Source organism: Protobothrops mucrosquamatus, unplaced genomic scaffold (assembly GCF_001527695.2).
Source record: "Protobothrops mucrosquamatus isolate PMUCROS unplaced genomic scaffold, P.Mucros_1.0 scaffold23, whole genome shotgun sequence".
Taxonomy (NCBI): Eukaryota; Metazoa; Chordata; class Lepidosauria; order Squamata; family Viperidae; genus Protobothrops; species Protobothrops mucrosquamatus.
Genome location: NW_015386408.1, coordinates 548,954 through 605,831, shown reverse-complemented (window position 1 = coordinate 605,831; position 56,878 = coordinate 548,954). Strand labels below are relative to the sequence as shown.

The 56,878-nt window shown below is 38.3% G+C and overlaps 1 protein-coding gene across 1 annotated transcript; it reads left to right on the top strand.

Moving 5' to 3' along the window:
- The first annotated feature begins 16,633 nt into the window (after positions 1–16,633).
- TMEM170B (transmembrane protein 170B) lies at positions 16,634–35,222 on the top strand. The gene is made up of 3 exons (XM_015810853.1): positions 16,634–16,727; positions 30,978–31,148; positions 35,092–35,222. The coding sequence occupies exons 1-3, from the start codon at positions 16,634–16,636 to the stop codon at positions 35,220–35,222; spliced, it is 396 nt and encodes a 131-aa protein (XP_015666339.1).
- The last annotated feature ends 21,656 nt before the right edge of the window (positions 35,223–56,878 follow it).

The following is a 56,878-nucleotide window of genomic DNA, read 5'->3' as shown; positions in this document are numbered from 1 at the left end:
ATATATATATATATATATATATATATATATATATATATATATATATATATATATATATAAATACTGGTGGTCCATTTAATACTATGGACTACCAGTTTAATGGTAAACTATTTTGGAATATATTTTACACAGCAATAGCAATAGCACTTAGACTTATATATTATCCCCCACAGTACTTTACAGCGGTTTACAGAGTCAGCATATTGTCCACCAACAATCTGGGTCCTCATTTTACCGACTTTGGATTGATGGAAGGCTGAGTCAACCTTGAGCCAATCAGGATCAAACTCTGGGCTGAATTAGCCTGCAATACTGCATTCTAACCCCTGTGCCACCACAGCTCTTTATAATTTATTTACAAATATCTTAATGAATATATTTCTCCCTCATTCTCTTGCAGTCAATGGCATAGTATCCTGTTTCCACCATAGTAGAACCTGGTTATTTCCAGGTCATTTTCTTTAAAAAGTCTGTAAAGTAAGTTTATCTTATGTGCATAGTGAGACCTGTTCTTTATGTTCCAAGTTACAGTTGGTAGAACTGTGATTTTTGAGGGGGTGGGGATAAAAGAGATTTGGCACATCTTAACTCTTTTATCTATGATAAAACCCTATTTTGCACTTCTGCTTTTTATTGTTTCAATAAGATGGGCCCAGGAACTAAGAGAATGACAGAGTGGTAAAGAGAAAAGTCTTCCTCATAATCTGAGATCAAAAGCCTCTTGCTATTTCCTCTAAAATAAAGAGATAATGCATACGCCAGTACATTTGTGGTTTACTCATTCCCTGATTAATGGATTAGTCCTGCCATGGTTAGTGGATATTACACTTTCCATGGTTAGTTGAAAGGAAGAAGATGGTGATTTATTCTTTTTGTTCTTGCTTTTGCTATGGACATTATTGTACATCTCTTGTCTTTCTCTCTTTAAGCTGCCAAAAAGTGGGTGAAAAGTCATGGTTCTCCATAGCTGACAATGAAGAGGGAGATAAATTTTAGACACTTGGAAGTTTCTTAAGATTCCTTCAGATGTGGAAGCCCCTTCAGGAATGATTTGTGTGTGTGTGTGTGTGTGTGTGTGTGTGTGTGCATGTGTGTATACACAAAAACACACGTACTTTTTGTTCTTCATTTATTTTATACTTTATTCTGACTGGTGTGCATGCATGACTATGTATCTGTTTGTCTGTATTAGGCTTTTGTATGGGGAAGAAGGGAAAGAAAAGAGTAGAGGATAAAAGGTGAGAAATGGGAATTGATGTTCTTTATGCATATATTTAAAAGTTCATTCAATGCTGTCTCCACCCAAATTTATCCTGCACTGCTCAAGGAGTAGTAATAAAGCCACAGATAGGCAGTACTATCAAGATACCTTGAAAACACAATAAAAACTGTCTGCCATCTCCAATCTTAATTCAGGATTGGTTTTTATGATAAAATAAAGTTGATAAAGAAATAGTATTTGGGGTTGATCAAGTTCGTATGTGCCAATCTTTCCCAACTAAGTACCCTCCAGATGTGTATAGTTGGTTCAGAGAATTACCCACTGGCTCTGCCATCAAGATCAACAGTTTTGATTAGCAGTTTGAGAGTGATTAATAACTTGATAGCTCTCCAACTGAGGGTGATATCATTCTTTGCTATTTCGGCTAAGGTGGTAAGTGGCAGCACCTTCTCAGCTTTAGCACTTCATCCAGAGTAATTAATACCAACACATTTCCAAAATCAATAGCAACTTCTTTTGATCCTAGGTGGTGTCTATACTATTGCTGTTTAGACTCTTTCACAAGGATGAACAAGAAGATAAATGTTAAGAAGTCTTGTGATTGCTTAAAGGTTAACTGATTTTATCACAGCCTGAACTTCCATGAATCAGAACTTGAAGTAGCATTTAATATGCTACAAGACTCTTTCATGTCTGCCAACACAGACTTAATGATCCTATCCCTCTGTAATTTAAAACAGCAAATTCAATATATCCCTGGTTTTTATTCAAGATAATGCTTACCTTCAGGATCTCTACTTAATTCTAAGGCTCTGCTCTGGGACATTACATCTGGAAAAGAAGAGAAACAGATCTTACACAGAGTCCACAACCTCTGTGAAAGAAAATAGATCACTTAGCCATCATAGATACAGATTACAGTCTTCCCTCAAGTCAAATTGGCTCTTTGCCAGGCAGTGGGAAGGTAGAAATGAAAGAATAGAATAGAATAGAAATACACAGGTAGTCCTCAACTCACAACCATTAGTTTAGTGACCGTTCAAAGCTACAACAGCACTGAAAAAAGTGACTCATCACATGACCATTGCAACATCCCCAGGGTCACGTGATCAAAATTCGGATGCTTGGCAACTGGCATGTATTCATGACAATTGCTGTGACCTTAGATCATGTGATCACCTTTTGTGACCTTCTGACAGGCAAAGTCAATGGGGGAAGCCAGATTCCCTTAACAACCATGTTACTAACTTAACAACTGCAGTGATCCACTTAACAACTATGGGAAAAAAGTTGTAAAATGGGACAAAATTCACTTAACAATGATCTTGCTTAGCAAGGAAAATGTTGGGCTCAATTGCGGTCATATATTAAGGACTACTTAATTACCCATTGAATATTAGACTAAAGAAGATGACCAACTGCTAAATACAATCTATGTTACACAAACTCAACTGTTCCCTATGATCTTTTTAATAGTCCTCAAGATCACGAAGTGTGGCATGTACTAGAGTCCAGTGATCTTTTCTTTTCCTTGGAAATAAGCTTTGTTTCTTCAATTTAGTCTTTTCAGAGAGCCATGAAGATATTCCTTGTCAAGAATAATTCTTATTCATTTCATATTAGCAGGACAAGCTTTGTAAGTAATTTCTGAACACCTGTTCTAATACGTTAACAAGTACTTTATATCTAAACTATAAATTGTGATTGCCAACCACAATAACTGCATTCAAATATTGGACAAAGTCATAATGTGGGTTGTGTGCAGTTTATAATCTATGCTTTGAGTTTTAGAACAATGTGTGGACAAAGTAAACCATAACTTAGACAATTAATCATAGTAAAAGTTATCATGAGTTAGAATGATGCCTTTCAGCTTTACTTATATTATCTCATGTTCCCCAAGTCTCTCAGTGCAACCTGAGCTATTGATAAAAATGTTGTGGATTTTTTTCCTGAGTTATACTTGAAGTATTGGTGACTCATATTATATATCCACCTCACTGGGTTACTGTTGTGAGGCAAATAGGAGGAGGAAGGAATATTAGATATTTTCACTGCCTTAAATTCTACATAAAAATAATAAAGATGGGATATAAATAAAATATGGCATAGTAATTGGAATAGTAAGTTCTCTGCACAAGCCTTTCTATATGAATTTCTAATGTACTATGTTTAATTCATTTTCCACAACAAAGACACCATGTGAATATTGAAGGCTTATACATTTATCAGATTAGGCTCTGTTCAATATACCAGTGGCAACTGTCATTAAACGCCACTGAGTGTTCACAGAGTTTTGTTATACTAAACCTCTCCATGGTAATGTAATTCATCTAAAGTCCAAACATGCTTGATCTAAACTATTAAACATGGTGTTAAAAAGTCTGCTGCTTTGTTTTAAGGAAGGGATGTTCTTGTAATTCAGAGAAATCTAATCTCCCTGAAGCATCCCACCTGAGTTTGTAGCTGACATCACATTTGAGCATTAACAGATTCATATGAACTAGGCATGATTAGAACTATGTAAATTTTGCCGTGCTTTTTGGAGACCAGTTAGAGGAAAGGCCACTGGAGATTAGAAGTGCAATTCTATACATGTTTATTCAGAAGTAAGACTCATTAGGTTTCGTGAGATTTATTTTCAGAGGAATGCTTTGCAGAGATGGGCAGGATGAAGCCTCCAGATGTTTTGAATTATGATTTCCACAGTCCTTTTCCACTGGCCATACTTGCTTGGGCAGATGGAAGCTGAAATCCTAAGCACTTTGGACATGGATTATAGTTTAGAAGCATAGCAGTCCTGTTCTTGCAACTGTATTGGTCATTGCACATTTATATGCATGTATGGTACAAAGGAAGGGCAGCAGTGATGGCTTTCCAAATGGAAAAGGGCACGATTCATTGTTAATATTTTTCTGGTCTTCCTATCCAAGACTTTTAATTTTGCTTCAGCCCACTATTCTAGCTGTGTATCTAATGACTGGAGTTGCCCATGTGTTAAGAGCTTTGATAGTATTCCTCCACTGAGTTTAGATTTTTACAAACTTCTCTACTCTCATTATATATTTGTGTCTAACTTCTTGACTTCAGTGCTTCATGAGGTCAGCCTGAGGAAGATTTGTAGTGATCATCTTCATCCAGATTTCCATACAGCATCTTAATTCCTTCAGTTTTCACTATTTTCCCCCTCTTGACGATGAAGGGAGCACGTTTGTCCAATACAAACTCCATTGCAATACCTTGGTCTTATTTATGGACAGTGTTGAGCAACAATTCTATTTTAGATGGTGTTTTTCCATACAGTTCCAAATTGTCCATATAAAGGAGGTGGGATAGCCTGGAAGATGTTTTTGATGTTTGATAGCCAAGGCCTGACTTGTTCAGTATTGTTGACAGAGGAATCAATGCAATAATCAACAGTAGTGTGAGAATGAGTCTCCTTGAAAGATTCTTCTCTTGTTATTAACCTCTCCCAGTCTATCCCCACTGACCAGTAACTGTGGTCTTCCATTGTGCCATTGATCTTTCCACAAAGCTTCTGATGTTTCTACTGATTAAAACTGGTATGCCCCATCTGTTGTCCACTGTCTACCCAGAATTCTACTTTGCTTCACATGACATACATTAAACATGACATACATTAAAAAGTGGGGTGAGGTTTTGATTGCACAGCTATGACTGCCTCCTTGACTTTTTTGATCTCCCTCCTCAGTCATTTCGATTTTGTGGTGAAATAGTGCAAATTAGTCTTGCAGGCTTATTTGGCTCTTAGGGGAAGCCTGGAACCCCCACAGAGCGCATCCCCGGGTGGCGGATTGGGGGGCCCTACCCATTATGGCTTTTATACTGTAATGGTGGGTTGGAGGGAATCAAATACCTCCCGTGGACCAACAGGCCTGGTGAGTGGCAGCTGGCTCCCCAGTATTGACTGAAGGTGGAGACCATATTGGTTGGAACAAATTCAGAAGAACAGCACACGGTGTGGGGGCAGCCACTTGAACAGCGTGTGCACAGCGGTGTAGAAAGCAAAGGGAAGACTACTACACTATATATTTCCCAGGAAAATCATGTTAATGGCGGCAAAACCTAACAATGGCCCCGAGTACGGGCGCCCCTTAAATGGGGCAGGGGTGCTAAGAATCTCCCGGTCCACTAGAAGCATGATAAACCCAAAACTACGAATCGGTATGTGGAATCTGAGAAGCCTATACGAAGCTGGGAAAACAGACAACACTATCCAAGAAATGTCCAAATACAATATCTCTATAAAAACAAAATCTAAGGGACTGGTTTGGATAAAACTCAGCAGCACTTTTTCGTGCGGCTGCTGATAAAAACAGGATCACCAACATGATCGCCAACGTCCGATAACGGATATGGCACAAGAAGAAGAAGAAGAAGGCTTATTTGGAGTGATCCTTTTAGACTAAGTGAGTTTTTGTAACTGCTACAGTTGTTATATTATTTCCATCAAACTCTACAGGTCTCAAGTACACACACTCAAACTAACGTTGGAAAAATCAGCTTTGCTGCCCAACAAACAGCACTGGGCAAAATTCTTATCCTCTGATGGTAATGATGGGGAAGGGGAATCCAAATAGCCAAATAAGGACATTGGTTTCTACTTCATGAATGGAGCCTGTGGAAAATCAGTAATTTCCTTCTCAGCTGCTCGGAGCATTTGGTGCCAGGCAGGGCTGCTTGTCAGTGGCTTAAATCAACAACATAAACAAACATTTTAACAAGGACTGCCAAATTAGGCCTCTCCCCCACATCCCCTTAAATCACTTAATGGGAGAAGACAAAGGCCCGGAAGATTAGATCACACCTTCAAGGAAGGACAGAAATTATAAGGAAGGAGAAGAATTTGAGAGCATGTTAAGGCTGCTTTAAAAATGCCAGGAATGTAAATTAAAACCATACAGGGGTCTGCAATCAATAAAATATGTTAAGCACAGTTCCAAAAGGTTTTGTCCTATCAGTAAATTAAACCCCAGGCAAGAGCAGCAAAAATGGTGAGGCATTCAGCAAAAAGAAAAAGATGGGGGCAGCAACAATGGGAGAATTAAACTTTAATACTTCTCATATCAAGAAAAGGAAATAGCAAGACAAAATGTGACCTCAAAAGCTGAGGAGCTACTGGTGATCTACTGATCCTTGAAGTGAAAACAGTCATGAAAGCTATTTTTTAAAAAATCTGCTGTGGTAAATATATGCAAAGCAGAATAAACTAAGATCGTTCATATCACATTGTGTGGATTCAGTAGAAAGATCTCTGCAGATATGCAGCCTAATGTGATATTGCTCATTTTTTTTATTATTGAAATTAATGAGACTTATCTCATTAATAAAACAACAGCAGTCAGATAAAAGGGCTACTAGATCTGGGCTACAAAACTCTGCCTGACCACAAGAGGGCAGCAAAGATAGATGGAAAAAGCTTTGTCCACCTCTTCCAGATTTTGCAGTCTAGATCTACTAGCCCTGAAAAGCTATCAGCTAGTTTGTGTTCATCCTCCTAGGTGTAACCTGAAAGCACAGCACCTTACACATAGCTCATTCAATTAACCAGTGGAACAGCTTGCCTTCAGAAATCGTGGGCGCTCCATCACTGGAGGTTTTTAAGAGACTAGACCAGTGATGGCGAACCTTTTAGAGACCGAGTGCCCAAACTGCAACCCAAAATCCACTTATGTATAGTTGGGTGCCGGGTGGGCGTGGCCCATTGGGTGGGTGTGGCCCATTGGGTGGGCGTGGCTAATTGGGTGGGTGTGGTGGTAATGGCAGACTGGGTGGGACTAAAAAGTTCAATCAATTTCAACTTTGCGAGATCTTTTTTTTTCCGGCGAGAAGTTGAAATTGATTGATTGATCCTTTTTTTTTTGCACACGTCTCGTGCTTGAGCAGGGGGCTGGACTAGAAGATCTCCAAGGTTCTGTTCTGTTCTGTTGGAAGCTGAGCACCAGTCTCAGGATAGAGATGTCAGTTCTGTCAATAACAAACAATCATCTAACTCAGCAGCCCCCAATCTTTTGGGCACTGGGGACCAGTTCTGTCGAGAGAGGTTTTTTCCGTGGACCGGAGGGGGTATGGTTTTGCATGCGTGGATGGGCTTAGCTTATTTGCATGGCCTGGTTTCTGGCATGCTGCAACCAGGTGCTGGTCCACAGCGTGGGGCTTGGGGACCCCTGATCTAACTCCAACACTGAAAAGTACAAGGCACAAAGTCTGATGAGGCACGGGAAAAATGAAAAAGGAACTGGTGAAATAAAATTACAAGAGGTATAAGAGGGGACCACACTGTAATACTGTCACATACTGATAGAAAATAAATTGCTTTTTATAGTGGGAACATCCATCTAGGCCAGTGGGCCATGGAAAAGGCTGGCCAGTGCATGCACGTGTGGGCACGCATTTTCCCCACACTCTCTAGGCCCGCGGCCGTTTGCGCATGTGTGCGGGTGTGAACGGGGCTGCTAGCATGGGATGGGTGTGTGTGGGCCATTTGCGCATGTGTGAAACAGGTTGCTAGCTTCGGCATGGGTTGCGCGGTCATTCGCACATGCACAAAGCTGCTAGCCACCGCAGGAGGTGCATGGCTGTTCGCGCATGTGCACGGTGCCAGTGCATGCCACATGCATGAACGGGATTGCTAGTCGCAGCAATTTGGAAGCTACTCTCTTTCCCTCCAGTCCGCGAGCCCAGAAAGGTTGGAGACCTCTGATCTCGGCAATAAAGCAATAAAAATTGAGTGGCAAGTCTGGGAAGCTAAGCCCAGAGGAATCTGACATTAAAGTCTTGGCAAAAATAGTCCCCCCCTCCCCAAATCAGCCTTAATGAATTTTAAAACGAACTTTAGGCCACTAGGAATGGAGGAGGTGTGTCGAGTGACACAGTGATATCCACAGAATGGAGTCCAAAATTTTGAAACTTTTGTTTTACTACCAATGTCTAGTAATGCAATTACAGGTAGTCCTTGACTTACGACCACAATTGAGTTTCTGTTGCTATGTGAAACATTTATTAAGTTCTGCCCCATTTTACGGGCCTTTCTTCCCACAGTTCTTAAGTGAATCACTGCAGATGTTAAGTCAGCAACACGGTTGTTAAGTGAATCTGGCTTCCCCATTGACTTTGCTTGCCAGAAGGCCGCAAAAGGTGATCACGTGACCCTGGGACCCTTCAACCGTCGTAAATACGAGTCAATTGCCAGCATCCAAATTTTGATCAGCTGACCATGGGGATGCTGCAATGGTCCTAAGTGTGAAAAATGGTCAAAAACAGTCACTTTTTCCAGTGCCGTTGTAACTTTGAACAGACACTAAATGAACTGTTGTAAGTTGAGGACCAGCAGTATTGATGCCGAGTTGCACGCAAACCACAACTCCTGGGTTTTCCACCCTTCTTCGTTTGCACTAAGTGGTCTGTGAGTTTTAATCTAATAGTACCTGGAAGCTCCAGCTCCATCTGTGCAAATCTTAATTCCATTTGCCTCATCTTGATGTCTGCCTGTTGCTATCACAATCGAATGCCTCCAGATCTGTGGAAGCTGAGGTTACAGCTCCCAGAATGCATCTGGAGGCGACTACACTTTCCTATCTCAGAAAACTGGAGATTGGGCTCCTCAGATATTGAGTGGCAAAGAATGGAGCAACCTTTAGCTGCTCGGATCCCTGTCTCTTTGAGGGAGAAGGAAATTTGTCCATTCATCATCCGGCAATACAGCTATGTAGCAGCAGGGAATGGGAAAAGAATTCCTTGTGCAAATAACTCTGAGCACATTTTGCCTCCCTCCTTTATCTCTGGGTCTTGACCCCACAGCCTGTCAAAGGTTAGGCTTGGGTAAAAGATTGTTCCATTTCTTTAGCTTCAGTCTCAGGACCCTTCTTTCAGTCAAGGTTTAATTGCATCCTTATAGAAAATTAATATTACTATATTAATATGATTAGCACAATTGTAAAAAGGACAAGGAGAAAAAAAAGATTCCTAATCCTTGGAGCAAAGCCTTGCCTGATTGAAAAATGGGGGGGGGGGAAGTGTGGAAAAGTGAGATTTTCCCATATAATGATTACCAGAAGAAGGATTCTGTTTCGGAGTCATGAAAGTGAGCTGTATTTACAAGAAAAATGCTCAGTATAAACCAGAGCATTGGTATGTAGCTTTCATTGGATGTAAAACTCTGCCATCTGCTGGTACGTTTTGGTAGTGCTCATCAAAGTAAGAAATCCACATCAACAGATTCCGATTTCTTCCTTATCTTGTGCAGCTTAGACAGCTTGGGTGCATACGTGCGTAATATAATAAATATATAATATAATTGTGTTCCTTATTTCCCTGTTAATAATTATTTTGAACATTGGTGCTTGCTGCAGAGGAGTGCAGTCATCCTCATTCCACCTCTAGCCATATAATGAAACTTGGACCTTAAATTGGAACTCCTTTAGGAAAGCCAATCAGAGGGTTAAAACGTTATCAAAATAATATTTCAGCACTAACCAGGCAAAACCACATAAATGGCAAATAATCTAATTTTATCAATTTGGATCCCTACAATGGTTTGAAACAAGCCCAAATATAGTTTTCTCCAATTTGATTCCCTACTAATTATTTGCTCTAAAATGCCCATTATTCTCATTCAGCATGCCCAGTCACCATGGCTTAAAATGTCATGGGAGCTTGAAATACACACACACACACACAAAATAACCACAGATGCTTCCCTGGCTGTGAATGTAATAGAAGTTGGAGACTGAATTAGGAGAAGCACTGAATGCCCTGGGTTAGCTGAATAGGACTCTCCTTGAGTCAAGCTATTCTCCAAAGCGCCTGAAGGCAGGACAAGAAGCAATGTATGGAAACTAATCAATGAGAGAAGCAACCTAGAACTAAGGAGAAACTTCCTGACAGTTAGAACAATTAACCAGTGGAACAACCTGCCTCCAGAAGCGGTGAGTGCTCCAACACTGGAAGTTTTTAAGAAGAGACTGGACAGCCATTTGTCTGAAATGGTATAGGGTTTCCTGCCTGAGCAGGGGGTTGGCCTAGAAGACCTCCAAGGCCCCTTCCAACTTTATTATTATTATTATGGATCATCGCACAGTCAGCCAGATGTTCAGACTGGATTTGGCATTTTGTCTACCTATCGAGTCCTTACCCTGGACCTGGGATAGGCAGATGTGGATGTTTGATGGTATTACAGATATCGTCGCAGGATGGAAGCAGTTCCTAGTAAGGCCGCCTTTTGCAATTGACTAATAGCGAATTTGTCAATGCCAATGGTGTTCAAGTGGTGCTCCAGTTGTTTTAGGATTGCACCCAAGGTGCCTATTACTATTGGTATTATTATTATTACTACTATTACTATTACTATTATTATTACTATTAAACTTGATATGTTGATGTGTGACTAATGGCTGTTTCTGCCTTGGTGTTTCCAATATAATACATTTACATATAGGCAGTTCTTGGCCTACAACCAAAACTGAGCCCGGAATTTGGTTGAAAGTCATGCTGGTTCTTAAGCAGGTTTCCATATGACCATGCCTGATTTTATGACCTTATTTACAGTGGTCGTTAAACAAATCCATTGTCTTCGATGGGCATTTTCTGCCTGAAAACAGAAGTAAATGCCAGTTTCATAAATTGCAATCAGATGTCCACAGGAGATTGCAAATGGACATAAATGTGGGTCAACTGCCAAGTGACCAAAATGAGAGCAGGTGGGGTGGCCACCTGCAGGTGGGGTCAGAACTTTGAATCTGAGCTGTAAGTAGCCCTGGGGAGATCCATCGTAACTTCAAACAGTCGCTAAGCAACCAGTCGTAAGTCGAGGACTACTTGTATCTGAAAATGAATCGCCACAGTTGTGTTGATACCAATACTTGCTAGTTAATTAAAGACCTGGTTGAAAAACTCAAGCAAAACGTGGGTTTATTCAGCAGTCCAGTTAAGCATGTTAAACAAACAGTTTATATCAGGCATGTCCAACCTGCAGCCCATGGGCTGCATGCAGTCCTGGACCGACAGTAATGCAGCCCCACAAGATCAAAAAGTTTAAACATTATTATGTGATTTATGTAATTAACTATGTTTTGTAAACAGAACTATCTCATCTAAATGAGAATCTTTGTCCCATCTGGGCAGGTTCTTTGAGATGAGAGCTTTGATGTTTCAAAAATAAAAATAACAACTCAGGGAATTACTTTTGTTGTAGTGATTGCAGTGTACAATGCAGTTGTGCGAATTTTATGTGAATTTTTAACGTAACCAGAAGCCATCAAACGCACTTAGCTGAGACTTTTTACAACAATCAGGAAATGTCTTTGTGTAAATAAATTCTGAAGAGTGTTCACGTTATAATTTCCAAATGCCATTAGCATCATATCTGTAGAGCACCAGAGTATGAAAATGTGTAAGAACAATCCTTCCTCTTCCATTAGGCACAATTCTGTTCCCTGTGGCAATACTCAAAGTATTTGTGAAACTGAATAGTCTGTACATAAAACTACATGAGCCAAATACTCATATTTTATGAATATTTCAGTAAGTTCTGTTCCAGAACAGAAATCTTTTTAAAGGAATCTTTCTTTAACCGAGTATATAATGTACCTTCAATGAAAAGCAAAGTGTGATGCAACATTTTTGTTACAGTCAAAACATTTTAACAACCTATTCCCAATTCTAATAATTAATGCAATTTACCTTCTCCCTGCTTTTGGTTTGGGAATTCTTTGTTTATTATTTGTGCCTCGCTGGGACCATTAGCTACATAGCTCTGCCTTTCACAAACCCCTGATTACAGACTACCTTCAACTTACAACCATAATTGGGACAGGTAGTGCTGTCATAAGTTGGTACAGTTGCAAAGCGAAATGTGATGTGACTGCTGAAGTTATAATGGGAAATTCTTGCCTTCACAGTTGCAGTCTTTAACCAAGAATCATCATTAAGGAGCTATTCACCCCAATCCAAGCCATTCTGAGCATGGCCTTTCCCAGTCTACAACTTCCCCCATCTGCCTATTGCAGTGATGGCGAACCTTTTAGAGACCGAGTGCCCAAAAACCACCCCCCACCCTGTCCCTGCTCTGCCCTGCTCACTGGGCCACCCACCTCCAAAGCCCGCCACAGATCACCCAGACAGCCCAGCAGCGCCATGGCGGCCACGCCCTCCGCCCATGCCCCACAGCATCATCTGCGGGCGACAGGGCACAAGGGCAGAGTCTTGTCCCCGCTGCCTGGCTACCATGTCCTTGGCTGCGCTGCTTTGTGTAGGCTGCGCCCGGGGTGACTCTCCTCTGGGGGGCTGTTGGTGAGGAGGGGGCTGTGGGAGGAGGCAGGGATGGGGAGATGGTGCGTGTGCCCACAGAGAGGGCTCCGAGTGCCGCCTTTGGCACCCGTGCCATAGGTTCGCCACCACTGGCCTATTGCCTCCCAATCTTTGCCCTTTGGCTACTCCACATCCTGCCTTGTGAGGCAACAAGCAGCCCTGGAACCATATGGCTCTGGGGCCGCTTGCCACATCCTGGAAAGCTTCACCCACCCCTGTAAGCGTCAACACATCAACCTTTCATGTTTTATACCCAATTGCCACAACCAGAACAGAAGTGCTTTGATGCCTTTTTGCTCTTTCCTTTTCAAGCTCGTTGTCACTATGTTACCCCAGGTACTTCAACTTCTCCAGTTTCCTACACGTGGCTCCACAAAGAGGGCACCAAGCTACAGCACCCACGATGCCCCAGAAAACATTCGTTTGCTCAACTACCTTCTCTCCCAAGTTGGTTGCCCACACCAACTTTTCACGTTTTGCGCCCAGCCACCATGGCCAAAGCAGAAGCACCCCACTGCTTTGCTTTGTTTCAAGACAGCCTCTTCATTGAACGTTTACTACAGTTGCCTCCCTGACCACTGTGCTGCTTTTGGAATGCTGTGCTGTCTTTGTAATGCTATCTTGTAATCCACAAGAGAGTGACTTAATTTCCCTAGCAACACAGCCATTTCACAGGCTCCAACTCCATGTTACCAGATCTCCAGGCCAGATGGCAGAGCTATGTCTTCAGGCCCTTCCAGAAGGCCAGCATGGTTGGATCCAATCTTTATCTCAGGGCAAATGAGGTTCCAAAAGATGGGTGCCACAGCAGAAAAGATCTCCTCCTGCGTCCTGTCAGATAGCATAGCTTAGTGGATGGCCAACATGACCTTTCTGCTGTATCTGATAAGATGGGTAGATGTGATTATGAAATCACATCTACCCATCCCACTGGCGATCTCTCACATATCCCAGCTCCATGCCATGTAAAACTTTACAGTTCATTTACCAGCACCATCAGTCAGACCTAGAAGCAAACTGGTAGCTTGGGAAAGAGAAGTGTAATGTGTGGTGATCTAGATGCATATATCACTGTCTGTACCACTGAATTTTGTTCTTCAGGAGCAACTTCATGCAGAGCAAGTTACAGTAATCCATACAGGAATGACTGAGTGTACGTCTATGAATCAACACAACATAGTTTATTTAGTAAACAAATTTATATAACCATCCAGCTCACACGTAGGTGACTTCAGGAGTCTTATAATTGCACAATGATCCCCCTACCCACAATTTCCACCTGCTCATTACTCATTCCCTCTATGCTTCGCAGAATGAATGTAAAAATGAATTTTGTAGTAAACCTGCTCTAGATTCCATATAATGTTAAAAGAATTTTGGATACTTTGATATATAAGGGTTTTAATGCTATGCATTGTTGGGCACAGAGTTGACACAAACTCAGCCTGGTACATGTTTTGTAACCATGGTTTATTTTGTTCAGATTTCATGCTAAGCCATAATACAATTTGGTTCAGTATGTTAGTATTCAGTCACTTCTTCAAATCAAAGGGGAAAACCTTTTCATATCTAGCTAATCTATACAGCTCTGGGGAGAGCAACACACTTACATATGGATTTCCCAAATAAAATATTACCAATACTGACCACACACATACAATGTACTTACCTGTGCTCAGGTTCCCTGTACACAAGGTATTGGATATCAAGTGTGGCATAATTCTGGTTCTCAAATTTGGCAGAATCATAACTTCGTAAAATGATAAACCCCGCCCCATCTCTATTAATAAAACAAGAGTTAACTAGAGTTAGAATTGAACAGTGAATAAACATGCCACTAATAATACTAATAATAATTCTAATAATTACTATGTAATCTACACAGTGTAGGTCCTTTAACGTCAACAGTGCCACAATTTCCTACTTAAAATTTGATCTGGAAGCCTGAGGAGTAAAGCCCAGAGTGAATTCAACATCACTCCTGCTTTGTCTGGATAATAAAATGTGAGTTCGGTCAAAACATACTCTTACTTTGCCTGGCATCTCTGCAGCTGGCTTCAATGGCTACATGGCAAACACAATTTTACAGTCCTTCCATTTTGTCTGCATAGGCCTGTTATTTTAAAAAAAACAATATTGTGGCCTTCTTCTAAGATGCTTGCAATCTTCCTGGGGAAGGCAAGACTAAGAATTTGAAATCCTCTACAGAAGGCACATTGTCACATTACCCATGATTTCCCCAAGCATCTGCTAGCCTGCCTGCCTATATCTATTAATGTCTCCATTTCCCTCAGTTTGTTAAATTCTCTATGGTGAACTAGAGAATTTTTTGCTATTTGTTTAGGTCAGTGGTTCTCAACCTGTGGGTCGGGACCCCATTTGGGGTCGATCGGCCATTTCACGGGGGTCGCCAAGCAAGGCTGTCCGCCATTTTTTTTGTCCGCCATTTTTTTGTCCACCATTTTTTCCCCTTTTCTGGCGGGTGCCTTACCTCCCTTGGGCTGGGCCAGCTGGTGGTCGGCCTGCTCCGTCTCTGCCGCTTGCCAGCTACGCCTCGGCCGGCGCAGGGGGCGGAACCACGCATGCGCGGCGCTCCCGGGCAGGGAAAGTCCTTGACTTACGACCGGTTGGGTAGTCCTCAACTTACGACCGGTTTAGTCCTCGACTTACGACCGGTTTAGTCCTCGACTTACGACCGGTTTAGTCCTCGACTTACGACCGGTTGGGGTCGCGGCATTAAAAAGGTTGAGAACCACTGGTTTAGGTGATGATCTGCTTAAGCAGAACCCCACACGAACTAAGGAGCCATATCAGAGAACATGGAAACAAAGCAGTAGTCAGGGGTCCTTGGTGCTCTCTGAGCTTGGTTGTTGTTGTTGTTGTTTTTGCAGACGTTTCATTATCCAAACTAGGTAACATCATCAGTAGCAACGAAACGTCTGCAAGAAAACAAGCAAGCTTAGAGAGAGCATCAAGGATCCCTAATTTCAAACCTGAGCTACAATCGTTCTTTATTAAAGCAGTATTGGCAATTGTAAGAGACGCACATCCCTTGTTTCCCTTAAACGGGAAAGACAGCAGACCGCATTTGGGCTCTTTTCGCCCTGCTGAAATCTGCGGAAAGCTTGGGTGAACGACCCTTGTCCTATCCTAAATTTTCCACCACTCCAGCAGCTCCCCCCCCCGCTCAGCTTCGCCTCGCGAACGAGCATCGCATCTTCCCTTACATTTACAGTGTTTCTCAACCTTGACCATTTTAAGGCATGTGGACTTCAACTCCCAGAATTCCACAGCCAGCAATGCTGGCTGTGGAATTCTGGGAGTTGAAGTCCACATGCCTTAAAATGGTCAAGGTTGAGAAACACTGCCTTACAACCAGCCATCGGGTGGGGGGGGGGAGAAGGGGAGGGGGGGCTGCTTGAGCGGCGTCTGTTTTATGGGTCGGTCGCGCGCGTGCGCTTATGCACGCGCCCGCCATCCCGCCTCGCGCCGGGGGAAGGTGACTGATTGGAGGTGGGGCCACGCGCGCAATCTTGCCAGGAAGCAGCGGTTGGTCCGGCAGCGGGCCGGCCATCGTGAAGGGGAGGCGGTTGCTCGCCGGCTGCGTCTCGCGGTCGTCTTCTCCACCTCCTCCTCCTCCTCCTCCCCCCCCACTTCCCTCGCGGTCGGCGCGAGCTACTGAGAGGGGGGGGCATGAGGAGGCGGCTTCGCAAGGGGGCGGTGATGGCCATTGCTGCCGCGGCTGCCCGGCGCCTACCTCCGCCTCCTTTTCCCTCCACAGCCCCAGACCACCGGGCTCTGTGCGCTTGCCAGCCTTAGGTGGGCCGCGGCGCCCACCACGAGCAGCAGCGGTGGGAGGCGGAGAGCGAGCGAGCGCCCCCCGCCGCCGCCTTGTTTGTCCAACTGCCGTCCTCGATGTCTCCCCCGCCGGGGGGAGCTCACCCCACCCGCGCCCCTAGAGGCCCCGTGGGAGCCCGGCCTCAGCCTCCCGCTTCCCGAGGCTGCTGCCCAACCCGGGCGCGACTCCCGAGGCGGCGGCCCAGCAGCGACAGAACCGGCCCGGTCGTCTCCCCCGCCGCGACCATGAAGGCGGAGGCGGGGGACCACATGATAAACTTGTCGGTCCAGCAGGTGCTGAGCCTATGGGCTCACGGCACATCGCTTCGGCATCTCACGGGTAAAGGCCGGGGAGGCGCGCTCGGTGGGTTTAGCGGGGGCGGAGGTGGTAGAGGGTGATTGGTGGGTAGCAGAGGGAAAGGGAGACGGGCTTCTTCTCAATTGTTGTGGATAGAGGGTATAGACCAGGGGTAGTCAACCTTGGCTCTTTTTATGACTCGTGGACTTCAATTCCCAGAATTCCTGAGCCAGCTTAGCTGGCTCAGGAATTCTGGGAATTGAAGTCCACGAGTCATAAAAGAGCCGAGGTTGACTGCCCCTGGTATAGACAATTTGGTGCTGTCCAGATGTTTTAGGACAGTGGTTCTCAACCTGTGGGTCGGGACCCCATTTGGGGTCGATCGACCATTTCACGGGGGTCGCCAAGCAAGGCTGTCCGCCATTTTTTTTGTCCGCCATTTTTTCCCCTTTTGCGGCGGGTGCCTTACCTCCCTTGGGCTGGGCCAGCTGGTGGTCGGCCTGCTCCGTCTCTGCCGCTTGCCAGCTACGCCTCGACCGGCGCAGGGGGCGGAACCACGCATGCGCTGCGCTCCCGGGCAGGGAAAGTCCTCGACTTATGACCGGTTGGGTAATCCTCGACTTACGACCGGTTTAGTCCTCGACTTATGACCGGTTTAGTCCTCGACTTACGACTGGTTTAGTCCTCGACTTACGACCGGTTTAAGTCCTCGACTTACGACCGGTTTAGTCCTCGACTTACGACCGGTTTAGTCCTCGACTTACGACCGGTTGGGGTCGCGACATTAAAAAGGTTGAGAACCACTGTTTTAGGATAAGTACCGCTGACAGTGCCAGGGGCTAGATGGGATATGCAGCCTAAAAATGGGAAGGGGAGAGAAGCAGTCACCACTGGGTCTACCCACATTTCCAATCCGACATGTAGTAGGTCTCAGGTTCCCCGAGGAAAAGGTGAGTAGAAGTGGCAGGCTGTACGTTAATAGCTGATGCTAATTTCATCATTGCTGGTAGAAGTATTTGTGTGGGTGATGTAGGGTGATTTTTCTCACTGACTTTGTCTTGAGTCAGTCAGTTTTCTAGAAACTAGAAGAACTAGGTGAAATTGTCAGGAGTGATGTACCATTGCATCCTTCCTTGATTAAGAGAGTGACTGGCCCAAGGTCACCCAACTATTCTCCACGCCTAGGGTTAGAACTAGAAGTTAGATTCCTGTTCCTAGTTCAGCATCTTAGCCGCTAGACCAAACTGGTTCTTAGTTGGGATGAGGCAGTAGAATTTGTTATGGATCAAATACATATTCTGTAGGAATATAGATGGAAAGTAAGATGCTTTAAGTCAGTGCTGTGTTCAAGAAAAGGAATCTTACAGCTCAGATCTGTGGGATGTTTCTGATGCCTTTTCTATTACATAAAACTCTTGACAATGAATTTTGATTGTACTTTGGTCTTCCAATCTGTACTATTTACTAAAATATCCAAGAGGAAAATTATTAGATATGTCTTTTGTACATTGGGATGTGAGATCTAATTTTCTGTTTCTTATAAAGCTAGTTAGTTGATAGGGCCTGTGGTATTCATAGCTGATCAACAAATAGGAGAAAATAATGAGAAAAAGAGCTTAAGATACGTGAGAGTTCCTAAAAAGGAAGACCAGAAGGTATCAATCAAACAATTTCAGTAAAGGGAAAAAAATGGAAAACATCAAAAGAAGCCACTATGGTTACACAAAAAGCATAATGAAAAGGGGACTATAAAAGCGTAACAATGTGAGAGGGAAGGTAATGAAAGAAAAGCATGTGCAGGTAGTCTAGAACTATAAATCTAATATCAGGAAGCTAAAGTTCAGAATTATATGAGATCATTAAAGGATACTAAGAACAATATTTAAGAGAGATACATTCAAATTACTAGAAATGTTGCTGAGACAAGGTGGCAAAATTCTAACAACAAAGAAAAGACAAAGTTTCCCAGTTCTTTAGTCCTCTCCAAGAAGAATGTATGTATGTATGTATGTATGTATGTATGTATGTATGTATGTATTCCGGTAGGAAGTGGCAAAAAGCAAAATAATGAACAGAGTTAAAGCTTGAGATTGATAGAATCATGGTCAGGAACTATGTACTGTCAATGTGTTTAAATCGCCAGAGCTACTTAAATCACATGCATATTGGAAAATCATTGAATTGACATGACTGGTGATTGGCAAGTATTGTCTCTATCTCTCAAATTGGGAAAGTGGCTAATCCAGGGAATTATTTATCTGATGTTGATACCTGAAAACATGTCTAAAGTTCTTTATTCTTTGCATACAGTTAAAACAGAAATGCATACTCTAGAAGCACGAAGAATATGTGAAAAGCTTGAATGATATATTGCTAGTGATACAGTTTCGTAATACAATATCAGGTTACAGAACTATACTAAGATCCTCTGTTTCATAGTAGTTGTATTGAATATTATAATTAAAAAGATAAGAACCAGTACAAACTAAAAGAATAAAAATAACAAAAAGTATATGAAAGAAAAAAAATTATCCTTTATAACAAGTATAAGTAACATTAGTGACATCACTTTCTCTTAAAATTTATCAAATATTCTGTTCTCTCATATCTTTTCTAATGTCCTAGAATGTGATGTCTTCTCATTTTTTTCTTTTCTCACAATATTCTTCGAAACTGTAACAACTTTCTCTTGTAAATCCAGTATAAGAAAGTTATGCAGGTCAGTATTTTGGTTTAGTAAGATATCAGCCATTGGTATATTCTGTATATGATCTCCTTCCATAGCATTCCCATAGCCCATCATTTTTAAACCCACTTTCAAATCACACTCAATCTTCTCATGAGGTTTCCTTCTCTTCCATATAATCTTCCAAACACAATCTGTCTATAATGGCAGACATTTTTAAAATTAACTTCTGGTTCCATTGTTCATAAAAACATTTGCTTTGTTCTATATTAATAAATCAAATTTAGGTGCTTTTCTCAATTAATAGTAATCTTTAATTCCTTCTGGTTCCCTCTAGTGCCCAACCTTCACAATCCCATATATATATATATTATTAAATATTAAAAACAACAGCATTTTTCCATGAGAAGGATTCTGATTATTAATTCCAAAATCTTATTTCAAGTCCATTTGGGCTCTTAGTCCATTTATAACTTTTAAAAATCAATATTTTAATCACCTTATTTGTGTTTATTCCAAAATAAGCAAAGGTAGTACCAATAGTAATAGGCCCCTTGGGTGCAATCCCCAAAAAATTAGAGCACCACTTGAACATCATTGGTATTGATAAATTTACTATCAGTCAGTTGGCAAAAGGCAGTTTTACTCGGCACAGTTTACATCCTGCGTCATATCTGTAACGCCCTCAAACATCCACATCTGCCTATCCCAGTTGGAGCACCACTTGAATGCCATTGAAATCACCATCAGTCAGTCGCAAAAGGCAGCTTTATTTGGAACAGCTTAGATCCTGTGATGATACTTTTAACACGATGAAACAATAATATCTGCTAATCCCAGGGAAGGATTTGATAGGTGGATAAAAATGGCCAGTCCAATCTAAACATCTGACGAACCATAGTGATAAACAACTATGGTTCATCACATCTAAACATGTGATGAACCATAGTGATAAACAACCATAATAATAAGAACAGTTGGAGCCACAAATAGACAAAGTAATAGAAAACGAAGAAACTAAAGTGCTCTAGGATTTTAGAATTCAGACAAGCAGTTGCCACATAACACCCCAGACCTAACAATTGTCAATAAGAAATACAAAAAAATAAGTCTGGATAGTGGACATGGCAGTACCTGGAGACAGCAGAAGAGAAGAGTAAGAACTGGAGAAAATCACAAAATACAAAGATTTGCAAAGGAAAGTAGGATGACTATGACGAGAGAAAGCAAAGATAATACCAATCGTAATAGCCACCTTGGGTGCCATCCCAAAATATCTGGAGCACCCAGTGAACCATTGACACTGATAAAATCACCATCAGTCAATTGCCAAAGGCAGCTTTACTTGGAACAGCTTACATCCTGCAATGATACCTTTAGCACCATCATAGAACAACATCTGCCTTTCCCAGGTCCTTGAAAAGGACTTGATAGAAGGATAAGAATGCCAAATCCAGTCGAAACATCTGGGTGATTGTGTGACAAACCATATTTTTAAGTTGTTAAACTTTGTATGAAATTTCTTTCATTAAAGATTGAAGATAACTCATGCAGTGTAGTAAAACTTGCTTTTATGAAAGTACCTAATATTCAAAAAGTGATTAACAAGCAATTTCTACTTTTTAAAGCTACTGAGCCATGCTTTGGGCGAGGCTGCTTTATTTTATTATTTTATTATATTTTATTTTTATTTGCCTCCCATCGTACTATCCAAATTTGAATTTGACTAACATAATAACTGCCTGACATAGGACTTAGAAAATATTGGTCAGATAATCTAAACAGACCGCAATTACAGTAATAGGGATCTCTAAGCGTCAGAATAAAAAAACCATCTTGTTTCAGCTTTGTTTTTCAACATTTTGGCTATTGAAAAAGCAGAAAACAGTATAATATTTACCATTTGTCAGAATAGAATGGTGAAGAACAAGTATGGCTAAACTAATCTCTATTGTGGAGAGGGAATGGATGCCTTAATAGAATATGGGAATGCCATAAATATAAATATAAAGCATTTAATAAATTAATTCCATTAGACTTGGCATTCTGATTACCAAATTATTAATTGTGGGCTAGATGACAATTAAATAGATACTTAGCTGGTTTAAAAATTATATTCAAAGAATGCTCTTTTATAATTCACCATTAAACTGCAAAGAGATATTGGTCTGGGGTATTGTGCCCTTCAGGGGTTTTTTTGGGTTTTTTTTGGTAACGTTCTCAGTCATTCTGAAGAGGCAGAAGAAATGCTGATCAGATTTTCAGATCAGACAAAATTGAGAAGAATAACTACTGTTTTAGAACACAAAAATCAAAATGTGATCCATTAGAGAAATAGACTGAAAATATCCAAATAAAATATTTATAGTGTTAAGTACAAAAATTTTCATTTGGGAAATAAAAATCAGACACAAGTGCATAAAATTAGCTTGGTAATCATACTGTGGAAAAAGATCTTGAAATTGTTGATTACCCTTTTGTTAATTCAATTTGCAATGTGTCTGCAAAGAGGCAAATGCAATTTTAGGTGCATCAGCAGAGATGTGTATCAACTGTATTGAAAATACAGTTTTCAAATCATGGGAAGTAATATACTTGGTACTGGTACAGTACTGTATCACATTCTGTGCACCACTTAAGAAATATTAGGAGAAATTGGAACATGTTCAGAGAAGAGCAAAAGTATGATTAGAAGACCAGAAATGATGTCTGGTCCAAAAAAGATTTGGAGCAACAAAGAACCTGTTCTTTGTTGCTCCAAAGTGCAAGAAAGATAATAATGGATTTTAATTATAGGAAGTCAAATTCCAATCGATGTTAGAAAAAACCTTAGATAAAAAAGAGTAGTTTGAAATAAAACCAGTTAGCCAGATTGATAGTGGGCTTTCCTTCTCTGGATGTGAAAAGTCTTTGGGAGTAAATAACTGAAATAAATGTGTTCAGCAAAGAGTGGAAAACATCTATATGGGATGTTTTGGATTTTTGCACTAAGCAAAAAGAGTTATGTTTTAGTGACCTAAATGGCCCCTTCCAACTCTGTACTTTTATGAGATTTGGTTTCAATTAAACATTTACCACGCCTGTCAATGAGTTAGCAATCACTAATATTTTGATATAAAAACATTTTAAATTACAGAAATACATCTAAAAAGCACCATCTTAGAAAATGCATATAATTTCTATTGTTGTGCAGCATGTCTGTCTGATGGACTGAAGTTTCATCAATAAATCTGCTTTTTCTTTAGAATGGTTATTTTATACAAGTAAAACATGTGGAGATTTAATTTTTCAATGAGTAATTTGATTTATTAATTAAATTAAATTATTGTTTTAATTAAATAAGTGACTTAATAATGAAATAATAGAAATGCTATCAAACTTTGGATTTACCTAAACAAAATTGCAAAGGAGTGTTTTGTAATGGATTCTGAATGGGAGGAAATGTGGAAGTGGAAAGAATTCTACGTGCATTGCTTTGTTTTTCCTAGCTGTTTTTCAATGAACTTTGCAATACTGATATATTTCTTAGGGTAAGTATTTCACTTGCTACTCTGGCTCTCAGCAATAATATATTCTCAGCACTTTTCTCAGCGGGGGGCAGGGGGGTCAGAATTTGACTGTTGCCATTAAAATCAGTCATGATGGATATGGCAAGACATAGTGGTTTGTTTGTTTTTTACATTCAATCATGTCCAGTTCTCATAGACACGGACAAGTCCATGCATTTTTCTTGAGGTATGATTTGTCATTGCCTCCTTCCTAGGGCTGAAAGAAAGTGAGCAGCCCAAGGTCAACCAACTGGCTTTGTGCCTGAACCAGGTGTAGAACTTCCTAGCCTGGTGCCTGCATCGCTACACTAAACTGAATCATACGTTTCCTGATCAAATGGCCAAACTGACATTGATTGATTTTCTTCCATTGGTTTGCTAATTCATTTTTCATTGATAATCATTTTTTTGAGGTGGAGGAAGGCAATTTTGTATAAACTGGTTTTAAATAATCATTGATTCCCTAAGTTACCATTCTTTTGCTAGCTACACTGTCTCAAACAATGGGAGAATGTTTGGGTTTTTTTTGTTTCTGGTTATGTACTTACATATTAATATGAATAAGAAAAGGATTCAATATATAAATGATGGTAGTTCTTATATTATTGTGATAACTTCAGCTAGCAAATTGGGAATGCAATTGAGTATGCTTTTTATTCTAAAAATTCCATACATGAAATTATCTTTGTAGAGGAGTGTTAAGATGACAACATGTGTCCTCTATTTCTGATGCAAAATTTATGTGACTATATTAAAGACAATTGGCAATATGTTTTGAGAAAATTCAGCAAATGGCATCCTGCATCCCTCACTTGATACCACTTGTGTAGTCTCATATATGTGTTTTTATGTCCTCAATCAAATTTAGGAACATGTTCAAATTTTAAATTTTGAATATTTCCGACCATATGAAGACATACTATTTTAAAATACTGGGCGTGCATTTTTCTCTTTTTGGAAATACATTTTTGCCTAGTATTATCAGATGTTACATCTAACATAAGTATACAGTGTGCAGTCCAGAGACTGCATGGCGCCACAAACCTTTCCCATGAATGGGTGAAAGGGCTTAGCTTTTTCTTTTCTTTTTATCTTTTTAAAATACTTTGTGGAGGCTGTGAGATGGAAGGAAGCTTGCATAGGAGGGACTACAAAATGTGAAGTCTTCCTGTAAGATTATGTATAGGGAAAACTACAACTGTAATAGATTGAAAAAGTATAGGGAGTTTTTCCCCCTTGTCTCCCCCGCCTGGTGTTTCATACCACTAGTACTACTACTACTATTACTACTACTATTGTCATGTTGAGAGCACTGAAGCACTTCCAGGTTGAAAGGATTAGCCGTTGACATCACCATTGCCCTGGGGATGGCGAGTTGGAGGGCTCCTTTCATTATTATTATTATTTATTGAATTTATTATTTATTGAATTTATATACCGCCCTATCTCCCTTACGGGACTCAGGGCGGTGAACAAGCGATAATAAAAACCACGATAAATATACACAAATTTCTGTTCTAAAATCAAATTAAATAACAGGCCTGCTCTAAAAATACCCCATACAAAACCCCCACTAAAACATAATCAAACTACGCCAGGCCGGCCGCACGGAATAGATGGGCCTTCAGGGCTCGGCGAAAAAGGCGCAGGTCCGCAACTGTACATTGGTCGGGGGGTAGGTCATTCCAGAGGGCAGGAGCTGCCACAGAGAAGGCTCTCCCCCTGGGGGTCGCCAGCCGGCATTGTCTGGCCGACGGCACCCTAAGGAGGCCCTCTCTGTGGGAGCGGACTGGTCGAAGGGAGGTGTTTGGTAGGAGGCGGTCTTGCAAATACCTAGGTCCATTGCCACGGAGTGCTTTAAAGGTNTGTTACTAACACCTTGAAGCGCACCCGGAAGGCCACAGGCAGCCAGTGCAGCTCGCGCAGGAGAGGTGTTACATGGGAGTATCTAGAGGCCCCCAGGATCCCCCGCGCGGCCGCATTCTGAACTAGCTGGAGCCTCCGGGTGCACCTCAAGGGGAGCCCCATGTAGAGAGCGTTGCAATAGTCCAGGCGGGAAACAACGTGGGCAGCTGTTAAGCTGCCCACAGACGTGGTATCCATCTCTTTACTTGCAGATGCTTGCTTTTGAACTGCTGGGTCGGCAGGAGCTGGAGCAAGTGACGGGAGCTCACCCCGTCCTGCAGCAGCAACTGGATCTTGAATGTGAGCCTGCTGATCATCAGCCCAACCTTCTAACCAGATGAGCCCTCTCGCTCCATGGTATTTCATACAGAAGCCAAGCTTCTGGAAGATGAAACTTCTTCCCTGCTCTGTATATTCATAACTGTTCTAGAAAAAAGAATCTTTTCCTGCTTTCAAGCTCTTCACAAATGGCAGATCTCCTACAAGTGATAAGCTAAGAACATATTATGTAAAGAGAGATGGGAAGTAAAAGCAGTCTACAGAAAAGGAAAAGAGATCTGTACAGTATCTAAAGGAGTAGAATCTCACATAAAAGCAGAAACCATATGTTAATTGAAAACAGGCTACCATGAATCAATAGTTATAAACGTTATCTGGAGTATATGCTTAATTACGTATTAGAGAAGCATTAAATCTTTATCTTAAGAAAATTTGAGCACTGTCTTTGATTCCATGAAGCCTCACATAGAAACCTTTATGAGTTCTGTTCATCTGTTCTGCCTGTGTCAGATCCACCCAAAATGAATGTGTGACATTTCAGGCTTCAAGGCATGCATTTAACACCTTACACCTTTCTGCCCACTCTCACTTTTGGAATGAAGTTCTTGATATACTATGCAAAATCAGTGCCGCTGTGGAATTGATGGGTTATGTAGTCCTATCTGAAAGGCAATAGTATTTAGAATTAAATTTTACACACTTTATTGAGAAATTCCATTTTGGCAATAGAACTTACTTTCCACTGTTCATAATTGTCAGCTAAAACTAATTCTAGGTGATTTTGATAGGCAGGCAGGCAGACAAACAGATAGATAGATAGATAGATAGACCAACCGACCCCCAATACAATCTCTTGTCTCTGAGGCAAAACATGAAAATTTAAAAAGTATATGGGTTGCGTAAGAATTTTTTTTATTAAAGATCATAATGTTTTTTTAAAAAGCACATATATAAAAAAAATATGCAGATAGTCTTGATTTAGCTACTGTTTCAGATAGTGACAATTCACGGTTTTGACGGTGATTTAAAAGTAACTTTGTGATCAATGCCCACATTTACGAACTTCTGTAGCCTCTCTCTCTCTGTTATATGGTCACCATTACAGTCAGTAGGCATTGTCTTGTGCCTGACCCTTTCTTTTTCTTTATCCTCCCCCCCCAGCAGAGAAATTGCCTAAACAAGCTACCTCTTCCTGTGCTACTTTGACCTGGTTCCAAAAACTGCTAACCACAAATTAACAAGCTCAGCTCTTTGACCTAAAGTAGTTGATTAGACTTTTATTGCTGGCTCACCCGCTACAGAATAGGGACAAGATCCTAATCAATTTCATACTGAATATTTTTTTTATTTCTAAGTAGTCTATGCTAGTCCATTCTTCTGGATGCGTTGTTCCCAATAAGCAATAAAAACAAATCAGTTTGAATAAAACATTGTATTAAACAAATTCTGATAAAGAATTTGTTGAATATTGGAAAATTATCAAGAACACAATGAAAAGCATAACATTTTGGAAAGAATTTGATGAAAAACAAAAGGAAGATGTAGTGAGAGCAATAAAAATGATTTAGATGAAACTCAAAAATATAAAGAACTAGAGTAGTCCCCCCAAAAGATTAACTGCATAGTTTTTGGCTCAAATTTTGAGAAGCCTACACTCCAAGCTAGCAACACAACTGAATAACCTTCTGCAAACAACAATAAAATGAAGAATGAAAGAACATTTCTAGTACCAAAAGTCAATCGGAAAGCAAAAGATGACTCTAAGTTGCTGGGTCACAACACTGAAATTGTTAAGTGGGATTATGAAAAATCTAACAAGTTTATTTGAAATAAAATAAGCAATAGAACAAAAGAGATTTCAATAAATCATGTAGCACAAGATACCACCTACTAACTGATGAAACGATCCTTCAATTACAAAAAAAGAGACTTCTATAGATTTTTTTTAAAAAAGCATTAAAATCACTGCTCCTAGATATTGTAGGAGGAAAGTTGTGTTAACTTATGGTGGCCAAAAATCAGGAGGAGTTTGGTAGCAACTTTTCTGACTAATACATTTTATTAAAAGTCATAAACTTTTGTACGCTGCAGCTTACATTATCAGATGCATAGAGTGAAACACAGGAGTAAAAGTTGGCCTAAACAGATGTGCTGGTTTGGCACTTAATGAAGATAAGAATAGAAGATGGGTTACCAGCTAATGAATGGAAATACCATTAAACACATGGAACCTGAAGATTACCAATACTGACTATTGATGAAAGCTACTAATTTACTGCATGACTGAGATTTAAAAAGTTCTCATTATACCAAAACAAATCCATTTGCTAAAAATCTAAATTTAATATTTAGTTCTAATACTTCTCAAAATAAATAATGCCCACTAATATAGCATTTTATTCTATTTAGGTATTAGTATGTGTCTCATAAATTCTCTGGCTTATGATCAACAAAAACAATTTGATTAAAAATAGAATAGTATAAAATAAAACTAAATAACATGAAATATGGTAGAACAAAACTTGCAGGGTCTCCCAACCACAGGCTGCATTAATTAGTTTTAATTCCTGATTGAACAAAAAGTTCTTCATCCTGATGAGCCAGTATCCAGCTTTCCCTTTTTAGGGAAGATGATTGAAAAAGTGGTTGTGTAGCAGCTTCAGAGGACTTTGGATGAAGCAGATTATCTGGATCCTTTTCAGTCAGATTCATATTTGAATATGGCATGGAAATGGCATTGGTTACACTTTTGGATGGTCTCTGATGTGGGCAGGATAGTAGCTGTGTGTCATCCTTTCATTACTTGACCTCTTGATAGCTTTCAATACTATCAGTCATGGTAACCTTCTGGACTGACTCAGAGGATTGGGGTGGGTAGCATGGCACAATCTTGTGCTGGTTCACCTTCTTTCTACAGGTCAGTTCCAGTCAGCAATGACTGGGAAAAGAAATTCCACCCTGTGTCGGGGTGCCACAGGGGTTGGTACTCTTCCATCTGCTTATCCAACTGGATCCAGCACTGGGGGGGCATGTTAACAGATTCTGTTGCCTAGAGAGCTATATTTAATGGATTTTAAGCAGTGGCCTTTTCTGCTGTGGAATCTTCTCCCTGCTGAGATGCGGTTGACTTTATTGTTGAACTTTATTGTTGTCTATCAAGAACTGGTTATGCCAACAGGCCTGGGGATCCCAGGGGACAGGTGAACTAGTGAAGTGACCCTGCTACTTTTAACATCCCTTCATCTATTATTCTTTATTTTATTTTGGTTTCTATACTTTTTAGCTCTCTTGTAAGCCACCCAGAGTCACTGTTGTGAGATCAGTGGTTATATAAATTAGTTTAATAATACTGTAACCAGTTCTTGAAGGCCTTATGAAAAATCATGGGGCCAATCTAATTTCAGAAGAAGGATGTTTCATAAGTGGGTGCCACAGCAGTGAAGGGGCGTTTCCTGGGACCCACCAGATGTAGATCCCTAGGCAATAATACCATCAGCATACTTTCTCTGCAAGATCAAATGGGACAGACCCTCAGATAGCATGGTCCTATGCCATGAAATGCTTTAAAAGATTAAACCAGCATCTTGAATTAGACTTGCAAGCTAACTGGCAACAAATGCCGCTCATGGAGCAGACTCTTAAGAGGATCCCCAGGTTGCGCATTGGGTCTGTCTGGGGTAGTGCAATCCCACAAAGCACCAAAGATTGCATGATGTCCAGGCTCATTTTGACAATCTCACCAAGTAACCAGAGTTGTTTTTATGATGGTCATAAAATGAGTCACTACAGTCATTAAGCAAATCACTTATTGTTAAGTGAACCACAAAGTCATTAAAGCCAGCATATCCAATTGGCATCTTTGTTCCATTTCCCATTGGAAAACAGTGAAAAATGTCACAAATTGTGGCAAGTGACCTTGGAATGTTGCAGTTGGTCAGAAATGCAAGCCAGTTGCCAAGTGCCCAAAATGTGATCACATAACAATGGGGAGTGGGCAATTGCAATTTTGACAATCGATCATAAATAGCTTTTGTAATGTCCATCAAATCTTTGAATGGTCAAACTGTCATAAGTTGAGAACTATTATATTCCTATTGGATTCTAGTTTAATTGCATAGATTTTATATGGTTCAATATATGTCTCTTTAAATCAGTGGTTCTCAACCTTTTTAATGCCGCGACCCCCAACCGGTCGTAAGTCGAGGACTAAACCGGTCGTAAGTCGAGGACTAAACCAGTCGTAAGTCGAGGACTACCCAACCGGTCGTAAGTCGAGGACTTTCCCTGCCCGGGAGCGCCGTGCATGCGTGGTTCCGCCCCCTGCGCCGGCCGAGGCATAGCTGGCAAGTGGCAGAGATGGAGCAGGCCGACCACCAGCTGGCCCAGCCCAAGGGAGGTAAGGCACCCGCCGGAAAAGGGGGAAAAAAATGGCAGACAAAAAAAACGGCGGACAACCTTGCTTGGCGACCCCCGTGCAATGGTCAATCGACCCCAAATGGGGTCGCGACCCATAGGTTGAGAACCGCTGCTTTAAATGAAGGAATATTTTCAAATTATGAACAATTAAAACAGTAAGGCATAGTGTGGTATTTAATACTGTACTGCACTGTAAAACAACTGTTTTTGGAAACTAATGTATACATATATTTTATTAAAGCACTATAACTAGTATGTGTGTTGAAATTCTATGATTTTAAATATTATATTTTGAATAGTCCTACACCTGCATACTGAGTTAATTCCATGAATTTAAAGATTTGTTTTATTTACTTGAGTATTTAACATCTCCAAATAAACAGAATTTTAATATAACATAAAGCATTCATTGAGAAATTTAAAAAAATAATATTCTGTTATTTCACATATATCCAGTGCTTTTTTTCTAAAAAAAAAAAAAGGTGCCGGAACTCACACACGTCATATAACCCGCCTTGCCTACCCTACAAGGTTCCATCCAAAAAAGGTGCCGGAACTCTGTTCTGTGCGTTCTATGAGGAAAAAAAGCCCTGCATATATCAGTTCTATGCAGCTGACATTCAGTCCTCAAATAATAAAAAACCTCAGTCTATAAACATTCAGAAGCAGTGTATTGGTAACTGAAATATTATTAGCTTCATCAAAGGAAAACCCATCATTTTGCATATTGCCCATTTAAGCAAAGTAAATACCTTCAGTACTTTACTTTCACTATTATTTCTTAACAATTAGTATTCTGTATGTTGGTTCCCTTAAATTACATCCTTATTTTAGCTCTCAGTGTATTTTATGGATAATGTTTGTGAGTATGTATGAGAGATATTTGTATGCACACACACACATACCCACATACATACAAACATACCCACCAAACATAGACACATTAGCATAACTCTGAAGTGATCATTTTAAAATTTCTTTGTTTTAATATTTAATTCTTCATATAATTGTTTTGCAACCTATTAACAAAAAGAGTTTTCTTGGTAGAAAACTAAATCTAATGCAGAAGTATGCACGGTCCTTTTGAAAATGGGTAGAGGACAGAATAATAAAATGAATTGGTATGTGAGGATTATTTCTATGTATTTGACATATCGTCTACTTATATTTATTTAATATTTACTTCTTTATGCCATCCGTACATTCCTCACTAACAAAAAAGACTTCACTCTAGTGTATAGGAAAAGAAAAAAAAAGGAAAAACACTGAATTATACATAATATATTTTTTTAAATGGGTAGTGGACAAGATAATAAAATTAACTTGTGAGAGTTACTTCTGTGCATGCATTTATATCTCTATCATTTTCCACATACTTTATATATATATATATATATATTTGTTTTAATCAGAAAGAAATAAGAAATATTAACCTGCTGTTTGATTACTTTTTTCCAGAAATGTGGTACTGGGTTTTCCTATGGGCTCTCTTCTCTTCTCTCTTTGTCCACGGTGCTGCAGGAGTGTTAATGTTTGTCATGCTGCAAAGGCATAGGCAAGGGAGAGTAATCTCTGTCATTGTGGTCAGCATTGGATTTCTGGGTTCTGTAACTGGAGCTATGATAACCAGTAAGTCTTACATGTTAAAATATAGTCATGGTTCTTTTTGAAGATTATTATTAGCAATTGTAATAAATGTTCATATATTGCTTCTGCTCATAATTTTTCAAATTTTATATTGGATTGCTATTCATTCTCTGAAAGAAAGAAAAAATCACGCAAAAGGTTGTAGCTATTATATTTTTTATAATATAATAATATCCTAGGTATAATTCTCTTCCAGTGCCATTATCTGATAAACGATATAACCACAGTTCTTATTCTCAAGTCACATAATGGCTTTATATACATGTTTTGTGAATTTCTGATAATGTACTTGGATCATTTGTGTGCCAGGTCTGTTCCATAACCTATCCTTTTATCCTAGTACAGTTTTTAAAACCCTGCATTTTGAAGCCTAAAGTAGGTGTGCCCATTTCCATGATTCAAACTGATAATAAAAGTCTGGACCTTTAAAAAAAGGGTTCTATATTGAAGAGGATTTTATTACCTTCATATTGCCATTCTAGCTTTGGTGAAAATAGCAATAGCTATTGTTTTAACTTTCCCTTATAAAAGATGTCTAGTGCAACTATGACAATAAGTGATGCGAAATTATGACAACGCTTTGTAAAGCATTGAAAGATCTGTTGTGATATACTGAAATTCTGGATAAATAATAATAGCATAACCTTCACATTGTATAGTAAGTTTTCAGTTGCCATCAGAACAAATTTGCATTAATTGTTGGTCCATATTAATGCAATATTGCAGTGGAGCTTTAGGCATCTAAATAAAGTGGTATGGGGAAGGGAGTTCACAATTACTGTTTAAAATTGGTTCTTAGAATAGATCAAAAATTATTTGAAATGTGAATGCCCATTTTAAATAATGTACCTAAACTATATTAAGTGCAGTGCAACAAATAGTGAATAGCAATTAAAGCCTGGCACTTTCATATGTTAATGCATGTTTCTTATTGTATTTAAGATAATGAAGGTTCTAGAACAGTTTAATAAATTGACAATGAGACTTTGTCCATTTGTTTTTAAATTTTTTAAAAAATCTGTTGCTTTTAGATTCTGTTCAAGATTTTGTTACAATCTAAAGTACTTTAGGAGATAGCTACTGAAATAGTTATACCTAATCATTCTTCTCAAAAGAAAAAAAATTATCTGATCCTTTATAGAATAGGTGCACTATTTTGCTTATCATAGCAAATTATGATTATCTCAATTCACACAAGTTATGAGTATAGATTTATATTTGTTTATAAATATACTATGTCATTGAATTGTCTCCAAATATTAGATCTCAAGTGCCTATTAAAACATGTTACCCAGGAAAAAAAGTTTAATGTGTATTTCATTTTCACCTTGTAAAAATGTGGTATAATATATATATATAAAAATTAACCCCTCTGGCCCAAAAAGTATAATTACTTAATGAATGTGGAAGGTACTATAGAGTGGTTCTCTTCTGGGTCAAGTTAGACAACAGCTGCATCATTAGCTTCTTTCCATGACTTCTTGATTCCTAAATGATTTACTAATGTGGTATGAAAAGGAGCATTGCTTGGAGTTGTCACGCTAGTGCTTAGTGATTTCAGGAGATGTGCAATCACCCCTCATAAAACAATTGGGATCTCATGAGTTTTTTACAATCTTTTTTTGGGGAAAGCAAGGCTTGGATTCCTATATAAAAATGTATGATATTTTTTTGTGTACCTGTGTGGTAGATTTATATTCCCTATAGAAATTTTCATAAATTTGTTAGGAGCAACAATTTATATCTAATGCCTTTGTAATCATTTTGTACAGTATAATTTGCTGTATAAATATTTGCTTTGTTAACTGTAGATGATAGGGTTCTTTCATTATGATTTACTTATGATTTATTTAGTGTTATGTTTTCCCTACGTCTAAAAAAATTTCTGCACAGATTTTGATACATTCTTTGAGATAACCACAGAAATATAAAAAAAATACTTTATAACACAACTTTGAGCAAGCAATTAATGTCCAATCTTTTTGCTTTCAGAATTTTTGTCTTCTACTGATTTGGGGTTGTGATATTTTGGTTTAATAAATTAAGCTATCAATAAAACTTGCACTTGATATGCAACCATTATTGTCTTCTTTGCAATACAAAAGAATGATGCATTTAGTTTGTTTTAACTAGGAGTCGTTTCATTAACCAAGATTTATTCTAATTATTTTTATATTTGATTTGTATGGTTCTCTTACATAAATTAGAGTGATAAAAATGAAGTGTCCTTATCTGCCACATTTGATTTGATTAAATAATTATGTACACACACACATACACACACAGTAGAATCTTTAACATAAAGATTGTTACATCTATAATATCTTATGAGGACCCACGTATTGTGATTAGTGCTACTGCCAGCTGTTGTTTTAAATAGGAAGCAATGTCTGTTTTAAAAAATACCCAGTACGTACAGGATTTTATTTACATATAATAAACTTTCTATATTTTTAAAATCTTCATATCAGGCATATCAAATGAACATAAACATCTTACAGAAACAGTTAATGTATCATAGAGTGAAAAAGATGGTAGATTAATCTTATGCTAATAATATAATAATTTATGGAAGTTTTCTATAAGGAAATTTATATTAAACGTCAAACTATTTTTCAGATAATTGAATCTGAATGATTCAGATTCTGTTTCTAGAATGATTCTATTTCTTCTAGAAAAAAATCAATAAAATATTCAGTTTTCTTTGGGGGGCAAATTCAGTTTACTTCAAGTAGGATACAGGTAATCCTCAACTTACAACTACAGTTGGGACCAGAATTTTGGTTGCTTAGAAATGCAGTTGTTAAATGAATCATGTGACGACCTGATTTTATGACCATTTTTATAACAATCATTAAGTGAATCACATCATTATTAAGCAAGTCATGTGGTTGTTAAGCAAATCCAGCTTCTCCAGTTGATGTTGCTTGTCAGAAACTAACTGGGAAGGTTGCAGGAGGCTGCAACTGATCGTAAATCTGAGGTGGTTGCCAAGTGCCCAAATTAGATCATATGACCAGGGTGGTGGTGAATCAAATGTAACTTGGAGGAGAGGTTATAAATCATTTTTTCTGAGGCTGTTGTAAGTTTGAACCATTATTAAATGAACTGTCATAAATCAAAGATTACCTATAGCATGGTTACCAGCTTTGGACCAATCCAGTATATTAAACTACGGTCTAAAGTTGATTTTGTGATTCTTCCTTGATTTAAAGTTTATTTTCTGCTCAGTTGAAATAGGAAACTGATTCTCAGTCTTCCAATTCACTACAAAAGGAGAGAGAGAGTAGAAGTCAATGCATGCCCGGTTGAACTAAGCATATACATTAGCTGTAAGTGGAATAGCATTCAGTTGGAAGGTTACTTTGCTCCTGTTTTCTAGGCAGAATGCTTGATAAGATTTAAACAATTGAAACAATTAGACAGTGGATCAAGGTTCAAAGGAAATTGATCTAGACTATATATAAATAAAGAATTCTTAGTATCATTGCAGAACTGAATTCTATTTTAGGTTGTTTCATCAGCAGTCAACAATCAGAAACTAAACCTTTAGATTATTTGATCATCGGTCTTGCGTAGGCTTTTAATTATTAGTTTCTTACATGGGTTGGGAACTTTAAGTCTCACTGAATGGGAGAGCTGAACACATATTTACATATCTCCCCAAATGAATGGGAAAGAAGTGCTTAACTTTGCTGGATTATTCCTTAAATATACTATGGACTTATATGCGTAGAAGAGTGTTCATTTACATTTTAGTAAATTATAGAACTAAACTGTACTTGCTGTCCACTGTGTGATAAGAGTTGTAAAATAAATTGTGTAGGGAGGGAGGGAACATTACATATTGACAATATGGTAATTTTTGAATAAAAATCTTTGGTTCTAATTATAATTGTACTTTTGTCTTCCTTGTCCCTTTCAGGTGCAGCAGTGGCTGGAATTTACAGAGTGGCTGGGAAAAGCATGGCTCCCTTGGAAGCACTGGTGTTTGGAGTTGGGCAGACTGTACTGACAATAATTATTTCATTTTCAAGGATTCTTGCAACACTTTGAATCTTCTTGCTACACTTTTACTTTTTTATGAAAGTGTGTGCATAAAAGGGAGCAGTCTGCAGTGAAGCTTTCCAGAAATGGCTTCAGTAGCTGATGGATTGGAATTACCAGGGAAATGCATGGTATGTGGACTGCAAACTAGAGGTTCTATCCATTTGGAAAATGCTTTCCTCTAGAGTCCAAAAATGACACCCTACTGCACTGTACCTAATGTGCCTCTGTCATAGGCAAGGTGTGATCCATTAAGGAGAAGCTTGAGATAAATCACCTTGTGAAGCTGCTAATCAGTCAAACAGTTGGTGTTGTGATCATTGTGATGTTATTAAAGAAAATACAGGGGCATTTCTGAAGAATGAATAAATGTGCCAAATGTGAAATTGATTTAAAAAGAAAGATTTATAATGTGTGACCATTTAGATGTGTAGTAATTGAATGCTGCAGATATAGTTTTAAAAATTCAGGTATAGCAGCTAGGTATTTGCTTATTATTAATTGAATCCCATTCAGTTCAGAACATTAGCATGGCCGTGGGAACAAAACAGTTGTGAACTGATGTTATATGTGAGCAGATTCAGTAGCTAAAGCAAAGCTCTAATAAGGATATGAATGCTGTTGATTCAAAATGAGAGCATTTTATGAAGGGGTTTATGAGATAACATTGTATTCACTAAAGCCAGTTTCAGTTATTTATTTCTATACATTTCATATCTTATAATTTATAGTATACCCTGTAGTCACACTACAGATTTTGAAAAGTTATATAGGTCAAATAATACAAAATGAAATGTCTTTTATGAAATGATCCATTATAAAGCCAGTTTTAATGATCTCTAAAATTAAGGATTCACTAATATCATTAAGACCAGTGGAAACCAATAATTTTAAAAAACTCATGTTTACCAGATTATACTGAGATAGATACGCAGAAAGGAAAGAAAGAAAAAACTGTTTTGTATGTGATTCAGAACAAAATTATTCTGTTAAGCTGTTATAATTTTAAGAACAGGACAGTTTAATTTCCTTTTCAATTTCCCAATTTTTATCCCAAAGGTGCTTTTCAAAAGACAACAGGGCTTTCTTGGTTTATTTTCTCTTGAAAACATTTCTTATCCAAAAGAAGCAAAACATTTTCAAGGAAAACCCCCCAAGAAAATCCAGTTCCCTTTTGAAAAGCACCTTTGGGACAACTGTGATCTAGATGTTCAGGGAATCTTCATAGAATTTTCCCAATTTTTAGATAGCTTGGGAGCAAATATATGTGACTTTTATTAGCTTAGCTTTGAATAGTTCTGTTTGTGTGCTTGAACAAAAGCAATAGTGGCGTGACTGCAGCTGTCTTTATTATAAAATGTTATAAAATGAATATCAATAACAGAAAGTATCTTAATGGACCAATATGAGTATTAGGAAGAAATGACTAAATTGTACTTTGTCCTGACTCATATCGGTCTCCTATGCATGTGCTGGTGTTTGAAAAAACATTTGAAAGAGACTGTTAGTGGCAGTGGCTGAAAAACACACTGTTTTACCATAGAAGCTTAGGTACTTTCGTTGTCCAACTGGTTCATCATTCATTCATGCTCCTTCCTTAAAAAGTGGAATTTCTAGCTAGAAATTGGAACAAACAGTCCTGATATATATTGACAGTGGTAGTCTGTGTATGTGTGTGTTTTCCTCCATTAAGGAAGTACTGTGTGAATTGATCCTTAAAACAGATTAAAATAGGTATTGTGTCTATATATGCATCTTTTAAAAAAAGATAAAAAGACAGCTACAAATTGTCATGATAATAGAATCATACCCACAGCAATAATTATTTGACAGTAAAGTTCTTTGCTCCAGAGCTTTTCTAAATTTTGTGGTACAAATCTCAATTTATATTCCTATGTATTGATATATTAATTTTCAAGGTTTATCTTGGTCTAAAAGAGTTTAAAAGAAATTTATTGTTTATCTTTTTGTCATTCTTCAAATAGTAAGGGTAGGCAGTTCTAGCAAGAATGAATCTATCTATATGGAACTACTTCGTCAATTGATAGCAGAGCTCTCTCCACAGTAGCCACAAATATAAATTTTGTGCTCATCCTGGGTTCTGAATCAAGGTCAAAAGGCAGTGGGAATTTAATAAAATATATTTTGTTGCAGCTAATTTAAACTTAAATACCAAGGTACATTTATTTATTTATTTATGTATTTATTTATGTATTTATTTATGTATTTATTTACTAAATAGACAGTATTATAAAATGATTTGGGGAGACGGTAGTGCCTTGAGTATATATTAGAACTAATTTTTTAGTTTTTCCATTTTTCTGCTGTTCTTGTCTACTGATGGATTACTGTTTGGCAATGTTGTAATGGATGTGGTAAGGAAGTTCCCATTAAAAAGACAACAAAAAACACAATTGAAGACTATTACCCCAATTAAAGCCATGAGGATTTTTAAAGAATTGGTTCAGTTGGAGGAAGATTATTTCTTCAAAATTTTATCATTAGAATCCTGCATCTTAATTTCCATATTTTATTGAGCACCAAAACATGGTATGTTTATGGTATGCTGTTGTGTTTATATGTAAACTGGTTTGATATTTAGTGTTTCTGTACAGATCTAATGGTTTTACAAGACAAACATTCTCAGGCCCCAGAACTAAAGACAGTTATATAGATTGTATTTGTAAATTGCTAATTATAAAGATTTTAGGGCTATATGCAGAAACATTGTTATGCTGGAAACTCAGATGCTTCTTATATTTGTGATTGTCTCATCAGATGAAACTACCAACAGTTTTCACAAAACAAATTCTATTGGTATTAAAACTAGGCTGGGAATAATTCATATGATAGTAGAAATGCACTTTTTGTTAAAATACTGCAATATATTTATTGTCCTCAGAATATGTTACATATTACTGTAACATTGCCATCTAAAAATGGATCTACTGGAAAAAAAAGAAGCAAAATTACTTTACAACAGTAGGCAATCATAGATAACCCCTAGTAAGATTAAATTGATGAAGTGTTTTGTAGATAAATCATTGTATATGATTATGTTTGGTTTTTTTTTTTTTGTATAAAAGGATGGTGAATAGAACTTCTTACTGTTCTTGTTTAGTAATGGATATTTAAATACACATTTGAACAAACAATAGATACCATTTAGTGAAGACATCGCTGGCCTCCCATGCCTTTGAACAGAATACATCAAACTTGTATTTTAAAGTGACTGCAGTGATAGTTATTTATTGCTTTTAAAATGGATTTATATATTAAAAACAGGAATGAAGTAACCAAGGAAGTGTGTTTTATAGCAATATTCTTTTATATTCAGCCTTGAAAATAATACATAAGGAAAATGCTTATATACTAGGACAAATTTTCATCTTCTAAAAAGGTTGAGTGTGTATGAATTCCTTGTAAGTTTATGTTAGAGTGCTGTAGTTCAGGGTGAAATGTTTTTTTGTATGAATGGTATTACCATAATATCTCCAGCTGCTAAAAAAAGTGAAAGAACTATCTATGTTGTTCTCCAAAAATGTCTTTGGACAATTGTTTCAACTTGGACCAAGCATTCTTAAGAAAAAATGCAGTGTAACATTTCCGCAGTACCAGTATTTGAACATGAACAGTTATTAACAACTGTTGGAGAACAATTGAAAAATTCATACAATTCAAAATAAACCTCTTCCGGGCCTTCCTTTTTTAACTAAATAACATAAGCTTAAGTTTAAAGAAATAGTCTCTAATGGCATTCTAGACATTCTCTTTAATATTACTTCAATTAACAGGTTAAGTTGGTTTGTTTTATAAACATATGGACCAAAGAGATGGTTTAGTCTTTGTTGTATTTATTTGTAATATAGCATTTTAAATATATTTTTCTTGAGTAATTTGAGGAAAGCAGTAGTATTTCCTCTTTAGTTTGCACTTTGCTATATTTTGTTTCAGTATGATAAACTTATTTCTACTTGAAGCTTGCATATTTTTGTTGTACTATAGTAAAACCAAGCAATCAGCTTTTGGTATAATTAAACAGATTTTTAAAATTAGCTATGGTTGAAGTTTATTATCCATTTAGGTGACTCTATGTCTCTTTCCTCTCCCCACAACAGGTTTAAGATTAACATTTTAAGACACTAATTTTGTACATGTTATCAGAATCTTGCATCATTGCATAAAATATTCAGTGGGACCAAGTTTGTTCAATTCAGTAAAGGTTTTTTTCTATCTCTATTTTCTGCCTCCAAGCCTCATGTTTACTTTCAGTCTGTGTTGCAAGGGTGAGGATTATGTGGTTTTCATGAATCCATAGCTGGAATTAATTTATTATTTTGTTAGAGATGTGACCAGTGGGAGAGTAGTTTTTAAAGAGCAAAACAATTGTGTTAAAGCTCACAAAAGCTTAATACAAATTTCATTTCTACTTTTGGGGAAAGAAACAAAGTTAGCAATTGCTCCTGAATTTTAATGACACAAATTGTGGGTGCTTTGGATTAAGAAAATAGTATCAGAGATGACAATTCAGCTATAGAACGATGAACTTCAGATGTAAATACAGCCACAGAAAATAAAAGTTGGTCAGTATTTTTTTTTTTAAAATGTGTTTTGTAGGGTCCCTGGTGACATTTTTTTCATTGAAATTAATAGAATTAGCTGAAAAAATAGGATTAAACTGTAGGAAGGAGATGTTTCTCCCTTTATTATAAACTTTGAGATTAACATATAGACAAATTGTAGAAAGCACTGAAGATCTAGCAAATTGAAGAATTTCCCTCATGTACAATTCAAATTAGTACCTCATAGAATTATAGTAAATGCGAGAAGGGCTTCAGTGCTTACACAAATGTCTGTTCAGATTTGTGATATTTTGCTTTTGATTAATGCCATTTAAAACTTAAGATCTTCAGTTAAAAAATGGAAAGTCAAAAATCAGAAAATTATCCATGAGAAGGCTACATTAGATTTTGCCTAGATGTCTCTGGATTTTTTTTAAAAAAAATTTTTTTGAAGGTGTTCTAGAGTACTCGCTTAGTCATTACAGAACTATTAATTTATTTCTCAGAAATGTTCCTTTCTTTGTATCAGTGTAGGTACATTTTCCATTTTGTTTATGAGCATTTGCACATTCATAATTTTAAATGAGCTCCTGGAAAAGATAAGAAAACCTTGTAACTTATTCTTGAGAGATACAGATTATCTTAATAGCTTCAGAAATTGTTGTTTCATAATAATCTTAGACAGCTGTTTGCATACTATAATTTCTGCTGCCTTTATGTTTACACAAGTCCTTGTACAGTTTCTTAAAACACAGATAATGGAAGATTCTCTACCCAACTGCAAGTTCTTTATAGTATATGATGGTGTGAAGAAAATCTTATGATCTGCATTGTAACCCGGAAGATTCAGTAAATGGATGACTCTCATGGGAGTGGGATGGGATAGTACAATGTTACTTGTTGGATAAATAAATAAAAATAAAAATCTTAGTTTGATGGGATGGGAATAGGCAGCACTGTATTGTGCTGATTCTCTTCTGTCCTACAAGGTTGATTCCTGGCGGTATTGCATGGGAGTGAGAGTTCCGCCATCAACCCCTATTATGTAGGGTACTCTCTCCACTCCTGTTTAACTCTACATTAAGTGGCTTTGTGAGGTAATCTGTCATCATAATGGGTACCCAATTGTACATCTCCATCCCTGATGAACTAAGTTGATACTCGTGTCTCGATGCATACCTGTCCCATCAAGGGCAGCAGGACCTAGGGAGCAAGCTTCTCTGCTGTGAGACCTACCCTTTGGAACATCATTCCCTCTGAAGCTTTGGTCCTATTGACCTTCCAGAAATCCCTTAAAACCTACAGCACAATCATAATTGTGTCCAAAGAACAAATCTCTGCAAAGGACCTGATAATCCAATCCCAAACCCACTGTCTGTTAGATGTATTCTTGCTTTACATGATCTTCATAAGTGAGGAATATCTTTGATGCAAAGGCAAATTGCAAGTTCAGTTTTAATATATCAACATTATGGCTGCAGGATATTTGTATAGGAATAGTTTTACCATTTTTTATACATGAAGACCAAGTATTAAATGAAGTCCTCTCCATTGTGTGTGTGTGTGTGTGTGTGTGTGAAGTTACACTGTATCTTATGCACTGATGCAATATGCATTTTCCTTCAGAAAAGTGATTTTTGTTTTTTAATGTGAAGAAGTTGTGTACAAAAAGCTTTAAATGGAGATTGGTCATTACTAACATTTTAATGTAAGGTGTTTCCATTATCTGTTCCAGCTAAAGGAATGAATGAAATTAAGTTAATCTCTTTTGCTTCTTCTCTTAGTGCTATAAAGTGAATAATAAAAGGAAGTGTGTACTATTTAGGAAATATTTTGTTGTTTTCTTTTGTTTTTTTAAACAGTTTTGTAGATTTTTTTTCCACCTTTGCTCAAAAGGTATGGAAAGAGTAATATTAAGGTTTAAATATTATAGTTGCCGATGCAAACATGCAACTATGAACAAGATATTTTTTCTATATAAACTGGCTTGATCATTTAAGAATCCTGTAGTCAGTGGGAATATTTATGCTCTATATTGAGCAAAGTTAATGTGTTCATAAAGCTCTATGTTACCTAATGCATTATACTGCATGTTTTATTAATTTAGATTGGAGGAAAAGGATAAACATTTATATATAATATGTAAATAATGTATACCATTTTCATTTTATACAAACTGCTTTTCAATTTCTCAAATTAATGTACAAAACCCACTGTAAATTACTTGTACAATAAATGTTTTTTCATTGAAATAATTGATTTTTCAAATCAGGGGAGCAGCTTTTATACATTTTTCTTAGTGCTGCATTTCAACTGCAGTTCTAAACATAATTCACTGGACACCTAATTTATTTCATTGGAATTTATTTTTTTACTAGACAGATATTAGGTTGCATTGTTAGTGTATTTGTCCTAAAGTCTCTGCATGAAAGTTGATTCAGTAGCTCAGCATCCTTCCAAATTTAACTTTATTTGCCATATAAATCAGACTCCTCCTCTTTCTCCTCTTCATCCTTACTCTGAGGAGTGTGTAACAGCCGATTATTTGTTGCAAGGACCATTTTAGTAGCCTCCCTAAGGCTTTCCAGAACAACTAAGTCTTAGTAACTGAGCTAAATGCCACCTTCAAGGGTGAGACTCAAGTGGTGGTTTTTTGTTCATACTGGATAGGTAGAAACTCCCAAGTCCCAATCCGTGTGGTAACTGGTGCAACTCTGTGAGATTACTTTGGTGAACTGGGAGATGTTCTTAACTACACAAACTATATTTATAGATTGATTGGTTGATTGATATAGCTGGCCACCACTCACCAAGTTACTAACAAATGGGTGGCTTAAAAATATCCAGAATATCCGCTGAAGATGTTACCTAGCCTGGTAATGAAACATTCGGAACCAGCCCATAAGCCCGGAGAACAAACCACCCTCGTATCCAGAAAAGGAAAATGGTAAAATGGAACATGGTAAAACATACTGCACTAGGGGCTATGATGGCCATCTGTATTTTCAAGGTGATTTTCATGTAGCAGTAGTCTCTTCAAGAGATGTCCAATATATGAGCTGCTGGAAGTAAAGTCTCCTGTGATCAGAAAAGGTTGTAATTGGAAAAGCTGGCATTTTCAAAGGCCTTTCTAGAGGCAAGCAGGACCTATGAGTCCAAGAGGATTCATAGTTACTATGTAGTGTGATTCTATCCAAAATCAAAAATAGAGTGTCACTGCTCTCAATTGGTTTCTGATCCCACATCTATTCTATCTTGACAAGATTACCCTCATCCTGGTCTTCACAGCCACCAAGCATTGGAATAGCACCAGGACTACATCCTGTATTTGGCCCAGGGTCAAGATGTTCAGCTGTCCCCATACCTATAGATGACCTAGCAATTTCATATAGATGTGTAAACAGGAAGGGTAAGAATATCTAGCACCCCATAAAAGAGGGCCTTAGGGCTTGACTTGTCCCTACCAGCACCAGTAACTGGAACCACTGGAACACATTAACCTTTCTCAGCCCCAATGGCTGGAAAGAAATATAACATCAATCAAAGGCGGCTAAGAAGTCAATTAGGATCAGAAGGGCTGGTTTCCTCTTGTCATAGTCACAGGAGTAATCTAAATATTCTTAGTGCCATTATCATAATCTAGCTTCTCCAAGATCCTCTTTAACTGCAACCTTCCCCTCAAAGGAGACATTGGAGAAGGCCTTTAATGATCTAATAACGTCTGGGTCAAGTAATAACTTTTTGAGCAGGGGGCACACCAACACCTCTTTCAGGTGTTCACCTTTATTACTCTTTTTGTCCCAGCTACCTGCCCCTTCCCTGGAGCCTTTCACAAACCAGGAGAGGCAGAAATTTATAAGTGGTAGAAATGTTCTCTACTTCATCAGGATTAATGTTCAGATTCACCCCCAGATAATCCTACAAGATGATATTGCTTGTATTAGACCTGCCCAGCTAGTGTCAACCTTTCAGTGAATCTGAATTATTTTATTCTTAGGATGTATTGCGAATTCTTCACACCATCCTGCTATATATATACTTCATATATTCTTCCTCCCTCAGAGGTTCTGGGTCACTTTAAAAAAGGCTGCTGGGTGACAATTTTGCTCTTCTAATAACCTTGATTTAGATCTGAACTTGAGGTCTTAACCTGTATTTGGACAGATTTCCCTTTGTTTTCCGCCTACATCACTTAATTTAATTAATTTGTATCTCACCGTTATTATTTTTACAAAGAACTCAAGGCAGCACATATCCACCCCAGCTTCCTCCTCTTATTTTCTCCACAGCAACAATCTTATCCAAAGTCACAGATGCTTCTTGATTCCAGCAAGTTAACAATGTTTTGACACAGCTGCCATCCAAAGTTTCAGGTGGAAATAAATAAGCATCCTCTTGAAACCAAGCAGATGGTTCAGCGCTGAGGCAAACCAATTGACTAAAATCCTCCCCACTCTGGAGAGAGGAGGCATTAATCAGCTCCACAGCAGTCAGAGAGAGTGATTTGACCAGGCAGAGGACCGACATTCATATCCTCCCTCCTCACATCACATGGCATATTTGAAACAAAACCCAGGTTTAATGCATTAGTCCTTTAATAAACTAGGACAAACCTACGCATTGACTGTGAACACCTAAATTGCCACTGAAGCCACCTCCAGGGAAGGTAAGTTGAAATCAACAATTGTAAGCCTGGGGAACTCTAGCAACAAACAAGAGGTAAGATCCAGGAACTCAAGAGGGGACGTTGCTGGGCAGTGAGGGAATGGTACAAAAGATGCAGTCCTGGCTAGACCCTAACTTCAGAAATAGCCCTGTACCCACTTACCATCAGTGTTTCTCAACCTTGGTAACTTTAACCTGGGTGGACTTCAACTCCCAGAATTCCCCAGCCAGCCAAGCTGGCTGGGGAATTCTGGGAGTTGAAGTCCACGCAGATTAAAGTTATCAAGGTTGAGAAACACTGCATAGATGAATGCTTCCGATTGCCAGCAAAGGTTCCTGCAACCCAACTGGCATTCTTCCTCTGCCTTCCGTTTGTGGCTGGTGCCAAATCTGGAACCCAGATGGGTGCATTTCTGAGAGGGAAACATCTTTCCCAAAAGTGCTTTTTCAAGAGGCAACTGAACTTTCTTGTTTTTCTTTGAAGACGTTTCACTTCTCATCCAAAAGGCTTCTTGGATGAGAAGCAAAACATCTTCAAAGACAAAGAAAGTTCAGTTGCCTCTTGAAAAAGCACCTTCGGGACAATCATGACCTGGATGACTGAGAATCTCCATAGAAACATCTTTCTCTTCACCCATCCACCCACTTTTATTAGTTTTGACTTACCATCTATTGTTAGATAAAGGATGAGGAGAGGTATGAATAAGAAGCAGACCTGGCATTTCGAATAAGCAGCATTCGGAAACCAAAGTTTCCAAATACCTGATGAGCTGGTTCTTGGGGATGAGTGCAGTGGACCAAAAATGTAAATTGGTCCCAATCCCCATTCCCCAAAAGCAGCCCAGTCCTTCTGCCTCTTGCCATATCTCCCTGTTACTTCTTCAGTCTTCATACAGCATCCCCATCTCCTAATCTTCCATAAATGAGACATCTTTTTTATCCACATCTCTGCTCTACTACCCTCACAAGCTGTGGATTTAAAATCTCTTTCACCCCTTGTTGCTTTGGTAACAGAGCTTCACACCTCCATGAAAGGTTTTCGTCCTTGTTCTCTATAATCTTTCCATTCTTGAGATCTGTCAGTCTAATAATCTTCAGCATCTGGCCAAGTGCCTCTTTGCTGCAGCAATCATTTTACTCTCTTCTTTCCTAAAATTCCATTCTTTTCTACTTCTAGATGGTACAAATGCACACACTACTCCAATTTTTTTCAGGAGAGTGAAGTGAAGGCAAAGGCAGCAACAATCTAGCAGTCCTATCACCAAGGAGGTCAGTCAGTTCAGGACTGAAAAACTGAGGCTCAGAAGATGAGCAGGAACCACAAATAAAGCAACATGGAGTCAAGGTTGACACTTTTGTTCTCAGTGAAGATGCTCGTTACTGGCAGCAGTTCCAATAGAGGCTGACCACAGGTGGGACTCCCAAATGTGTCCTAGTGAAGCTGATTCTTCCCACTGTGCTTCCAGATGATTGGAGGCTGAGTCAGCCTCAGTTGGTTGATTACTAACCTAATCCCGAAGCTTACCAGTTGCTGGAGTAGTCCCTTCAACTTTTGACTCTTCCAAACCAGCTGGTAATTTTGAATACTATTTTCCCCTTAAGGTTAGCTTGGTGAAATAAATGGAATAAACTGCTCATTGAATTCATGAGTTATTTTATACTATGATCTTCATGTAAATTTCATTTTGATATTCAGAGTGATACCAAATATTATTAGTTGGGTTCGGGAGGGGGAGCTCCTGCTTTGCTAATTGACCATAGAAGAAATTATGTGCTATCAGAACTATTGTAGTTCACGTTCCGAAAACCAACCAAAATTGGAGGCTCCAAAAATTTCCCAACCCCCAAAATTCTGCTAAGGAAATAGAACAGGGGTCTTCAAACTTGGCCCTTTTATGACTTGTGGACTTCAACTCCCAGAATTCCTCAGCTGAGGAATTCTGGGAGTTGAAGTCCACAAGTCATAAAAGGGCCAAGTTTGAAGACTCCTGATATAGAATACCAACTTGAAAGATATTAATTGGTAGATAATGAGCAATCTGCAGAGTAGAGGATATGTCACTAGATGGTGCTCTTTACCCATTCATTTCATATTGTTAGGAGATTCTAAACCAAATAAGATGTTCAGTTTTATAGCTTGCCTGGTATTAAGTGGTGTAGCAGGAACAGTCACACTGAATTCAGAGACAAACTCAGTTCACCTTTTTCATTAAGGTGTGTGCCTTTGATATTTTTAATGTTGCCACAGCAATGTATTAAGAAATTATGTTCAGGAATCTGCAGGTTTAGTGTTGATGTAGAGAAGTGATCATGTTTTCTGTAGATGTGGGTTCAAGGTAATAAATTGTTCTTTGTGTGCACTATGATGCATCAACTAGTCTCCGCCATTGAAGTCATATACTCCAATGGCAATTTACAACATTATGTTTATTTTTCAGCTTGGCAAAGGAATATGGTGTGCAATCCATTCTGCTTCTTGAGTTTAGATTACATTCTCCTATCAAATTTAGGTACTGAGGACCTGTTGTTGCTCTTGATATTTGTAAAGTTTTTAATGAATAAACCTGTCAGTGTGTAACTGCTAACTGAAGTGGTTTGCAAAAGTTTCCATTTTAGCTATGTCCTGGGAAGGCTACGTAACATTTGTCCAACTTGGAACCTATTTGAATTGACTCCAGATCATCATTTTCCCTTTGAAAAGGCACATACCTTGCAGAGCAAGACTCCACGCAGGTCAGGATATTCTTACAAATCCCTTCAAAGAAGGAAGAATAGCTTCACCTATTTCTTCAGAAATAACTGAAAGGTAGCAAAGTTTTGGTCCTAACTTTTCGAACATGACAAACTGTAAAATTCACTCAGTAAACAGCAATAAAATTGTCAATAGAAACCACCAAAGGGAATCCAGAATGACAAGAATAATTCTTGCTGGTGTAAAGTGACAGTAAATAGTAAACTATTCAGAAGGATTCACACATATCTGTTCCTGGAGTATTCAGAGCAAAATTTTCTGGAATTTGGGAAACGCAAGATTTATACATACTTGGAATGTTCAATGAGATTTTGATCACTGAAAGGTGGAAGAAAAGAGAAGAACAGGATAACCAGCAACAGGGTGGATGGATTTACAGTGGCGATGAGCACATCATTGGAAAGCCGGGTTAGGGATAAATTGTTGAGAGAAAATCTATGTGGATACAAGTTGACAACATGAAAACAAGTTGATGGGATATAATCAGTCAGTCAATGTAATAGAAATCTCAAAAACTGGATGATTATGTAAAATGAAAGAAGCGTTAAAAACAAGAATATATATATTCTTGGGCTAGTCTTCCACTCAAAGTTATTTTTCATCTCCTGGCACGAAAGGATATACAGTAAAAATGTGAATTTGATGTGCAAGAGATACAGCAGCTGTGAGGCCAAATTTGAACTAAACAACCAGGCCTTTTTTCAGGACCATGCCATTAATGCAAAGTTGTTTTGCTGTTCTAATTCAAAATACATATATAATAAAGTGTTTCCTGTGCTGTACACCTTCTGTCAGGGGATTTCAAACCTGACAGAACAGATTTCAGTCAGCTTCTTCCATAGTAAGAGGGAAACAGAAACAGCTGGTTGGGCACCTGTGTGAAAGTATAGATTGCCTGTAACACTATCTGCCTAATTACTTGCTACAAACAGGAGATGGGTCATCAGCAGGTTAAATCAATTGATCTTTTTCCTGACAGTTATAGAAGGGGAACTGAAAGCTTAGCGTCCTTTTCCATTTTAAATCTCCCAAAATGTCACTTGGGGATGATGTGGTTGATTATGCCATCTTATCCTGTCATGTGTCAAGGATGCTTCAGAAACACATTTGCCCCAGGAATTTAGTGGCATGCAGGAGATCATAATATTTAAATATTAGCTTAAATATTTACTGTAAGGCACAGAGGGGGGAGCATTGCTTGGAATCATCCATTACTTACCAATACTTAGAATTACAATATAAGGCGGGGTGTCAAACTTGCCACATCATGTGACATGTTGTGACATATCACAACTTTTTCCCCATTGCCAGAGCTGGGGTGGGTGTGGTTTCGGCATGATGCATCCAGCCCGCGGGCCAGCAGTTTGACACCCCTGAAATAAGGAATCCAAATCCATTTGGATGAATTTATTCCTAAGGAACCATGTAAATTCATCTATAATAAAAAAAAAGTAGATTGCAATGATAATGAAGAAGAAGAAAAGAGAAAACAGTGATATATGTAAATATAGTTAAAAACATTGAACTCTACAACACAGCAGTCCATAGATCTATGTATGGAGATAATTTTCGATGTTCTGAATAAAACCCAATGGAAAACTCCCCGCTAATATTTTTATTGGAATGTGTAAGGCTATCAGATCTGAAATGCAAAAATCAGGACTACCGGTAGAGGGCAGCAAAATGGGAGGCGGCTCTGTCTCTTTGCTGCCATCTTGAAGTTTGTAGGCCACGTCTGGTAACCATAAATTCTTGTTATGATAAGCATATCTGCCATGCGTGCACTATGCAGATCTGCTGACCCCAGTTTAATGGCATCCAAATATTTTAGGTCTGCAGTGCCCAGTTCCTTAGACAGCCATTGAAGGATGCTGACATGGAACAGAAGCACTTAAACACCTTACTTGGGGAGCAGATGGTTATTTTAAATATATACAGCATTTATAACACTGGTATATAAAGCATCTAGCCTAGATAATATAGACATCATGCTTAATTTTAGAACCAAATCAAAGTCCACCCAGCCTAGTCACATTGTTTCCTATAATGGCCATCCTGATTTTTCTGGAAGCTTATAGCTTATAGATCTGAAGGAAATCTACTTTCCCTGCAGATGATGCTCAAATGGCTAATATTCCTTCCTAGGTTATCAGACCATTCCTTTATCATTTTTGGCAAACATTCCTTCAATACCCCTACACGGTTTTATGAGGAGAGGGAATCTATTTTTTAAACTCTGCAAAATTAAGAAACTTCTGATACTTTTCTTGCTTATATTGGATGTAGGCCCACCACTGAGACTACTTAAGTTATAAATCCTTAACTTAAATACTTAACATAAGTCATGTTCATGATTTGTAATTCTGGAAAAGGAACTGTCCTCTTTCAGAGGGCCCATTAATTATTACATGCACTAAGCATGTCTGCTAAATAGAGTTAGCCTATAAATCTAACCTTCTATCAGGCAAAGTAAATGAACCAGCTCCATGATTCAGAAATGATCAGTGTGTTGCCTTTTAAAATAAAACACAGAATTAATTAATGACTGAACCTACATCCGAGAAGAGACCAACAAAACAGTAGGCAGATAAGGGGAAAAAAAACCCAAAACCTGGAAACAGACACTCTAGTCATTCTATAAGACCAAGCAAACTATTGTAAATTTATTTTTGTGCAGGTCTACTCACTGAGTGAGTAGAAATTTGAAGTGACCGATAAATAAGGTAACCATATCAAACAGCTTCCCCTGATTCTTGCCCATGCCCTACTCATTTAACAAGTAGCTGACTCATTGTGAGGACATCAAATCTCAGACTCAAAGTTGTTTAAAAGTATGGCACCAACAACTTTTATCTTCTAGGAAACAGAAGATGAGCTGCATTTTTCTCATTAGAAAATATATGATCACATAGCATCAGGTATCTGGCTGGTGAGGGTTATGGGACTAAATGGAGTAGCCTGCCTTACACAGCTTGAGGATGATTTCTATAGATGAGGAACCTAGTAATATGTAGATGCCCTTATCTTAATCTACCAGATTTCACTTCTTTTGTTCCCAGAGGCTTTAGAAACAGTTTCAGTGGTAAGATGGCTTGAAAAGTATGCAAAAATCAAGCAACGATGCATCGGACATAGTCTTTGTCTACTAGCCTGAGCACTGTGACCTTGCTTCTACTGTAAGTGTATAAATGTACAATATTTCCTTTGATGAATGTTGTCACCATATCTTTCTCAGCTTATTTACATTTTGAAAGGCATTCTTGTAAAATTAATGAGAGACAATTTCTCTACTTGGTGCACATAGTAGGAGTTGCCTTCTGTCATGTCAGAAAAACACGTGGAATGTTGCATGTTGGAAAGATTTGCAGCCTGTTTTCAATCTTCCTTAGTTCCCCCAGTGTTAATTATTTCTTAATGTCCGGATGACTAAGGCAATTGCTTTATCGATTTCTTACATGCTTATCATACTCACTCAATAAGCGTTCAGAGCTCTTCAAGAAATAATATTTGTATTGTATTGAATGGATTTGACTATTCACAGGGTGCAGAAACAAACCACATTTTACTTTGGAAAACGAATCTCCTCAAATAAAAATGCTAGTACTCTCCTGGTGGAGGAAATGGCTAATAATAAAAATAAAAAGCAAAATACCACTGAAGTGCTTAGCAATAATTCAGTTCTCCCAGTAGGGCAATAGAAGAGGTTTTAATGCAATCTTCCATCTGCAGCCTGGAGAACAATAGAATGCTGGAATGTTTTTCAATTTGTTATTATAAAGTTTTGTGTCACATAGATGGGCCAATAATGCTAACACAAGATTAGAGAAATAATTAGAATGATGCAAAAATAGTTCATCTTCAGTATCTTTTAATCAGTGTAGGTTTTCCAGAATATTAAAGTTCTTCCAGACAACATACTTCTTTACTTCTGGCCAATCACAATAAATACTTATGCTAGCTAAGGCCCATGAACTTATAACATTCCTAGATAATTATTCAAGAAGGTAATTACATTAGGAACATGATTTTGACAAAACTCAGCACACCTCCATAAAGTATAACTAATGGCGCATATTTAATAGAAACATTAACACAATAGTCTGCTTTTCTGAGGCCACGAAAATGAAAAGAGTGGTCAGAATTGGTCTTTGATTTGTTATAGATATGTCCTGAGTTTGATAGTCTTCCAAACCACCAGTTACATTCTGTTTTGCTGGGATTAAGTCATAGTCATAACCCATCCAATTCCTCACAGCCTTTGGACCAAAACTAAAACTAAATACCTTCCTTTGAAAATCATCATGGCTAGAGTTCACACATCAGATGTGCTTTGGTTAAAATAATAATAATAAAAGCTCAAAGAATGTAAGCTACAAAATGGCAGACAGGATGTAAGACACAAAATGACAAGCGCTGGTTAAAACAAAACCAAAAAGCAGCAAATGAGGCTGTAATTCCTTCTTCCAAAATGAGAAAAGTTCAACAATTAAGTTTTTTTTTAAAAAAGGTCAGGCAATCTAGTGTTTGTTGATACATTGGTGCCCCAGATTCCCCCACTGGTACACTTATTAGTATACTAGTCTTCTTAATCAGATTCTTTCATTTCAGAATACAATAAATTCGGGCATGCTAAAAAGGAAAATATCAATCTCTATATTTACTATTCCTGTTTTATGTGTGCCTTATTCAAGCCTTCTCCATGATGGCTATCATCCTGCAAGTGAATGCAAAATATCTTAAAACAACAATAATAACTGCAACCCGCCATAATAATAACAAATGCATATAAAGCCAGATTGGAGAAGGCAGCAACAGAAAGCAAATGCCATTTCTTCAAAGAAGCTGAAGAAACGGGGACTACCTAGTTAGCTGCTGCAAGAGTGTCACACAGACTGACTACAAACAACAGCATGACAAAGTAACAACAATGGTGCATTGGAATATCTGCAAGAATTACCACTTGCCTGCAAGCAAGAACTGCTGGGACCCCAAAATAGACAAAAGTTATAGAAAATAAAGAAGGTAAAGTGCTCTGAAATTTTAGAATTCAAACAGACAAGCCTTTGACATATAAAATCTCAAACTTGTTGATTAAAAAAAAAAGACAAAAAAGTCTGGATAGCAGCCATCGCAATAGCCGCAGACAACAGAATAGAAGGGAAAGAACTGGAGAAAATAACAAAATATAAAGACCTGCAAATAGAAGTAGAACAATTGTGGTAAAAGAAAGCAAAGCTAGTATGATAGTAATGGGCAATTCCAGTTTGGAGTACCACTCCACAGCCATAAGCATTGAGAAAAATCACCATCAGTCAATTGCAAAAGGCGGTTTTATACCTTTAATACCTTTAATATCATTGAACAACAACATCTGTTTACCCCAGATCTTGGTGAGAGATTTGATAAAGGGTCAAAAATACCAAATCCAGTCTCAACATCTAGTGGCTGACTGTGCAATCAACTATATTAATAATCTGCGCATATACGTATACATACACATACATATATACATATAATACATATACATTTAATATATATATACATATAATACATATACATATAATACATATACATATACATAATATAGGTTCTTGGGAAGGACTCGTTGCAAATGAAGGCCAGCACCAGCTAAAGAACTGGCAGCTGTGATTTCATGCTATTGTATATAACAATATTTTTTTAAAATTAAAAATGCCTTAGCCCCATCCCACTTGGATTATTGCAATACACTTTGGCTGCCTTTGAAAACCACTGGATGCTGCAACTGGCTTAAAATGCAGTGGAGCAGATATTTATGGGCAAACCTTGGTATGTCCCTACTACTTCATTATTTTTCATGCTGCTATGGTTACCTGTTGGTTCCTGGGTGTGACTCAGGTTGCTGATTCCCACTTATAAAACCTTTTATAGCTTAGGGCCAGGTTATTGGACTGCCTGTCTCCTGAAGATCTGCTTGTTCCACTGGATCCCACCAGAACTGTCATTCTCAATGGTACTTCCATCAAGTGATGCCAAGTGACGGGGCCCAGCAAACAGGTCTTCTCTATCACAGTACCCACTCTGTGGAACAGATCGACTCCTAAAATTTGGATAGCCCTGACTATATTGGTCTTTCATAAAGTTTTAAGGACCAGGCTGTTTCCTTAAGCATGTGGTTAGTGTTGAATAAGCCCACCTGTAGTAAGTGTGGGACTATATCAGTTAGCAACTTCAGTTGCTGGTTTGTTGTGCTGTTTTGATATGGGCTTTTTTTGTTTTGTTTTGTTCTAATGATTGTTTTTAAATTGTGTGGTGCCCAGAATTACTTTGAATTGGGCAACCTTATGAAAGGAATGAATGAATGAATGAATGAATATAAAAGCTCTCAAAATTCCAAATGTATACTCCTAGCTCAAAAAGCTGGCCTGTATTGCAACTTCCCAGGAGTTTAATAGTCCCAGGTAGATGACAAATATGGAAAGTTGTCCACCTTTCGATGTCAGAAATGTGTGATAAACTATCCTTCTCTTTACAAAGAATGCATGTTGGTGGGCAGAACAGCAGATTGTATTCCAGGGCAAGGTTGTTTCGGGAGTTTGAATCTGGCTAGTTTTACTCTGAATCCAAATCATTTCACCCACAAATGTATTCTATTACTTTGTTGAGTTGGTATTAAAATGCTCATTTAAGTTTGGTATTACTGTTTGCTATACTTTTTTGAGCAGATAACAAAGAACGTTTCCTTGCTCCAGGAAGGAAGTAGACTACAGAGCAAAGGTGGGTTGACAGAAAGAGCTGCCAGCATAATGATGAACTGCCTCTCAGTTTCTTTGCTTCTTTGAAGCCATGAACATTTGCTGCACAAAGAGTGGGAGGAAACTGCATAAATTGTAGCTGCAAGATGAGACAAAGTGAGCCTCTCCAAGAATATGGGGAAAACCGAAGATTTCCAGCAGTTCCAGCAACGACCTTAATCCTGAATGAAGAAAAAAAAATCCATGTGAAATCCATCCTTGGAAGAGCAAGGTATATTGGTTTGTATTGGAATATCTCAACTTTTCTCTTTAGTTTGTAGGTTCTGCTGGGGGGAATTAAATCTCCTTCAGGCATATATTTCAGACTGATTTATGCATCGTGGCCACACAATGTATTGCTCACAATTACAAGCTTGGGAAACATCTGATAGAACAGGAACATGCCAATGGCAAAGGCCATCAAATTTTAAATCCAAGCATCCTGAGGGAATCATATTTATCTCTGGGAAAGCACACTGCAGGTGGTTGAATTTGATTTGATAAAATGCACGCAGTACATAGTCTTGATCCAGGGTGTGAATTTCATTAGTTGGTGTACAGTAGCTGTGACAAAAGAGAGGCCACCATCTGTAGCCAAATAGTCACGTAGGTGTGTATGTGTATGTCTTTTTGATTCTCTTGATTGAATTGACAAATAACAATTTGCAATAAATATTTTTAGGAGTTGCTCCATGTAAAAAAGATGTAACTTGCCAACTATCTATGGCTATCCAACGAAGCAGTAAGAAATAGTGAAAGGAGGGGTGTGTGTCTTCCTTTCTCTGAAGCATTTTTTTTTTTGGCACTTCTGGAATGTGACCCATTGTTATTGCAGTTGCTTAAATCAAGCCTTTGGTTTATCGTATAGTCCAGGCTTATGAATAATTTCCCTGGGGGATGGGGCGGCATTCTTCATTTGTACGGCGTCTCTTGGTCAGCCGGCAGCGTTTAAGTTCTTGTCCTCTTAGTATCCTGTTGTGGTGTATGACCTTCTGTTCCCCCCTCTCAGATTCAGGCTGCTATTGAACAAAATGCCTTAGCTCAGGAAAGTCTCATGTGGCGCCTGGAAAGAAAAAAATAGGGCTGGTGTTGGGATATTTTAATTATACTTGTGTGCGCATACACATTCACACATATATTCGCAAACATGTGGTCCTGCTTGAGCAAGAGGAAAGCAGATTCTGTTCCTGTTCCTGTTTTGGAAGGTTTGATGATCCAGAAGAATTTTACACACACGCAGAAACTAACAGGTGGAAGAAAAGCACCTGTGCTACCTGCACAAAGAGGAAGCATGCAAGCGTCTTCTCTTGAAATTCGCTCCGAAAGCCTTCAGCCTTTTGGTTTTGAAAAGAACAAAAATTACAGTTATTTATATATTATTATATACTCACTGGAGAAGAGCCTAATACTGGGAAAGATTGAGGCAATAGAAGAAGGGGACGACAGAGAATGAGGTGTCTGGACGGAGTCACTGAAGCAGTAGGAGTGAGCTTAAATGGACTCCACAAGATGGTAGAGGACAGGAAGGCCTGGAGGAATGTGGGGCATGGGGTCGCGATGGGTCGGACACGACTTCGCAACTAACAACAACAAATATATTGAGATATTGAGATAGCCAGCAGCCAGACAGATAGATAGACATGAGAGAGTACTGTGGTCAGTGTTCAAATCAATTAAAGTGGATCATATAACATAACATATAAATATTAATAATGAGAACTAGCATAATGACCGATATTGTATCATATTAGCACAGTGCCCATAATAATGAAGTTTGTTACTTGTTATGCTTTTGCTTCTCTGGAACAGGATCTTGGTCTGTTTTTTAAATGGTTGCTGTTTTACCACTACTCTCCCCATTTTCAAAAGTAACCCTAATCCAGAATTTTTCCTTAGTATCATCTTCCCTTCTTTTCCTATACCTCATGAATGCAAATTCCCTCTTCTGCATATTTCCTGACTTAAGCTGCACTCCTGAAGTCACTAATCTATAAATTCAGCGAAGCTTATTTTGTTACAGGTATTCATAATACTGTGTTTCTATATTAGGATATTTAGAATAAGACTGCCAGTTGATGTGATGGATTGTTGTAGGCTAAACTAGCCATTTTCTCCCCCATAAATACAGATAACTTTGACATATGTTTTTTTCTGTCTAAAATCAACTTATATTATTTGAACATTAGCAAGCATATATCTTGTGGTCCATACCCATGGACAAAAATGTGCTTTTATAGCTAACTTTACAATTCCTTCTTTGTTGTGACAGTTGAAGAAACTCATTAAAAATAGCTGATTCTGCAGAACAAACAGTGCCTAAGTCTATTGTATACATCTATTAAGAGGTCCTATAGAAAAATGGCTACTTATACAAAAGTTGACATATTTTTGGAGATAGAAGAACATCTGGCATTACTTTCCAGAACCCCCTTCAAAACCACAATGGAGACCTGATTTAATTTAATTTAATCATGAATATAACCTCCATATTGGTTAAAACATCAGGCTTAATGCCAAATATTAATATCACCAAGTATAATAAATATTTTGACCATGATTCAGTAAGGATAATTAGGCATGTAAAACTGATATTATACATCAGTACACATGGCGTATACACATGGAGTGTATATCAGTATACACAGTACACAGTATGCACATTTTTAATGTGTGCCAGTGTGTTCACAGAAAAAGTGTCAATAAAGATTATCTTACCGAGGATTTTGCTCAATATCTGCATGACAAAGTCGCGCGGATCCGAGAAGGCTTGGATACCGACTGGTTGGCCCAGGGGGAGGAGACGGAAGCAGGCCTTGAGACGGTTACATGGGAGGAGTTTGACTCTGTTGCTCCCGAGGACGTGGACAGGGTCCTGGGTAGGCTGAATGCAACCACATGTTTGTTGGATCCGTG

Bases quoted from the DNA above. Each gene is read 5' to 3' on its own strand.
- TMEM170B (XM_015810853.1), top strand. From the start codon at position 16,634: ATGAAGGCGGAGGCGGGGGACCACATGATAAACTTGTCGGTCCAGCAG. The intron at 16,728-30,977 runs GTAAAGGCCGGG...ACTTTTTTCCAG, and splicing joins ATCGCTTCGGCATCTCACGG to AAATGTGGTACTGGGTTTTC. The intron at 31,149-35,091 runs GTAAGTCTTACA...TGTCCCTTTCAG, and splicing joins AACTGGAGCTATGATAACCA to GTGCAGCAGTGGCTGGAATT.